A 72,089-nucleotide genomic window follows, 5' to 3' on the forward strand; every position below is an offset into this window, starting at 1 on the left:
AGCCCTTCACTGCTGAAAAGCACTGTTCAGCCCAGGCTTGGGAGATGTGCCTCTTGCCAGAGCGCAGCATGCAGCACAGGGAGGGAACAGTCCCCCCGGGCAGGCAGTGGGATCCAGAGGAGTTGAGTCACCCGGGGGGCCGCAGCAGGAGGGACCCTGGGAACCACAGCATCCACTTTTCCAGATGGCAGAGGCTTGCCAAGGAGTGGGGAGGGAGCCGCTGGGACCTGTGTGTACCACATCAGAAACCACAAGCAGGCTTACGGGAGAGGCTGCACTATGTACTGAAATTTACATTTTTTAGTGCAGTTCTTAAAACAAGTGGCTTGTTTTGCTCCTGAGTAGTAGTGCAAGTGTCTTTGGTGCATGTTTTCAAAAAATTACCTCCTTTTTAATAGAATAGTTTCACTACTGGACTACTCGGATCATTAATTTTTAAACTGAATGTCTCGAAAGGCAGCAATCACTTTTTGTAGGTCACTGGATAAAAACCTACTGTTTCTTTAAAAGTCTTGTTTTAAGAATTGTAATGAACTAAACCACAAACATTTAAATGACATAAAAATTTAAAGAAACCCATGCAAGGCAGCCATGCAGAACTAGCTCCCAATGTGAGATTCAAAATGCAACTATTTTGTGTCTGTCCCTCTGCTTATGTCTGGAAGGAAAATAGGCAGCCTGAGGAATTCAACAGTCTTTCCTTATTTGCCCCACAGCACTCTGCTGTGAAGCCTCCATGGATGAGACACATGCTACAGGCGTCAACTCTTTCTCAATCATCCAGTTAAGACTGGCATTCCAAACTCCTGGTCGCCGCTGAGGGCTGACCCCCATCACTAGGGTCCAGCCTCATGTTCATCACAGTCTGGATAGTTTGACTCAATCCTCCTGTTAGAAAACTCTGTCCTCCAGCAGTGCCCATTGCCAGCCACCGGCTGAGACAGGCATCGTGGATGCCACGTTAGGTTACAGGTATGTACATGTCTTCAGAAGCTTGTCTCAGAGACAGTCTTCATCTTCCTCCAATGGATGGTGGGAGAGTAGTTTTGTATGGGCTTTTTCCTCATTCTCATTCATTTGCATTCACACATCGTGGAAGGAGGGGCTGGCCACTTGGGAGGAATATAAGTCTGTTGTCAGAGGATGTAGGGAGGCAACTAGGAAAGCTAAGGCCTCCTTGGAATTAAACCTTGCAAGAGAGGTCAAGGACAACAGAAAGGGCTTCTTCAAATTCATTGCAGGTAAAGCCAACACTAGAGGCAATGTAGGCCCACTGATGAATGAGGTGGGGGTCCTGGAGACAGAGGATAAAAAGAAGGCGGAGTTACTGAATGCCGCCTTTGCCTCTGTCTATACTGTTGGAGGCTGTCCTGAGGAGCCCCGGACCCCTGCGGCCTCAGAAGAAGTCAAGATAGAGGAGGAATCTGTCTTGGTTGATGAGGGCTGGGTCAGGGACCAATTAAGCAACCTGGATGTCCATAAATCCATGGGCCCTGATGGGATGCACCCGCGGGTGCTGAGGGAGCTGGCGGAAGTCATTGCTAGGCCACTCTCCATCATCTTTGCTAAGTCGTGGGCAACGGGAGAGGTGCCTGAGGACTGGAGGAAAGCGAATGTCACTCCAGTCTTCAAAAAGGGCAGGAAGAAGGACCCGGGTAACTATAGACCGGTCAGCCTCACCTCCATCCCCGGAAAGGTGATGGAGCAACTTGTCCTTGGTGCTGTCTCTAGGCACATCAAGGATAGGGGGATCATTAGGGGCACTCAGCATGGCTTCACCAACGGGAAGTCTTGCTCAACCAACTTGATAGCCTTTTATGAGGATGTTACCCGGTGGATAGATGATGGTAAAGCTGTGGATGTGGTCTATCTCGATTTCAGTAAAGCGTTTGACACGGTCTCCCACAGCATCCTTGCAGCTAAACTGGGGAAGTGTGGTCTGGATGATTGGGTGGTGAGGTGGATTGTAAACTGGCTGAAGGAAAGAAGCCAGAGAGTAGTGGTCAGTGGGACAGAGTCCAGTTGGAGGTCTGTGTCTAGCGGAGTCCCTCAAGGGTCGGTTCTGGGACCAGTTCTATTCAATATATTCATTAATGACTTGGATGAGGGATTAGAGTGCGCTGTCAGCAAGTTCGCTGATGACACAAAACTGGGAGGAATGGCTGACACACCGGAAGGCTGCGCAGCCATTCAGAGAGACCTGGACAGGCTGGAGAGTTGGGCGGGGAGAAATTTAATGAAATATAACAAGGGCAAGTGTAGAGTCCTGCATCTGGGCAAGAACAACCCCATGTACCAGTACAAGTTGGGGACAGAGCTGTTGGAGAGCAGCGTAGGGGAAAGGGACCTGGGGGTCCTAGTGGACAACAGGATGACCATGAGCCAGCAGTGTGCCCTTGTGGCCAAGAAGGCCAATGGCATCCTGGGGTGTATTAGAAGGGGTGTTGTCAGCAGGTCGAGAGAGGTTCTCCTCCCCCTCTACTCTGCCCTGGTGAGGCCGCATCTGGAGTATTGTGTCCAGTTCTGGGCCCCTCAGTTCAAGAAGGACAGGGAACTGCTAGAGAGAGTCCAGCGCAGAGCCACGAAGATGATTAAGGGAGTGGAACGTCTCCCTTATGAGGAGAGGCTGAGGGAGCTGGGTCTCTTTAGCTTAGAGAAGAGGAGACTGAGGGGTGACCTCATTAATGTTTATAAATATGTAAAGGGCAAGTGTCAAGAGGATGGATCCAGGCTCTTCTCAGTGACATCCCTTGACAGGACAAGGGGCAATGGGTGCAAGCTGGAACACAGGAGGTTCCGCATAAATATGAGGAAAAACTTCTTTACGGTGAGGGTGACTGAACACTGGAACAGGCTGCCCAGAGAGGTTGTGGAGTCTCCTTCTCTGGAGACATTCAAAACCCGCCTGGACGCGTTCCTGTGTGATATGGTCTAGGCAATCCTGCCCCGGCAGGGGGATTGGACTAGATGATCTTTCGAGGTCCCTTCCAATCCCTAACATTCTGTGATTCTGTGACTCTGTGATTCTGTGATTATGACTGCATAGGTTATAGCTTACTCTTCAGAGATTACCATACTTCCACAGAAGGATTAAGAGTTTTGAGTGGGGAGGAGCTGGTGCAAACCTGATACCACAGTAAGTGGGATGGGGCCTGAGGATCCACCTGGAGCCAGAACACGGGAAGTGCTTCTGAATTCTAAAATACAGGCATGACCTTAGACAGTGTGTCTGCAAAGTGTGGGGCTGGTCTCAGGCCACTGACATCTGTGGACGAGTTGGCTTGTCTCAACTGAATTAACTAGCAAATGAAACAATGCCAATAATAATGAATGAATGAATAAATATTGCCCTAGGTGTGTTGGATCTAGGCTGTGTTCAAGCCTACAGAAGCTATAAAGGAGGTGTGAACACAAGTGCCTGTGTTCTGAGCACTCCAAGCAGGGCCTCCACAGCCAGTCCTTTGAGGCAAAAAAAGAAGTGGGATTGTTTCCTCTCCCTAATGCCCTCGCCACTGGAACAGCATCACCACTAGATATGCAGCCCTAGGGATCACTCAGGTTCTGTCATTTGTTCTCTTTTCCCTGTCTAGCTTCACAAATACTGAATAATTCATCGTCCCCTTAGAAGCTTGCTTTATTGCATGTTGCTGTTCAAATATCAACAAATCAGTCCTTTTGTCCATGCACTACAGTTTCTTCATCCCTTTGCTGGGTTTTGTCCTTTCCTGTGCTTCCTCTGCTGCACTAGAGCAGCTTAAAGGCGAGGCTGGAGGCCAAATCACCCAGCCACAGCACACACCACTGTAGTTCTCCTGCAGCGTAAGGCTGTAGATGACCATACTGACAGCCTGCCTAATCAGTATCCTGTCTCTAAGAGGGGCCACCACTAAGTGCCTAGGGAAGAGTAGCAACTAGAAACACATAGGAAGCATATAGTGATACTTCCTCCATATATTCTTTAGTACTCCAGTAATCTGCAGTTCAAGGACTTCCAGAGCCAAAGGTTTACTTGTACTCAACAAGACTTGATGGCTTTTTTCTTCCATCCCATTCCTTTTGAACTTATGTAAAACCTTGTCATCCACAACATCCTGTGGCAGGGAGGTCCCCAGCTATCCCAGTAACCACACGTGGTATGGAGAGCTATCAGAATTTGTTCATTTTAAGATTTCTATTCATTAGTGTTATTTCATATTGTCTCAGTCCTTGTGTTGCAACATAGTAAACAGCCAATGAACCTCTATTCACCTTCTCCATGACATTCAGATTTCTGTCCTCTCTCTCTCCACACACAGTCATTTTTTCCAGATTTAATATCCTCCTTTATCTAGTCATACAAAAGAAGTTTCGCACATCTGATAATTTTAGTTCACTTCCTCCATACCCTTGTGAGTGGGCCATCCAGCTGATAGTCCTTGAAAAGAGATCCTGAATATGCCCTGTGCTTTCAGATGGCACTGCACTTCTCTGCTACACGAGCAGACCATGGCACACCATTCAGCCTCCTTCTGCCTTTTCAGAGGCATCACATGGCCATTGTCAGGCAGAAAAGACAGACAGGAGTCCTCCCTACAAAGGCCCAGAAATCACCTGTCTCAGGACAGATTAAACCTGCAGACAACCTGACTTTATAGTGCATTGTGGATGCCAGATGCCAGGTCTTAACAGTATTCTGGGTTTCCAGGATTAGACCCCTTGCCAGAAATATAATGTAGATACAGATACAAAGTCACAGAACTGCAAAAATGTTGACTCAAAGGCACCTGAATGCCATCCCATGCACCTCCCGCTTGAACCCCGATTTTCATCAACAATCAGTCAGGTCATCTGTCGCTTTGTCCAGCCCAGTCTTCAAAACCTCCAAGGCCACTACAGCCTTTTCCTTTATAAACTGTTTGTTTTCCTGACAAGAGCACAACAACTTTCACATACATAGTGAAACAAGTTAGTCCCTGCCTCAATAGAAGAAACTTAGGTAACAGGAAGTATTGAATGGGTACCAAAAGCAGATAGACAAACATGACCTGACAGTGAGATTCTGATGTTTTGGTATAAAAAGCAGCAGTTTCACCACCAGCTGCCTAGCCATTATATTTTACTGCTGTCTTTTGTGTTTGATCAAAGTAACTGTGGCTCTAAAGGTGTCGTGAAGAAACTCCTTTGGGTTGCCGACCTCACACATGATGTCATTTTTTCACTGAGGCTAATACAAAACAGCATGGCTTCGGAACAGGAAAATAAATACCACAACGGAAAGTCTTACCAAGGTAAGTCAACTGGAAAGAAGGAAAAGACCAAATATCCATAGTGCTCAAGATGTTCTCTGGAGTTCCAGGATGTTTTCCTGGAGCAGCTCCTGGGGATTTGCTAGCTGGGACACCTGCACTCACGTGAGGCAAGAGGGATGCTCTCACCTAAGTAGTCAGCTTTCGGTTTGGGACTGAGCTCCTGAGAGTGCACCTGGAAGCCTCCACCAGTTACATGGGATGACATTATCTTTTTAACCAAGCTCACTGATCATCTGAGCAGAAACACATTATTGCAATTCCTGAAAATCTCATACAATTAAACCTCCTGTTGACACAAGACCTAGCAGTTAGGATAGCTGCACTTGAGAAAATAAAGAGCTGTAAAAATTTTTATGTTAAATATCCATGACAATTTATTGTGAAAATTTGAATCTGGATGCATAATGTCACTGAAAAATCAAAAGTAGTGATTTTTTTACATGGCTAATTTTACAATATTTACAGTATAAAAAGAAGAAACAATTATTCAGAGGATTAGTCTGACTCCTCTCAGTGGCACCAGAGCACAATTTTCCTTAAAAAGGTTATATTCCTAGGAATCTGAATAAATTCAGGACCATAAACATGTTACTACATTCACTGAAAAAGAAATAGAAGATGCAGCCTAATCCGATCGTATTTCCAACACAGAGTAAGTGTCTCATAAACTGTGAAACAGGAAAAGGTAAACTCTATGAATTTCCTCTCTGCTAACCCAGTTTGCTTTTAGCAATGGTAGAAAATACAATTATCAAAGAATAACAATTTTTTTTGAGACTGGTAACATAAACAGTCTCTTGCTCCAAATGAATCTGAAAAGCGCAGCCACTGCATTTTCCTCTCTATGGATAGAAATTATTCTGCTCCTGCTCTAGTCACAATTAAAAATCCCAGTAGCTCTAGCAACTGGATTGCTTAAAGTCTGAGGCAGACCATACAGAAGTCTGAGAAACTTCCCAAAAGCCCAGAGCAAAGAGAGTTTAAAAGGGAAGCATTCTTCTTCACTCCTTGACTACCATCTTCTTGTTGCTGAGGAAAGAGGCAAGTCTCCTAACTCCCAATATGATATCTCTGTACATTAACTAGTTAGAATAAAGGCTAAATTCAAAACTAAATCACTCGAGTAGGAATTCAGTACCTAATTTACTGTAATATTAGGCCCCTGGCTCCTATTCTCTTCAGTTCATAAATGCAGATTGGCTAGAGGCACTGCAAAACACAAAGCAATAACATAAAATAAACTATTAAAGCAAAGGACATCATGTTCCTTTGATTTTCACACACACCCACACACATACACCCACACATACGCAAAAGCTCCTCAGGAGTTAGAACTCTGAAATGTGAAAAGTCCTGTATACAACAAGGCTGTAAAATAGACTTATTACTCTTTTATGTACATGTCCTGTGTCATTAAGCAGCTTTCCTAGAGAAAAAGGCCATGACATCTAAATGCCTTTTTTTTGCTGCTGGAGAAGTAATTGCTTTTTCAATAGAAGTCATTTCAAGCTACTTGTTCTACATTGAGTGACACACCGGACAAGTAATTTTGTGTTCCCACAACAGCAAATTAGAAAGGCAGCAGAGCGATAGAGTAACCACAAGACAATCCTTCTCTCCCCTTCAAATTATTGCATAGAAAGCACTAAAAACAATACAATGTCCAGCTATTGATTTCACGGTGAACCATATTCCCCCCCAAATTCTTTTGCAACAGTTCATGTCTACATTGTTTTTAAAAGGATTGCAAATGTCTAGAAAATTAAGCAAGAAAGTTGAGAAGGTTTGATTTTACAGCGATCTTTTTAAAAAATCAGACTGTTTTTCCATTTGGAAAGAATTTCTTGATGATGTCAAAGGCCTGATTTGTCCTTCAGAGTTTTCCTGCCTTACACTAACCCTCCATTCAGGCATCCAAATTCAGTTGTGAGTCCCATTTACCAAACCCTCAGCTCAAGGTCATAAAATCACTCCTGGATAGCACCTGTCTTCTTCATGTTCCAGTAATACCATGCCTATGTAAATCAGGAATTTTCTGCACCAGCAGAAAATGGCTTCAACCAATACTATGATTCTTCCTTTTTTTTTTTTTTTTTAAATAGAAACTCAGCTGTCTAGAAGCCACAGTGATTGTATCCTCACCCTCCTCTTTAAAGCAGCTGGTATTTTCAGACAACTCTCCTGCTAGCCCACCTTTTCAAGCATGTGTCTATGTTTCTACCTGGAGCTCATGCTGCAGCTCTAACTTGCCCTCAAGCCACTGCTGCTCTCTCCAAAATGAAGAAGAGAAAGGGCAGATAATCCCAGCTACATCATTTGCACAAGAATAAAGACACATATTTGTACATGGGAAGCAAAACAAAGCTTTTGGGTCCTGGAAAGCTTGAACAGTTCTGAATAGGAGAGAAAGGACTGCAGTGCTCCTACTGAAAGGCAGGGGAAAAAAGGGTAAGAAAGTCTGGAGCTGTCACCTCTGTACTGGATGCTACACTGCAGAACTGGATTCAATGTCGAGCTCAGATTGCACCATTCCCCACGTTTCATAGTAGATGCTTTACAGGACTGAGACAAAGGAGAGCTGAGGAAGGCCAGCTAACACCAGTTTATTCAAAAGCATGCGGCCTCTCCCAAGGATTCTCCGATGTCCAGCTAAAACTGATTCAGCCTGCTGAGGAAGGGAAAGGGAGTTAAAGCAGGTTTATTATTGTGTGCTCCAGTTTACTTTCCCTCCTCAACCATGTCCTCTTTCCCAAAAGAGTCAAGCACACCTGGACAGAAAAAGGACAGATCCTTTTGAAGAAGACAGTTTCACAATGTGCATTGACAGTCATAAGCACACAAAACAGAAAACAAAAGGTTAATATTGAAAGCATGTAAAAACCACTTCCAAATGCATGATTTTACAGGACAGGCAAACAGAACTTCTTACAGAATAAATCAAAGCAATGAAAACAGAAAAAGGAACATGCTGAAACCCATACTTCTGTACTTAGATAAAATACATACAAAATTTAAAGCAAGCTTTGCAAGCAATTCACTAACTGGTTGTTCAGATTCCATGACTTTTCATAAATAAAATGACAAATATGTAAGGTAAACATTCAGATGCAGCACGTCAGTTTTCCCATCTGCAAATCCAAGTCCAAAACAAATTACTTGCCTTCTGTGCTTGGACTCAAAATTAGAAATAAGTAGAGCTGGTTCACTTTTGGCTCAAGGGATTGGCTTTGAATTGGCTTGCTGAGCTGGAGGGCAGCAATAAGCTTTCTGTTTGCAGAATATAATCTTAAATTTGGCACTTGCTCTCCCTGCAGTCCTCTGGCACAATGGCATCTATTCAGACTGACTACTTTAGTTGCCCAACACAAGTGCTGAACATCGCAAAACTGGATGCCTGGCCACAGCAGGCATCAATAATAAAATAATTCAGAGTACCCAGCTTAGGGCTACTTAGCCTGTGGAAAGAGCTAGGCCTGAAAGAAAGCCCCTGAAGAATGATTCAAAGCACTAAAGAAGATGCCAACTTCCCCCTGCTGCCTGGAAGCCCCTTAACAATGAAGAAATAATCCTGAAAGTTTCCTTGGGAGTGCTAGCACGTTGCTGAATAGATAATAGTCCATAGGAGAGGAGAAGGTGGGCTGCCAGCAGGCACTTCTCTGAAAGTTTTGCATTAAATGTTTGTGTCTGCCTGAGTTTGGAATAACGCAACCTCTCCTGTGGGCTCCACATCACTGATGTGTCCCCTTCTCTTGAGCAGACCCCCAGCTCAGGATCAGCCCCAAGGCCTGGGTCAGTGAGGAGCTGAGCCCATCACCCTCTTTTCCCAGGGATGTGCTATTTGCTTCCTTCTTAGAGGTCGTCTAGCAGATCTCATCTTCGCACAATGTCACATACTAAGGCAGCACAGCGGATACATTTCCCTAAGCAATGATTTAGTTCAGTAGCCTATACTCCAGCCTGCAGCTACAAACTAGGATCTGATGCACTGCTGGCAACACAGTGAAACTTTGTTTTCACACATCCTATAACATATATGTGTATATATATACACATACGCTATAAAATATTAATACGTATATTTATATAATCTATAATATACACATTAAACATTATGTCATACGTGTTACAAACAACTGCATTCATTACAAATATTTATATAGTCCATATAAGTAATATATATAAACTGAGATCTTTTTCAGAAAAATTATAATTCAAAGGTTTTTTCAGGCTTTCTGGGCTGCATTCTTTAAAGCACCTGCCACTGCAGGAAAACCTTTATCCCCAGAATGGGGTGAATGAATTTAATAATGGGGTTCAACAAAATACAGTGTTGCAGTGAAAATCTCATCAAGAGCTGGAATGATGTAGGACAATCAGCTAAACTGAACCTCTACTTCCTCTGCTTCCATTTTTAAGCATGAATAAATGTAGCATAAATGTAGAACAAACATAACTCTTGCAGCATCTGCAGCCCTGTCTCCCTAGTTTCTGATTGAATTGTTTCATTTCGTGACTTGGTTTTCCAAGTATTGCTGTTCTTAATCAGTGCAACATACAAGCATTGTACATTAAAAAATTGTAAAATGTACAAAAAAATTCCATTCATAATTACAGCAAGTCACATGAAAGCTAAGCTGGTCTGCCAAATAATAGTCTGTAAAAATATCAGAGTGAATTTTACTCTATTAGTATAGGCAAATACAGAACAATTTAACCAGAATCAGTGGATACTCTGAGCTTATATCATCACAAGGAAGCACAGAACATGGATTACCACCTAATGCTATTAAGAAAGATTTAGCAGTGTTTTACCCATTTGATGAAGTCACAAACATTTTTCAGGTTGTCATCAGCGTGCCAGAAAGAGAACACTATGAAACCCACAGCCCTTTTCTTTAAGAGCAACAGTATGCAAAATGTGACCTTATATCCTCTGACCTGTGTCAGTCCTCTTCTATTCAACCCAAGAGTCTGCCCACTGAATCTTTTCTAGAACTTTGTCGTCTTCATGTTTCTGTTTTCCCATGAAATAGCACTTTCTTCCCTTGTGAAGCTGTTTTTTTACAGCAAAAATACCAGAACATCTGGGGCAGTATCAGAAAGTGTTTTGTGGGATTTCATGTTTTTTGGCCACAGGTTACTTTTTCTCCAAGGATGCTACCTGCTTGGCCCCAGCCTTATCAACAAGTCAAAAAAACCCCAAATGCCCAGATGTCATAAATTTCTGGTTGCCAAATACAGACATCCCACAGATCTGGCCATAATAATTTGTGGACTCAATGTCTTTTAGGCATTATAAATAAAATTCACTGTATCAAGGACAGTAACCGGAGATCGTGAAGAAATATGTGGATGATACAAAATATGTCTGTGCACCTGCTTAGCAGCACAAATTGCTTTACCCTCAAAAACTAGCAAGTGTACTGTAGAGAGAACGCTACCACTTATAGTTATAAAATCATGCGATTCAAATTATGGAGAAATTGGAGAAAATTACCTTCGAACATTAAGCCACAAATGTAAGATGTTTGGCATTTACTATTCATTCCTGCACCATTTGCATGGTACCATTGGTGTCCAAAGTAGTATACAATAGCTCAGCTGAGGTAGGATGAAGAACTGGTCATTACACAGAGTCAGCTGAAAGGCATGGCTCATACCCCAAGATACAAAATATAGTGGGCCATATTCTGGCTGTAGATTTTGATCTTATTTGCCTCTTCGGCCATGCCCAGCTGAGGCATGCATCACCCTGTCGCTGGGGATCACCTCCTCATTGATACATATTTTGTGCCAAGACATACACATCTCAGTGTCAGTATCCTGGGTCTATGATCTCTGCTTGCTCACAAGTCACCACCAAGTCCTCCAATTCCTCCTCCTCACAGTTGCCTTTCCTCATCAAAGCTTTTAAGGGGTTTATCATACAAAAACATTGCCCAGACTAAAATTAATCTTCAATACCATAGAGGCCTGAAATTTGATTGTTGTGGGAATTCCTCCAGCTTTGCAGCATTTAAATTCTCAGCCACAATCCTGTGTTAATGTAGAAGCTATTGTGTCTTCAATGGGTTTGTGCCTTCCCAGAACAACATTAGATTAGACCTGAACACTTCTGTATAGCCTAGCTTCTTGTCGCACGTTTTTTTTTTTTTCAAAATTAAATCCTGCTTTACCTAGTACATACTAATGAGTCCAAGATTCTTGTGTTTACATGTTGGGAGTTTCCTAAGGCTTATGTTACAGGTTGGGAAGTCTACTGTGTATTCTATTTAAAAGAAAGAATGAAAAAAGCAGAGCTGAATATTAAGTAACTCCTTAAGTAAAAAGACATAACTAAGAAAATTCCCTAGCCCTCCAAATAAGAGCTTGCTCACTCAGGCCTCATACATTGCCAACAGACTACACACTGATAAAACCAATTTTGGATTATTTAGACTTGAGCAAAAATTCTGTGAGTTTAGGAAGCCAGCATGAAAATCACTGGCATAATGACAAGCTCCAGCAATAAGAAAATTCAATTAAATCATTACACAGAAACATAAGCACTGATGGAATTTCCACAGCTTTAATGAGGCCAATATGGAGTTCACAACCCTCTATGAAACACGTGTTTAACGATGAAGGGCTGGGCCATTGAGTGCCATTATTTATTTAAAGTCCTAAATGGGAGCTTGTCTTGCACTCTGGATTAGTCTAATCAGCAATAAAAAAAATGACAGCCTAAATAAAAGACGTGTCTCTGCCTCTTTCAGCCTCCCCTTTACTAGCACCAGTGAAGAAAAAGAAAATATGAGTTTTGCAGCATTCTCACAAACTAAGAACTAGGCGACTGTTCATGAACGAAGGGCAGATTTCAGCTCCATCCATGGGTCACAGCAACGCTTTAAGGGATGTAGAAGAAGGATTATTTTCTTAATTTAACAATTGCTAAGGAAGTTATCGAAGTAGAAGGAGAATAGGTGAACTGGGGTTAGGGTGTACAAGAGAAAGAGACGCGTATACGGGAAAAGAAACAGGGCAGGAAGTTCCTGAGTTTAGAAGTAAACCATGACCAAATAAATCCAACGTATACCTGATGATGCATTTAATGGTGGACAGCTGAAAATCCGAAAGGTTATGCCTATACCTGTAAATCAAATAGCACCAAGCTACATTTCAGACTCTACTGCCAGGCTCTGTTCCTTATACCATTAAATTGTTAGTGATCCCTGGTACAGTTTAGGACCATTTCAACTAACACTACCCAAAAATTTCCAGTTATGATTCAAAAGTTAGCAGGGATAGGCAGCTGGCATGCAGTAGCTTGTATTAAGAGAGGAGGATGGTGTAGCAGTGTGAATGCAGGGTGTCCTGTGTCATTCAGTAACAGCACTTGAGAGTGCAGGATACTGGCATTTGCGGCACTGTCGAAATTGCTGAGTTCTGGGAGTATGGTCAGAGCTTTTTCAAGAAATTAAATCAAACCTGGAAAAAATCTCAGCTGAATGTGTCATGAGATTATTTGCATGGCCATTTTTATTTCATTTGGTTTACTTGTATTTCAGATCAGCTCTTGAGAACAAAAAGTACTTTGGACTCCATATGAAGTCCTCAAGTCAAAATGTTACTACGATAAATTTGAACTCCCTCTGTAGGGAGTAGACAAAATCAAATCCACACCAAGAAGGAGAATCACTTACTTCAGTACTCATGGGAGAAGTGAAACATTATTAAAATAAATGCACAGCGGGTAAACACAGCTCCTCACCTTCTCTCTCAAATTGCATTTTTAGAGAAATATTTTATTAAGGTTAATACTACTCTTAATGTTGTTGTGGAGAGCTGGGGAGAAAATAATACTTAGCTTTCCAAAAATTATGCTTTGCAGCCTTCAGAGGATCTTTTTTCATTTTTGAACTTCTAGTGTCTCTGCCTACTCCTCTTCCATGTGCAGCCAGGACCTTTGGCTGAGTGTTTATTGAACAGGTATACATTATCCTGCCACGTAAATACTGTCCTATTGATATTTCCCATGCTAAGTAAGCCTTTCTTTGGCTGTTTAAAATTCACCATGTAACAGTAGTGTTTGTAGAAAGATGCTAAATAAAGAGGAGGAGAAAAAACGAAAGGGAGAAAAATGCTTCAGGCAAAGTTTCCCATCATCATCTTCTTACTGTAATTATCACTACAAAACATAGAAAAAATGGTCAGAGCAAAATGATTTATCTCAAATAGTAAAGTAATAATGGTCTGATTCTGATTTTCTGATATTCAACAGTATTAGTAAGAAGAAAGTCAGCTCCTCAGTATTTCACACGCATAGCGTAAATGACCAGATTCAAAAGAGTGGGGACTGATACATTTGGGGACATTAACCTTATTCCCTCCTAGACCCTGATCTTGCCTGTTTTCAATGTTCCCCCTTCCAAGTCAGCACTCAGCTGTGTTGTTTTCATCAGCATCTCTGTTTTCAAGTGCCTCCACGCTGCAGGGGACAGTTTGCAGTCAAGACAGTTTGCTCAGGAGGATGCTGTGTATTGTGCTGACCACGGCCTCTCCTCCCTCTTTAAAGAGCATAGAGAGCATAGAGAAACATCTGTGAAATAAGCCTGATTTTCTGAGGAACTAGAAGTTATTACTAAGAGAAGCAAGGCAAGAACAGAGAAAAAAGTAGGATAGGTCCAGGAGGGGACATTGGAGAAAAACAAGCCCTGAGTTGCTGTGCTTTTTATAGATGTAGAGGGATTGCCATTTAAATGTTGATGTTTGCCAAAGTAAATCAAATATTTATTAAGGAAATTGCCTGCTTGGGTGGAAAACGAGCTTTTCAGAAGCGATGATGTGCTTACCTGGAGCAAATGGAGATTTTTTTTGTTAAATAATCACCCATTATAAACAAAAGTAAAAACCAGACCTTGACACAGCATAGTCAGAGCAACTACTCTGCACTACAACATTTGGAAGTAACCCAGGTTTTCCAGCATTTGATATCTAATGTAGCTCAGCTTCCTGCTTGCACTTCTAAAGGAATCGCAGCCACTGCTATAGGTAACATCAGTAAAACAGATTGTGTTGCACAGTATTCTGATGGGGATCATTTCTGCTTCGTCTTACTGCTCTAGAGCAGATTATCTTGCAAGTGTTTGCTGCAGTGCCTGATTATACCTGACTGAAATATAAAAAAGACCAGTATGTCCTTGCCACAACCCATGATCATCTAAAAAATTCTAATTGTTGTGGGTTTTTTTATCCATAGAAAGGAATCATGCCATTTTAGTTTGAATGTCATTACTAAAAAAAACTTCTATGAGAGAAATTCCCAGTGTTTGTTTGCTTTGAAACAGCCAGACTTTATTAATTCTGCCCCAGTAATATCTCTGCTGCAAACAAATCCTTTAGAAACCAGAAGGCAGAATACAGAGAAAATCAAATGATGATTGCATAAATGTCTTTTTCCCATTACTGAGACTGGAAGCTATTCCCACAGATATTTTGTGAAACTTTTCCTCCAGCTAGTTAGATGCAGAATCACCTCAGTTATTTTTTCTATTTGTGAGAGTTCCCAAATTTGACATAGGAATGCACACTGATGCACTTCTTAGAAAAGGCTCAGGTCTTTAAATGTTAGCTATATATCGCATGGTTTTCAAGCACTTGAACAGCAGGTTAAATGTAATTAGGCTTTGGAAAAGAAAGAATTTTCTACAGCTGTTCTCCTCTGATGTCATTATTTCTTGTAGTTTCCAGTTCAGCTTATTTGTTATGTTACAGAGCATGATCATGAAAGCTCTGTTGTTCATGGTCAGGGAAACAGCTGTGAACAACTGGCATATTTTATGACCATTCTTATTGCAGGGTCATACAATAATTTGTGTGAATTACCATCATAGCTGAAAATTTTCTCTTGCCAATGTGAGTTGACAGGTGTTTTGTCTTTGTATAGCCTACATAAGGACTGGATGCTTTTGTCACATTTTGAAAAGTACAAAGAGAGAGTGGTGAGATGACAAGTTTAAAGAAATTAAACCACTGCAGAAGTTCAGTTGTCAAAATGTATGACAAAAAAAGATTTGATGAGAACTAGAATGCTCTTATTTCTATAGCTATAGCAACAGCAATAAGTAGCTGGCAATTGCATTTCCAAAGTTATCTAAAATTTATATCAGAATCCCATTCCTCTTTTCTTGCATTAGCTTGTCTACCCTCCTGCTTCCACCTCCTTTACAAATACGGTTACCTTTACTCAGCCCTATGCTCCTGCCCCTCCAAATTGCAGGCTCTCTCCTAGCCCTCCTAAATGTAGCAGCTATTTCCTCTTTTTTTCCAAACAAATCCTTGCAGCTCAAGCCACAACAGCCCTGCCCATCCCAGCTCTCTGCATCCCAGTCAGCACCGCAGCCTCCCAGAGGAGTTCCTGGCACCTTGCCTCGCCCAGACCTCAAAACCTTCTCACTTGTTAGCCAGCTCCCTCCACATCTGCCCAAATCATCCCAAAACTCACTCTTTTCCAGGTATCACTGGGTCTTATCTTTTCCTGCTTCCATTTCAGGTGCCCCCCCCTCCCTGGCTACACCAACATCCCCCAACAGAGCTGTGTGCCCCTGCCACCACCACCCTACACCTGTGCTGCCCCTCACTGCCCCTGCCTTGCCCTTGCACTGCTGGGGTTGTCCACTCTCGCCTGACTTGGAAGTGGTATTCACAATAATTTTAAAATGCTTTATAATTTAATATACTTTATATTATTATCTTCCAAGCTATGTCATCAAAATTCCTGAAGCAGTAGAGAGAGAAAATATTAAGAGAAAAACTTCTGGCTGTGCACCAGCACAGCCCAGCTAGTACGTGCTCCTTCTATTTTTCTCATTTAATGAAGGTTGATGGAATGTAGCCTGGTTGTATACACATGAAAACTGTATCTCTTTAGTTGATAACCCTTATAAATGTGTCAAAGACTATAATTTATATTAATGTGCTAAGGAAAGACTTTTATAATCATTGTAAGATAATGCAGACATTGTGATCACAGTTAAATCTGTTCTAGGGAAACAAAATGAGCCAAAATTAATCTAAACTAAAAAAATGGAAGGCTATGTGTCTTGAGAGTTTGAAAAATGTCCTACCAGCAATGTCCAGACAATCTAATACAATGAATTTTGAATAGTATTTAGATGCCAAGAAAAGGCAGAGAGCTCTACTGCAAAATGAAAATACCAAATTACAGATTTCTGTAAATGCTAGAGCAATGAGAATAGTAATGAGATAAATGAGAGGAAAGGAATGAAAGGGGAAGAAATACATTTCTTAGATCCTTATGAGATAAGGCTTTGCATGCAGTTTTTCTGTTTTTTACCAGAGTCTTCCAGGACTTGCACACTTTTTATTTTTTCTTTTGGCTCCTCCACCACAAATACTTTGTTTACTTTCTCTGTATTTCTGAATGATACTGTCTGAGGTCTAAGGAATTCTGTGAAGATGTTAGTGTATGCTGTACAGCATTTTTTCACCTAGAAAGGCATGCCACAATAAAGACTCTGGGAAGAATGGGAAGAACACGCCTACAGGGAAGTTGGGGCAGCACCCTAGAAGTCTTCTGCCTTTGAAACTCACCTTCAGGGACACCAGCTCCTGACTGCAGCAGATGCTCCAGGAGATGTTCTCAGTCAGAACAACCTCACTCAACAAGACATGAGTTTCCTTTGGCTACTTTCACATCCCACTATTTCCAGAAACAATGGTGAGGGTCCTTTCAAAAGCAGCAAGACTGCCTACCTCCAGTCTGGACTGATGATCAGGGAGAAGTTGTAGCCCTACGCATTATCACTGCTCAGCACAGTTCGTGTTGTTCACTGTATGACCTTCACTGCCACATCTTCACTGCAGCTGCACCTGTCCTTTGTAATAGCATAAAAGTGCATCAAAACGGCAGTTTTTCTTCTAGCCAACAAAGTGATCAGAGGTACCCTTAGGATATACAACCCCTGAAACTCTTGGATACAAAGTTAATGAAAGTATGTAGTGCAGATCGTATTATGTTAAGAACCCACAGGGCTGGCATTAGACTGATGCATCAAAAATTATTTATGTCCAAAAAGCAACTGCGTGTGGTAAAAGAAACTGTTCTGAGGATCACCCCATACTCAAATAACTCAGACCTTGGCACATAGCGTAGATCTCGATGCCATGTGCACCAATTGTTGCCATCTCCTACTGCTGCCCTACAAATATGCTGTCATACTGATGCCTTCTCCTCCTTTAACACCCACACTTGCAAGTAAACATGCCTCTCCTCTTGCTGTCTCCTGCCTAATCCTCAGTGTTGGCTCACCCATACACCTTCTGAAGCCAGTGAGGGTGTTTCCACTGAGGTAAATGGTGTAAGGTTCAAGTAACTGCAGCTGCAAAGCTGGCTATCTTAGCTGAAGACTAACACAGTACCACAAAGCAGCTACGGAAACTATCATGATCTTAGCAGAGGACAGCTTGGCCTCCTTATTATTCACAATAACGGCAGGTCATAGCCATTCTGAAAAACGATAAAAACTCAAAAGATGGTTGCATTAGTTCATGAAAATATCTTCTGAAAACCTAACACCATTAAACCAATAGTAATAAAATAAGCCTTGGTAATTCTGTACAAGCTAAGCCAGCCAGAAGGATTCTGAGAAGGATTTTCAATGTTTGTATCCTCATAAATTGTTACTTCCTAGGAATAGCACTCTATAACAAAAACATCTTGACTCAGAAGCTTTACAGTGCCTTCATAAACCTGTAAAATAACAATGCAAACACACAAGCATTTTTTTTTTTTTGTTAAGTGTGTCACAGAATGAGGATGTGTAAGAGTGGAATTATGTTCTCAGGAATAAATCTCTGGAATCACCTCTGGATCTATCCACTTATGTCATGTTGTATCCATTACAGAAGCATTTCACAGAATCACAGAATCACAGAATGTTAGGGATTGGAAGGGACCTCGAAAGATCATCTAGTCCAATCCCCCTGCCGGGGCAGGATTGCCTAGACCATATCACACAGGAACGCGTCCAGGCGGGTTTTGAATGTCTCCAGAGAAGGAGACTCCACAACCTCTCTGGGCAGCCTGTTCCAGTGTTCAGTCACCCTCACCGTAAAGAAGTTTTTCCTCAAATTTAAGTGGAACCTCCTGTGCTCCAGCTTGCACCCATTGCCCCTTGTCCTGTCAAGGGATGTCACTGAGAAGAGCCTGGCTCCATCCTCTTGACACTTGCCCTTTACATATTTATAAACATTAATGAGGTCACCCCTCAGTCTCCTCTAAGCTAAAGAGACCCAGCTCCCTCAGCCTCTCCTCATAAGGGAGACGTTCCACTCCCTTAATCATCTTCGTGGCTCTGCGCTGGACTCTCTCTAGCAGTTCCCTGTCCTTCTTGAACTGAGGGGCCCAGAACTGGACACAATACTCCAGATGCGGCCTCACCAGGGCAGAGTAGAGGGGGAGGAGAACCTCTCTCGACCTGCTGACCACACCCCTTCTAATACACCCCAGGATGCCATTGGCCTTCTTGGCCACAAGGGCACACTGCTGGCTCATGGTCATCCTGTTGTCCACTAGGACCCCCAGGTCCCTTTCCCCTGTGCTGCTCTCCAACAGCTCTGTCCCCAACTTGTACTGGTACATGGGGTTGTTCTTGCCCAGATGCAGGACTCTACACTTGCCCTTGTTATATTTCATTAAATTTCTCCTCGCCCAACTCTCCAGCCTATCCAGGTCTCTCTGAATGGCTGCGCAGCCTTCCGGCACATCAGCCACTCCTCCCAGTTTTGTGTCATCAGCGAACTTGCTGACAGCGCACTCTAATCCCTCATCCAAGTCATTAATGAATATATTGAATAGAACTGGTCCCAGAACCGACCCTTGCGGAACTCCGCTAGACACAGACCTCCAACTGGACTCTGTCCCGCTGACCACTACTCTCTGGCTTCTTTCCTTCAGCCAGTTCACAATCCACCTCACTACCCAATCATCCAGACCACACTTCCCCAGTTTAGCTGAACACCTTCCAACTACTTACAATACAAATAACAATCTCCATCTCCTTTCCCACAGCAGGATTGCATTTATATTCATTTCAATGCTAGCAGATTAGTCGGTTTGCGTATCTGGTGCCTGTATAGTGTATACCACAGCTTGTCCAGTGTCTCTGAGTACCACATACAGTAAGTATGATAAGAAATAACAGAAGTGAAGTAACAGCTGGCTTGTCTAGTAATATTGTACATATACACAAGTCTGGGAAATTCAAGAATATTACATTTGGTTTTGAAAGTGAGTATTATTTATCACCCCAGCATTTCTCTCATTTCGTAGAGGCAGATTCTCATCTCTACTCCTGAAGATTTCTTGTCACACTGGTTCAACCCCATGTGCATCTCCTTGTAAGATAAACCCTCCAGGAAATACTGGTAGTGAGATTTTTATTTTCACAGTCATTTAATAAAAAGTACTTCGTTATTCATTCTATACGAGTCTCTCTGGAAATAGCAAGCTCTCTTTTAACAGGGAGATGCTTCAGTCGTAAATCATAGGATACCAAACTGGGAAGATAAAACTCGCAAAGAACATTTAAATTAACAGAGAATGGATGAACAATTCATAATTAATTATTTGGGAATGAATGCCACCTCAATTTACCATCAAATATTTGCGAAGGCAGTACATGCACTTGTATGCCTCTTACTGTTTTTATAGGGTCACCACTGAACGCTGGCCCGATCCATTCCAGTTATGACTGATATGGTCAGGTCATTAGCCCTTTGTTGACTTCTCCACAAAAACTGTGTGAAGGATAATATCAGTAATAAACTAAATGCTCATCTTCCTTGGGGATAAAAGAACCAGGACTTTCAAAGCTTGTGCCTATTACTTCAGTATGACTCCTGTAAATAGTTACTCAATGATTCAGAGAATCTCTGTATGTACAATTTAAAAACAGCTTGATATTATGAATTCCCTGTGCTTAATTTGTGAAGACTGCAATTTCAAATTTCACTTCATACACAGAGTTTGTCTTCCCTCTCTACTGGTTGTTTTATCTCATCATTTTTATTTTGTACTGAAATTCCCAAAGACAGTGATTCAGGGCTAACAGCTGAGCACTGATGCCATCTTTCTGCCAGCACGTGTCACATAACCTGTTACGGAGACATTCAGCAGCTGTTCACCGCTAAATCTCACGTGCAGCATCTTAGCAGCATAACAAGGTCCTTCCTCTACCATGGTCACTATGTGCACCATCACATACATCACTTCTGGCCATGCGGTGGGGCTGGGCATGTGCATCAGGTCTCCTAAGTGACTTCACACGCACAGATCACAGCAAGAAGGCCCTGAGCATGTCAGCTGCAATAAGTACATTTCATCACCAGTCTCATGATGGCAAAGCCCACTGAGTCTTCAGGAGGGATAATGGCAGGGAAGAGGCTGTGAGCTCCCAGATCAATTCATCCAGCCCACTTCAGGCTGTCTCCCCATCTCCAGGCTACTCCCAGGAAAGAAGGACTCAGGATGCAGTCCATATACAGGCTGAACTCTTCTAGTCATTAATCTTTCCTCTGTTGACATGGAAATTTCATGGGACAACATGTCTATTATCACACTGACTAGCTGCTTTCCTAAACCTAAATTTCAAGAGAGAAATAAACAAGCAGAGGATTATCTAGTGGAGACCTGGATCATCTGAGAAGGCAAATAAAAGGTTTAATTGACACAGAGCACTTTGGTCTAAGCAGAGAAGCAGAAGTTGAGTCCAGCAGAGGAGGCAGAAAGCTAGCCACATGCCAGAGCAGAGACCCTGAAAGGAGAGGAGATGTTATTGCTGCAGGAAGATGATTCTGGGCACCCCAAGCTCAAAGACAGTTCCAAAGCAAGGAGAAAACTGGAGGATGAGTATATATATGTGAAGACACTCTGGTTCTGATTTCTTGTGCAAGGAAACATAAAGAAATATAATTTTGTGGAACACTTACCAAAACTGCATCCTCACACAGTCAGAGCTCTGAGAAAGAGTGAGCAATTGCATGCGAGGGACGCCAAGCAATCACGATTGTTCCTGGCTACTTCAGGCTTCTAGGCATTCTTCTAGGACTTCTAGGAGTCCTGTTTCTGAGAAAGATGCCAAGCCTCTTCATAAAAAGTTCATCAAAGAGACCAAGGAAACAATACCAGAATTGTTCAAGTGACAGAAAGCTTAAAAGCACAGAGGATCAACAGGAGCCAACCCAGCAGTGTGACACATACCCAGCTTCTTTAAACAGCTTGGTTCAAAGTTCACATCTCTTCATCCTTCAGGATTCTCAGAATTTAGCTGGGACTTCAAGCCAGAATGTCTCAGTCAAATGCAACCCAGATAATGAGACCCAGAAGCAACAACTATTGACTCTCAAAGGAAAATACGTTTGCTTTTAATGTTACAAAACTAGACATTTTGTTTAGATTTTGAGAGTTTCCAACACTAGCCTATATCAATGTTTGCCATATCTTGAGGTATTTATTCAACTTTTATTCAGTTCAAACATAGGACTGAGGACAGAAAATGAAGCCTTCAGGATTTGATGCTCAGTGGGAATTTGTGTCTCCCAAACCAGCAGTATCTACATGTTGCAAGTAGGCCACTACTTTGGGCTTGCATGCAGCTACGCTCTCCTGGACAAGCCCTTTTTTCTGATTTGGGAATTTTCAGTGGAGCAAATCTGAGGGATATATTGATTTGTCTGGAGTTTCTGGACTGCTCTATGTGAGGAGGCTCCTGAGGTTTTGTTGCCTATGCATAACCCAACTCAACAGCACCTGCTCAGCCAACTGTAGAACTAGATAGGGCTGCTGGAGAAGAAGCATATTTGCTGTAGAACAAATCTCGTATGTCCAAGCTGCCTTGGTTTTCCTATACATAAGCAAATCCCCCATAAACAGCAGATCTGATCTTTCTCAAAAGCAGAGGCCTTGCTGTGCATTTAGCATACAATGTATAACCACATGCTTCTGTCTGACATTTCCAAGACTCAGAGTTCACCTGTCCTGCCCAGAAGCAGAAATCCGCTTCCCATAGATCACCAATAGTCGGATCCCATGAGCGAGAGCTGAGAATATACTGAAGGCAAGGACAACATGACTCACCTCTCTCAGTCTTCATACAAATTTGCCTGAGTAAAGTTGTTTCTCTTCTTATGCCCTTTCTTAGGGAGACCCCACTGTGGTGTGTTCCCAGGTCCTTCTGCACAAGAACAAGCTACACTGAGAGCAACAGCAAATATTTATATGAAAACTTCAACCCAGGAGAGCATTCTCACTGAAATAACATAATGGAGGTAATTATACAAAGAAACTGGCCCAATCATGATTAGACAAATAAAATAAAACAAACTGGTTATGCTCAAAATATTCAAAATTTATGAACCTACCTAATACTTTTTTTCATGATTACTCATTCCTACTGCAACAAACATGCTATTTATTCCCCTAAATTGCAAGTCACTTTGCCTGTCTGATTTTTTTTTCCTCTAAATTGGCCAAAATATTTGTGTCTGAATATCTCTGGCAAAGCAGACAGAATGGCTTGCCAAATAATGTCTGTGAACACATACAAAAGCTGGAATGAAAAACAAAATGTTGATGCTGGCCTATAAACAGGAGTCGGGCTTTCAAGGTCAGCAAGAGGTAAGTGGTTTGTTTGTTCTCCTGGGGGTAAGTATTAAGCCTCTGAGGCTTAGAAGGGAATTAAACCCAGATGTCTTGTTTTCTAAGGAAGTGATGTACTTAGCAAGCTATTCTATAATCAGAGGGGGCACATTCATCATGACTTTTCATTGCCACCTAAGAGAGACATGCATTGTTTTTTGAGAGAATAGCTGTAGGTAAAGATGTCTACAGACTACAGTTTCTCTACCTTTTTCTTGCCTATCTTTAAATACATTGCAGAAGTACCTAAGCTAGTATTTCGGCTTGGTCTAAGGTCAATGGAGGCAGCCATTTCCACAGAGCTTAGCTCAGATGCTAGGTAGGAACTCTGACTGCTGGAGATGCAGGTCTTCACTGACTATAAAGGAAGTACAGGCACTTCAGCTGGAAGCTTTAAGCTGGTAGAATAAACACAGGTACCAGTACAAAGGTTTTCCGGGTAACTCTCTGGGGCACCCAGTTCTCTCCCTGGGTTGAACAGAAAACCTCAGACATGGCTTTCAGCTTTGGATCCCACCTTGTGGATTACTCACCTAAAAGTCCTGCACTTATATCCTCTACTACATCTGTCTTTTTTCCCTTCTCCTCCCTGTTAGTCAACCCCTGAGTCGATTTCAATTTCACAAATCTAATTTGATCCCTAAGTAACTACCCTGGATAACCTCAGGAACTCTGATACCAAAGAGCCACATGTAGCTCCTGGACTACAGGAGACTTATGAGCAGTTCAGATGTGGCTCTTCTATCAAAGCCATACCTCTCAGGGTTGTTGCTGGCCCCACAGCTGATGGGTCAGCTAAATCCTTGGCTGCTAGAACAAGCTGCTGAGACTGACTTTGCTGGGTTGCAATCCACCTGTGCACCTAGCTTAAGAGACATTGCCATCTCCTGTCCTTGTGTCCAGAATTTTCTGCAGTTCTTGGAGCGGTGTAACAAGCATCTTGTCCTTCTCAGTCCTACAGAGACCAAGCAATGCAGTTGCAGGCTCAGGTTGCCTCCCCTTATTTGGGGCAGGTCAACATGAGTACACACATAATCTGTATTCTTCACAGCTTCTCAGTGCACTTCTAGTCTCAGTTCAAAGTATCTGTGACTAAAGCCTTTTATAGCAGAGGATAACACAGAGAAAGCCTTTTGCCCCCTCCAGGCCCTCTTAGCAGGAAGACTGGTCAGTGTGCTGCGCTCTGTCTCAGGATCTAGGTGCAGCTATGTGTATAATTATTATCACCTACTGTACTGAGAACAGCCATTCACAATCGTGGAAATTCAAAAGGTCATGGAAACACCACCAGTGAGGCAGTCTGTAATAACAATTCCAAGCGAGAGCAAGCTATGGCTCACAAACGAGCAGCCAGCACTAATAGCTGTGGACACAACAAGTAGGTACAAGAAACAATAGAAGAAAGGAAGAAAAGAAGAAAGATGATGGAGGGCAATGCTAATAAATCAAACAGCTACAAGGCCTGACAAAGCACATAGCTGAGTGATTTTAATTGAATTCAAAGTGTTATTCAGCACTTCTGTGACTAACCTCTGGTCAATCAAAGGCTGATTTTTAAGGTTATGCAGAAGTTAATGTGTGCACAATAATGAACAAACCTGATACCAAGCCACGGGACTTGCACAAATGCTTTCCACACACAGATGCCTATTAATTTTGGTGGAATCTGCACACCCATACCTCTTAGGCAGTTCATGATATTTCAAAGACCAATGAAGAAATTCAGTGTACAAATAAAACCAACAAAAACCTAAAAATTCTTTTAGGAAGCCAGCTGTATCCCTAATATGCCATGTTTGTCAAAGCAGGAGAAAAAAAAAAACCAGAACAAAACAAACAAAAAAACAGCCGTACTAAAAAGCTGAATATTATTTAGTCATTACTGGTCATAAATAATTTGCAAAGTCTTACAACACTAACATACAAGTGAGTGGATTAAATATTAGTTTGGGGCATTAACTTGGATATCCTGAGTTTTGTAGACTAAATTCTAATAATTAGGGTTTTTTTTCACTATACCTATATGTGCATCCCATATTCGTTTGGGAATGTTTTGGGGCTTAGTAATGTTACAAAAAATAGAAGGGCTCTGTCAGCCTAGACAGAACAAGCACAGGATTTACCAGGAGGCCCAGTCTCATCCCTCACTGCTGTGGTCACAGCCATTTGGCTACACAACTATTCCCTGATCCGACCGAGGCACTGAGTCTCTTCTTGGGCAAAGGAATCAAAACCTGGCCCACACCTTCTGATGTCTTTACAGTCTTCATTCCTGCTGTGGCCTCTTCACATGTTACCTGATGACTGCACGCATTTAAAGCACGTCTGCCATTATTAATGAGTTTTCTGAATTAAAAATAGCTGGTGACAAATGTGAAACAATTCCACTTTTTTCTATACAAGAGAAATGCACAGTCACCTGTGTTTCCTAATTAAAAAACTTTAAATGCTGTTACTGTATAGTAATGCCAACATTAACAAAGATACATAAAATAAATCCAATTACTAAAGATCAAAAGAATAAAATTCAAAGACAAGATGAAAATGTATCGTTATATTGTTTTACTCTGTGTGTATACTGCATAAAATTACCACATAAAATTCTGATCTAAATCATCTAAGCTGCTACGCCAAATGTTCCAGTGTTAAACCTCCAGAAATGGAAATTTAAGAATTATCTGAGTGCTCAGTCCTTTTTTGCTTTTCAGACTCTGGAAATCTGGATGGCACAAGGTCCCTTTGTTAGCTTTCATGGAAAAGGAATACTTTGTGCCATCTGAAAGCTAAGAGAAGAGAGCATATTTTAACAAGCCAGAAGTACACGACTCAGGGCTATTTTGCAGATCTTTTTTTACTCCTGCAGAGCAACCAGCCCAGACCCCCCAGCACGGTGGTCTCAGGCAGAGGGCCGTGCGTTACCGTTTGCAATGCTGCCATCTCTTGGCTGCGGTCGGCTTTTAGCTGTTACAACCAGTGTTCCCACATTTTCCTTTATCAACTTTTTGAGCTTTTATAGTTTTTCTCGATTAAATTTACCTGGCTAAACATACACACTTGCAACAAAAGGGCCTCGCGAGAATTGCTTCAGGCTTCCCTGAAAGTCAGTGGAAGGAACAAGCACTTCTGGGGTGTGATTCATTCCACCCCAACGTAGATAACCAACATACACCAGGTGCACCCAAAAAGCATTAGTGTGCTTTGCCCGTGCCTATAATGAGATCTGAAGAGTGACTAGCTCAGGTGTAGGGATGACTGCCACACCATAAGTAAGCACAGAAAGACAGCAAAAGGAATAGCACCCCCTTATCCAGTGGGGAAAGTCTTCAGGGGTGCTGTTTACTTTTAATTCATTAACTTGTATCCAGGCACAATGAGGCCACAGGTACTACAGAAGAGACGTATTAACTACATTTAACTTTGGATAAGAGTGCTGACATTTGGTCCAGAAGTCCAGCTTCACTTCAGATTTTCTTTGGTAGTAAAATTGTCTTTAAGATGTTTCTACCTCTCCCCCGACTCTGCCTCCAGTAGCCTGTCCCTTTCCCTTCTCAGAAAGCTTGAGTTAAGTAGGAGAAGTCTCACATGTAGTTTCCTGCACACAAACACACACACCCCCCCCAGAAAGGGGTATCAGTCTTTTCCTATAAATTTTATGACTTGTAGATTCAGATAATACAAAAGCTAGACATAAGTAGGATGTTTTAATCCAGAACTAGACTTTTGATCATGTTTGAAAATCTGCTACAAATAACATAATGTTAAATATGATTATGTCTTAACAAAGGACACGCAGAGTCAATAATTTCAATGCTTTGGCCAGTCAATAATTAGTCTACAGTTCTAAAGGTGACTTATTTTGGATTATGCTTAACTCAGTAGAGCAACACTGCAATAACACAATCTGCAAAATAGTGGTCTACATACAAATTTGCACAAGTTTAACAGAACCACACATTTGAGTGTGACAGATATACACTTCTTGAACAGTGGTACAAGAACAAGAGGTTCCTGCCTATTTTCCAACTTCCTGTCATCGTCCCCCTGTGCTGGAAACTACCAGCCTTTCAGATCTGATGCTCAGAATGCTCTTTTCAGCTTATATGCGCAGTAAAGTCTGTTGCAGATTTAAACTTCCTACATTTTTTTTCACAAACCTCCAGTCATTGCACTCCTTGCTTCTTAAAGCATGAGTTAATTAAATTAATTGGCTAATTGATGAATCTGAGTAGCTGACAAATGCTCTCTAAGATGTCTAGACTTGACAACTGCAAATGCTGTTTCTTATGAGGAAATTTCTCTACTCTAATAGCTGTTCTAGTCTAGCATTTCATTCTCTTGCCAGGAAACATCATCCTTATTTTCAGCCTGGTTCGAGACTAGTGTTCAACCATCGGAGCAACACTGAAAGCCACAAGGAACACAGCCGTGGGAGAAAGCAGTTCAAGAGGGTCCTGCTGCATTATGGGACACCATTGATAAAACTGGTCAATAAGACCAAACCTCCCCTGCGATGCTTTTGGCCCCAAACCTGGGAGGGAAGATCTCACATTGGAATCAATAGGAACCACCCTTTCCTCACCAGCGTTAGCTTTGGGAAAGAAACTGCAGGGGTATTCACTTCATTCTAGATCCAGTTTACATTTTTTATGTTTCATGGGTGTAGAAGAAAAGGATTTACAAATCAAGAATTAACGTGAGACCTTCACTACTGTTGGGTTGTGTGAGGGACCACATAAGGGAGGTTGCATTTAAAAGCAAACCTTTTTTGCCAAGCTACAACTTCTCCTCTGATAAAAGGTAGACTTTGAATATGTGAAAGATCTACACGGGCTTCCAAGGAAAACACAGCACTTACAGCAACAGATATTTTGTGAAGTGAAAGATTCAGAAGTGATCCAGTGACAGTGATCAGGTGAAACAAGAGGAAAGAAACTAGCCTTCAGCAGGCAGAGAGTACTGATCTCACTGTTCACAAAATGCATATAATCAGAGGTTTATTTAATGTGATATTCATGTTGGTCCCATAAGATAGGTAACTTTTATGTGCTTCCACACAGACAGTAATTGTACAATCACAAATATGCATAAGTAAGGTGGGCAGAAGGGAACAAGTAGGAAGCAGCGAATGGAGAGAATGTACATGTCATAACAAGTAATACTACTCAAAAAAATCATCTTTTAAACTGAAATATTACAAAACTAAGAACAGAACAATCACATTTTCAAAGTCTACACAGCAGCATCAGTAATGCATTACTTGAAGTCTTTGCTTGAGATTGATAACCCTAATAAAACCGCCACACATGCCATACCTTTGTGCAGTTTGCCTTGATGCCTTTCTCCCATACAAAATACAGCAGTTCAGCAGTAACGCATGCCTTAATTTTAATATATATGTAACATAAGAATCACTTCATTGAGTCCGACCAAAGGTCTATCCAGCCCATTACACTGTCTCTGAGAGTGGCCAATGTTAAGAGTCCTCAGGAACGAACAGGGAAAGCATACAATACCTCTTTCTTAGCACACGGGGACTTTCTAAGCCAGAACTGTATCTTGATGACTAATAGATATTCCTTATATGATTTGCTTAATATCTTTTTTTAACCTACTGACTCTCTGAGTTAACCTAGATGTTCTGCTGTCTGCAACTTTCAGCCATCAGTTTGCCATGTGCAAAAGCAAGCACCAACACATGAGCATAAAGCAACCCAGATCTGTCTGTGGAAATACGCAGATCAGACAGGAGCAAGCAAAGTTGCCAAAGTCTTTGAGTGCATTGGGTGCTCATGAGGAAAAGTAGGCTGGCAATTGCATAACACACCTCTTCTGCCTTGAAGACAGAGAGGCTGCCTATGAATTTCTTAGCCACACACAGGGAAATGGCAACACACTTGGGCCATGAATAGGACCACAGTCAAAGGCCACTGTAGTATCCAGACCCTTCAGCTCTACACAGATGCCTGACTCCCATAGGAAACCACACAGTGACAGAGTAGCTGGAAGAAAAGTGTACCTAGATATTGGAGAAGCTGCTAGCGTTTTAAGAGGGGTGATGTACTGCTCTTAGCACGGTGAGAATGTTCATGCTGAGAATGTTCTTATAAACTCTTGCATGTTTTACTGCAGGGCCATCATTGCCAGACCACCTCCCCAAGCACTCCTGCCATATTTGTGCTAAAAGTGCTGCAGCAAAGAAGTGTAAACTTCTTCCAATTTGAGATTTAATACTTATGAGAGCAAATAAAGCAATGTCCAATTTTGTCAATAATTTAATCATCTGAAGAGACCAGACACAATGGCATTATCCAAATGCTGTTGAGGAAAAAATGTCCACCTCAGTGTGATGACCAGCAACTGTAGTGCCATGCAGCATGGTGGGAAGGTGAGTCAAATTCAGTATGTACATACGAATTGGTTTAGATCTATCCACTACAAGTATCATTAATTGGACAATTCACAGTGATAGGTATGCGAACTGGTCCACTGTTGCTGTTTCAGGAGCCATAAACAGAATCAGAATGATCTTGGGAAGGAAAAATAAACCAGGTAAAAGATACAACAGCAGAAAAATGGGATTGGTTCTCATCTTCACATATTGTGCCTCATTTCTGCCTGTTCTGATTTAAACATTCAAAAGATTTGGCTAGTAAGTAATGGTTGGTTTGTTTGGTTTTTTTTTTTTCTTGCATCCGTATTCACTGTAGAGAAACTTGGGAGAAGCTCCTATGCTAGCACGTTGAGAAGTGCATTAGAGGATTTTTCTCACCTAAAGTGTTTGTAGAGCAGGTGACAAAACAGAGAAATTGAGCAGCAGCAGATCTGCAGGGCCAGAGAGTATTTTCCCAAGAGTTCTGAAAGGAATGCAAAATTGAATCGACCCTGAATTATCCTTCAACTCAAGTATCAACAAGTTGCATCAGTGCAAGTTCTCAGTACAAGAGCACAAGGTAGCTAACTTGATGACATTAGTAAAATGCATTCCTAAAAACATTTGAAGATCTTATGAACTATTAAATATGATGCCCATACCAGGCAAATTAGTAAAAATTATTTCAAAGAATAACTTCAGCAGACATATGGGAGATAAATGTAGAAATTTGCTGTATGAAGGAGACTCAATACGTGTAGTTTTTAAGGTGAAATCACATTTCACAATGGAGTTTTTTTAATCCAAGCAGGTAACAAAGGGAAATTGTCTCAATATGGTCTGCTGGGATTTTCAGCAGGCGAGCAGCTAGGGCAGTGAGCTCACCTGGAGAACTGAAAAATGGGAATAAAATGGGAGTTTCTTGTACTGGAAGTATTGGTTAAAAGCCAGGGAAGTAGAGAGAAGAAATAACCATTAGCTCTGACGGTGGGAGAGGCGCTCTGGGGGAGCCCTCCCTGCCAGGATGGGTGGCGGGGTGCTGCGCATCCCATCCAGAGAAGGGCATGGACAGTGGGGCGGCACGGCCTGGTGAGGGTACTGTGCCGTTCAGTACGGTGAAGCTGATGGTTTTACCGACCACGAAGAAACACAGAACAACATTACAGCACCAGATAACAGGAGGCAAATTTAACATATATAGATGTAAAATGCTACACAGGGAAAAAAGCACTCCCTGCTCCGCCAGCTGTGACAGGCCCCGTAGGGGCTGCTCACACTAAGTCCGATGAAAATACTACATCAGTAGTGGTACAGAACCAGAACAGAAAGCTTAGAAATTAATTGGGGAAAAAAATAATAACCAAAGTATCCCAGCGCCACTCAGCACAGCACACCCAGGCTCTGAGTAACGACTCAGCTCGCTGAGTACTTGTCTCTCCGGTACGCGCTGTGGCACCGGAGGAGGTACCGAGGGGGCAGACGGGACGGCAGGAGTTCGCACCACCGTCTCTGTGAGGGGCAGGTGGCTACACGGGGCCGCCCCCTCCCCAGAGGAGACGGTCGCGGTGTCAAGGGCCCGGGGCCGCCCTCGGGAAGCCGGACCCCCGCCGACACCTCCCCGCAGCCCCACAAGATGGCGCCGCGGGACCGGGGAGGGGCCGGCGGAAGCGGCGGGGGGAAGCTCCGCTCGTCGCGCCGCGCCGCGTTGCGCTGCAGCCGTCCTTTCCGGAAGGGAGGGAGGAAGCACCGGTGGCGGCTCCGCTCGGCTCCCCTTGGCTCCCTTTGACCACCGGAGCCCCAGGCTTCCCGGGTGGGTGCGGGGACGGCGGTGCCCCTGCGCAGGCTGCGGCCCAGGCCTCCCGCCTGGCTGGGCCGCGGCGGGACGGCTGAGGGAGGGGTAGGCGGGGCGAGCGGTGGCGCGAGCGGGAAGGCGCAGAGCTCGGGAGGGAGTTTTGCTTTCCGAGCCCGGGCGCCTGGCGGGGTCGGAGAGGTGGTGGTTATGGCCCGCAGATCGGCTGTGCGGGCTCGGGGTTTTCCCCTTTCCCTTCCACTGCAAAATGTCGGCCTCCGGCCTGGGGTGGGGGTGCGGGAGCTCAGGGTCTGGGGGTCCTCCGTGTGCTGGGGGTTGGGGCCGGGATGAGCCTGGGCTTAAGGGCTTGTTTTCCTGCTAGCCCTTAGGTTTAATTGTTTGCCCTATTTGGCAGAGGCGAGAGCCGCTCGTCGGTTTTGTGATCCTTAAAGTCACTGACCAGAGTCTGGGCACGGCGTCTCTGAGACCAGGAAATGAATTTTGCTTTCAAAAGCAATAGTGTAGAAGTTTGATCCTCTTCCTCGTTTATGACTAAATTGATAAGCCATATATGAAACATAAGCTAACTGGAGCTATTAATAATTGTACAGCTTTTAGCATTTCACTTTTGACCTCTGATTTTTGGCCCAAATAGCTTTTGGGTTTGTGTCCTGGATCACAGAGAAGAAAGACCCTCTTTTGGGAGCAGCAGAGGATTACACTGTCTCAGGCTCTGCTCAGGTGACAAGAGCCATAATACGTACGCTAAAGTTTGATCTGCATGCTTTTTTCTCAGGTCTGGTGGTTAAATGTGGATTGTCCCTGCAATGAACATATTTTTTTCTCGCATGTAATTTGTTTCCCTTCCATTCACAGGAATTACCACTATTGGCATAAGGACTTTGGTGTGAAGACATCATAGTGATAGGTAGGTCTTCATAGCTCAACTGATTCTTCTGTTGGGATAACAACCAGCCGTGACTGTATCCTAAGGGCCAGACAGGTCTTGTGTTTACAGCCATTCACAAACAAGAATGCAGTGTAGAGTGTTAGGAATTTTTACCTTTTTTGTTGTTTAAGGGAAATACTTGTACTGTCAACTGTCTCGGCAATCACAGGCTTAAATTTCTGCGAGACCGTAACTAGGGCACTTTTGTATTAAAGCTAACATCATACACCAGCAATGCACAGTACTAATCTGAAGCACAGAGTGGCAAAACACTTTTCAAACATTTCCCTCTTCTGGTGGTAATTCTGCACCAAGAGTAAGCACTAGAAGTATAAAATGAAATAGGTGTTTGTGGGAAGATGCACACTGTTGATGTAGTTACATGGCATGCTTTTCTTACTGAACTCTTCAGATATTTTTGAAGAGTGTGTAGTAGGGTGAGTTCAAAATACACAGCGCAAACTGATGTTTAACACCTTAAACTGTGAAACTTACTGCCGTGGGATGTCATGGAAACACTTAGTATTCATAGGTTCAGAGAAATTACACATTCTGGCTTTAAATGCCAAAACCAGTTTGGAGCTGAAAAAATCTGAACAGCCGCTTGCTGAAATCGGGAGAAACGTACCTGCAAAAGTAATTCCTGTATGTGTGCTCTAGTGTTAAATTTTACTGAGCGTCTCTTACTATCCATTACCAGAAACTGGATACTGAGTCAGGGACAGCTCTGGCCTGACTGAAGAAGGCACTTGTAACAGGCTAAAGGACCAGGGACAAAAGCAGCAGTGGGCACAGTGTGTGGTCAGCTGTCTGTTGTTTTGGATGTTTCTGATTTAAACAGAGTTTGCTTTTTCAGGAAAGCTTTATATAAATGTTTTTTGTTGAAATCTGCTGAATTTATTGAAATTTCACCTTCCTTTAATAACATATTTTTACCTTAACACTGTACACCAGGTTAATTAATCTCGTGCTCATTGGTGTTCTGAATAAAGTCAAGCCCTCCTTGATCCCACATTAGTAGGTCTTTCTGAGCTGTACCTGTTGCCTCCAGTATGGCAGCTGTGTGGCAGCCACATTAGCAGCCTGTGTCCAACACACCACTATGCAGGGCTTTGCTCCCAGAGTGTGAATTACGTTATCAAGTTATAAAAAACATATTTTGTGGTTGTGTCTCACAATATGACAGACATTGTCTCACCTTCTTTTGACTCCAGTGGAATTAAATGCTGTCGTTGCTTTGATCGCATTTATTTATTTTCATTAATACTTGCCTCAAGTTGGTAAGGAGACAGGCATGTTTTGATTAAAGGGAGTACATCCATATTTATCAGTGGGGAAATCTTTTAAAACTGAGAAAAGGAAGTAATAACATTTATCAAAAAATAACTTTTCCATCATTAATCGTCAGCATAGGCAAACAAATCTCTTCCTCAATTGTAAATTCTACATTTGCTTCCATATTTTATTTTTTAAAGTATAAATTGTAGAAGTAGAGTTATCACATTTATTTTCTGCTGCTTGTCATGATTCATATTTTATGTAGTCTGTTTCGGAAGAGTAATTCAGCTGAAAATAAAACAAACTGTTTAATTTAGTATCACGACTTGCAACGTTGTTCTCTGCTTTATATTTGTAGTCTAATGTTTCATAAATAATTTATGAAAATAATTAAAGTTTCTGTTTGGCAAAACAGGTTTTTCATATTTGGTAAACTAATATAGTTGGATCATTTTGCCAGGGTTCTTCCCCTCCTTCCCCTTCAGAGAGCATATGTACATGTTTATTAATAATAAAGTCTCAGACTTCACCACTTACTGCTTTAAAAAGTGTATTAATTAAGCTCTGAACCTGTTTTCTGTTTATGCTGAAGCTAGATCAAAGAATCTTTTGTAATGTAGGAATTAGAGTGAACATGAAAATGAAATACACATACTTTTTCTGAAGTGGAAAATGGAAGAATTGGCTACCATGGACTTAGGTTTTTAAATATAGGAAAAAGATACTATGGCAACCTTGACGGTATCCAGATGTATATGGGAAAGGACACAAAGTACATGTGTACGTCATGAGAGTGGAGATAAAAGTTTTGAAGCGGGCTAGCATGGGAAATGAGATGTTTGAAATGAACAAAGAGGGATAGCCCAGGAGTCTTTTATATATGTGTGGGTTTCGAGTGTTACAAGTCACTGCAGTGTTTTACAGTGACTTGAGCGCTGGGCTTTCTTCTTCCTCCAAGCAGGCAGGAGAGAATACAGTGAATTCACACACTTTGGTTGCCTAATGCCTGATCGTGCAATCCTTGGCTCGCATGACTCGTCCCGTTGATTGCAATGGGACTGCTCATGTACGTAGGGCTTCTTGTAGATGGGTTGGTGTGACCAAGGGTTTATGGGCTTGAGCTTGGTGTGGCCTTTGCAAAGGACAATAATTTGCCTTTGTGGTAGCTGCATGATTTGCATTTTCTTTGAACATGGCCCATCCCCATTGTCCTTTCACGCAATACGGCTTGTCTTAAAGGTAAAAAGTTGCTGTTTAATCAGTATTGTTAAATATGAGGCAGAACACAACGGTGTATGTACTCTATTCGTATGCATTTTGAAAAATCCTAGTTTTATGCTGGTATAAATCTACAACAGTTGTAAGTGCTGACTTGGCTATATTCCAGTGTTGCTGGGAATAGCATTTGACCGTGTCTTAGCGGTAGCAATGGTAGTTCAGTGTACTAAGTTTCTGTTACCTTTCACTACCACTCGCCTAACATAAAGCTCAAGTTGAGGCTGGGAGCATTAGGAGAAATATGTGGATGAAGCAGCTAATGTCTCAGTGTAATAAAATAATTGTCAGGTTGGGAGGAGATTGAGAATATTTCTCAGTGATGCATACTGGTAAATCAGACTGAAAATGATGGCAATTATAAATCCTGCCTGGTGGTTATAGATATCTTGTTCTCCCTCTCTCCCTCACTTTTTCCCCTCCCCCCCTCCAGTTGCCTCTCTTCCTTTTGCCTTTTCCTCACGTTTAAAAAATGTGATTGCAACCTGAATTGGCTTGTGTTTTCTTTATGGGAGGCAGGATCAGATGTCTGAAAAAAAAAAAAAAAAGAAATAAAGTGAAAGACGGGATTGTATGTGGTTACAAGTGCACCATAGGTTTAAACAGAAACCTTACTACTTGAACGGAGTAAAGATGGGTTTAATCATTTTATGGTAACTGCTTCTTTTATAGATGTCCCTGTAGTGAGAAAAAGGGAGAATAGTGTGTTTCATTTAAGTTTAGGATTTTTGTTTGGCATTAATTTGGAAACTAATGGTTGTAGAAGCATAAAGTGTGGGAGAAAATAGAAAAGAAAATCGTAATGGGGAAAAAAAATGTTCAGTCCCAGCATTTTAGGCTGCTTTGTGTAGAAGGCTCCCTTTTAACCTTCTTATTGTAGTGGGGAATTTTAAGAAATGGGACTTTTACTGATGCTGGTCAGAAACTACCAATAAGAGACTTCAACTAGCCACAAGAAGGGATCTTTAATAGCTGTAGGCCATAGTACTCAAGTTTACCAAAAAGATATTCAGTGCTTGTGACCATCTTAATACATATATTTTTATGAATTAAAAAGCTACTGCTTTCTTTTCTAGTTCACCTTGATCACCAGAACAAACTCCACAAGAGATGGTAAGCGGTCTTTATGGGTTTCTATGTGATAAATTAGTCACATTTTATATACAAAATGCATATAAACACTTTTATTGAACTGTCAGTGCAGACGTGTAAAAATTATATGTGAAAGTAGCTAAATTGCTTTGAAAATAGAATTCAGATTGCAACAGTGGGTGATTTGTTTACTCCTGGGAAGACTCCAGAGACATGACAGGAAAATAACAGAGGACTCTGATCATTTTTGCCTTAGATTTATAGCTTTTGTTTCCTTGAGGAAATCTCTTATTTCCATTTATTCCACAGCTGGAAAAGCACAGACATAGAACTAAGCTAGACTTTGAAGTGTTCCTTTCCCTTTTCCACCCCAATGTAAAACGTTACTGTAATTTCTTTTTTAACAGATGTATTTTTAAAATTCAAATGTAAAAGGGGTGTTCAAGGGTCACTTTCAACAAAAAAGCTGCAAAAAGTAGTTGGACAGGCACCAGCATCACAGTTCTCTCTACATGAACTGGCTTTTTGTCTTCCTTTCCCCTAAATTAACAACTAGAGCTAGTCAGCTAGACAAATCAGCCAGCTGGATTCCAGAGCTTTCAGTAAAGTCATCAAGGCCCTTTTTAGAAACATTTTAGAAGATAATTTTTGAACTTTAAAAGAATATGTTGTCTTCTTTGGAAATACATTGAAGTAGGAGATACTTGCTTTTGTCAAGCTTCACGGTACTTCAAAACTGGATTTTTAAGTAGTGGAAAAAATAGACAATGTTCTAAAAGTAACCTGTGAATGTATCAGATTTGACAACAGGACGTTCTCATCTGGCTGCTGAAAGATGAGGAGTCAGTGTGACATTCTTAAGCAAAGCAAGAACAGTAAATAAAACATTGTTCATCCTAGCTTTTAGGTGGTTGGATGATTAAGAATAAAGAAATTCCATATGGAAAGCAGATGCTTTTCTTGCACCCACTCATCTTAGGAATAAATCTTCTGAAATGCATGGTCCTGTAGCGTGCAATGTTAGACCAAGAGGAGAATCAGAACGAAGTTTCAGCTCCACAGGTTGTTACTTCTCAGGAAAAATAATTTGTCTGGACTTTTAAATCATGTAGCTGAGCCCCACAGCCCTTCACAAATAGGGTGCAATTTTTGATTGGAAATTCTTCAAGAATGCAAGTTTGTTGTAGAGGGTTTTCTCTATGGACTCTATTAGCCGGAGGTATTTTGCTTTGGAGAGCACTTACCAATGACCTTTAAAAGACATAGCATTTCTAGATCTCTTATGGGATAATGGGCTCAGTTTTGCAGAAAGAAATGAATCATGAGAGCTTCAATTATTATTCCAAACTCTCTAGCATTTACATTATTGGCTGAGAACCAGAAAGTGAAAACAAATGTAAGTAAATGAAATTAACCTCTTTTGATATTGTTAGCATTAAATTGAAAGTATTTCTTAAGTTTGTTTTTTTCTGTTTCGTTTTGGGATTTTTTTTTTTTTTCCAGAGAATCATTCTTTTAAGGCTATGGAGTGGTGCCAGCACAGATCAAGAAAACATGCTTAAAGAAAGATTTTTGTCTTGTATGCCCCTTTTTTTAAAAAAAAAAAACAAACTAATAAAGGACTGTAAATGGCACATTCATATCTGAAAACCTCGGCTAATCTTGCTCTAGTTTTGAGCGTTTGCCAAAACATGGCTTAATTAAAATCCTTCCAATTTAAAGTCCAGGCATTCCATTTTGGCCCAGATAAAAGATTTTCTATGTAAATTAAGATTATGGGGGGGGAGAAAAAAACATTTGCTATTTATTTTACTTGTTCTAGGCTCTAGTTTACTTTATGGCCTTCTTTTAAGATCCTCTATTATCCCTTCTTTTTGAGAGTAGGATGAGGAGGGAGATGAAGTGGCCTGTAGGAGGGAGGCTTAAGGCTAGAGGGACTGTGGGGCTTTGTAGTTGCTGGTGAAATCTGAACAGTGTGAAACTGTTTTTTCAGGAAAACTAAGATTAGCTGGAAGACAGGAGAAGGTGTGTTACAGTATGTTTCGTTCTATAGAACTATTTTTCCATGTATTTTATCAGTGGTACTTTATTACCACTTTTCGTGTGTTGGTTGCTGATGAGCACAAAAGGGAGATTTACTGACAGCTTGCACTTGGCTAAATACAGTCTTGTTTTTGATCGAGGCCATGATGGATATATGAACTTGGCTGAATTGCCATTTGACCTTTTCTGAGAAACTTATTTTGGCAGGCAGATGGAGGAAATATGTTACTGGATAAAATGAATGCCTTTGTTTAATATGGAGGAATTTTAATCTCTTGTGTTTTCTGTCTGTGGATTTGGAAATCAGGTATAGTTTTTAATACATACACCTTGGAATGATTCGGTTCTCACAACTCACACGAGTGGCTAAGGAAATGTGCAATATATCCACACAGCGTGTGCCCTAAAAGAACTGATTCCCGCTGTAGTAGCACGAACAATTGGAAAATACCTTCTGAACACTACAACTTCTCTATTGATAATTCTTCTCTGGTAGTTGTGTTGATGCAAAAACAAACTCTTGTAAGAGTAATGAAGTATTGCACTGTGTTAATACCTGTTGTCTTTCAGATCTATGTGGTTTATCATAGGGGAAGGTTGACTAATGATTAAAAGGCAAACTGCGCTTGCATTTACAGTGTTTCTCCCCTCAATTATCGTTTGTTTTCTCTCTCTCTTTTTTTTTTTTTGTGTTCTTTCCCCCTCCCCCATGTTTTGGCTACAGGAAGGCACTGAGCCATGGTATTCTCAGCAAGTGTACGCAGGATACTGGAAGCACTATGACTTAGCCATGCGCTGGATGCGTAGACACCAGAAAGCCTACAGGAAAGCCATGGAGTCCTTTTATCACCTACCGTGGCATACTTCTGCAGCCTCTCCAAGTAGCCGCTACTCAGATTGGGATGGGAACGATCTCCCACATACCCAAAACTATTCTTCCAGCTATAGCCCACACAGCAGAGCTCCATACCGTGGGGGAGCTCAGCAGTACACAGATGCCCACCAAGGGAGGGAGGATGCTGACAGGGACTCCGAAATGGAGGAGGACTCTGAGTCTGAAGGGGAGATAGAATATGACTTGAGTAACATGGAGATCACAGAGGAGCTTCGCCAGTTTTTTGCACAGACAGAGAGGCACCGGGAAGAACTGCGTAAGTCCACGCTTGTTCTGTGTTTTCTGGTACTTGGTGGCCATAACATCGAGTGATGGATGGCTTCAGCATTACAGATTTTGTAAGAATTCACAAAAATAGGCACTGCACGTGAGCAAGCCAAACAGAAAGAAGCAGGCAAAACTGGTGGGTGTACTTATGTACCATTCATTAGAAATAAGTTTCAGAATATCTTTGAAGGTTTTCTGTTAAGAGAAAGAGAAAATTATGACTGCAAAGAGGAGAATAACACATTTCTCCAGTAGATAATAATTCATCTTCAGTGCTGAAGGAGAAACTCCAGAATTTTTATGGTTAAATCTGGTTAACATGCTATATGTCTGAGAGGGGAACCCAGAGGAAGTGCTTTACTACATCACTGGACCCTAGAGTAAGCCTCAATGTATTTTATAACATGGAGCAGCCATTTTGTTTGTTATTCTTTGGCTAACCCAACAGTAAAATTCCATGGCCTTTTTCTTCTCCCCCTGCATCCCTAGGGTACTCTTCATTTTGTACTATACCACAAGTTTCTCTTTGTTTTGCATCTTGGTCTGGACTCAAGTCCTTAAGCACAGAATATAAGACAAAGACTTAAGATTTTTCTTGAGTTTTGATCCTCAGAGGTATTGGTCATCTTTGTTTCTGTGAAATCCTTAAAAGAAATAAAAGATTATGCTGTACTTTATTGACATTTTACTGCATATACAAATGTTGCAGGCAAATTTATTATCTGTTTTAAGGAAGCAGCATTATGAAAATAACTTTTCCATGACTCCAATAGGAAATAGCCAGAATGAATGTTTAATAGAGCTTTCTATGAAGGAGGGAAATGTTCTAAAAATGCACAATAAAGGCAGTGATTGGGAGGGAGACATAAAAATTGTGTTATTTTAAGGTCATTGATCAGAGGGTATCTGGTGAGCTGAAACACCTCAGCTTAACTTCACACTTCCCATCAGTATGATGCACAGTTGCTCTAATTAGCAGAGGAATGTGAGTAAAGGAGCTCAGTGTAGTGCCTGACAGCATCCCTTTCTCATCGTGCTTTTGCAGAATCAGCTTGGTGTTCTCTGTTGAAACAATCCTTTGATGAGGTACAGGATGCTTTAAGATGCTCGGCTGCTTCTGGAAATGCAGTACATTTTCTTTGGATTTATTTTGTCTTTATGGTTAGTGGTGTTTAAAGGTGTGCGAGTGATTTAGGTGGTATCCTGGAAATTGGAAAATCTGGGCTTAGAGACATTCTTTGTCACAAATATCCTATATGACCTTGGTATAGCTATTTAATCTCTTCCTGACCCCTCAGTGGCAGCTCTTGCTAAAAATATGAGTTGATTCTTTATGATGAGCAGGTGAATTGGGAAGAGGTTTGTGACTCAGAATACAGATTTTACTTTTGTTTCTTCCACCACAGCAGTACTTGGAGCCTTTTGGAATAATTAGGTCTCTGCTGTGTGCCATGTACTAGCATAGTTCTGAGTAAGTGTAACTCCATTCACTTCAGTGGCACTATTCTAGATCTTCATGCAAATTTAAGCAGAATCTGGTCTTTAGCTAGTGCATGCCTCAGTTTCTTTAATAGTCTCCCTGATAAAGTGAGGATGATGATAATAATAATAATCTGTAATTCCTCAAAGCATGAAAAAGTAACCAAGTACTTGATTTAATTAAGATTTAAAAGTGCTACAGAACTATTGAGTGAACAGTGCTATCTAAATGCTAATTTTGTGAGTGATTAAAAATACAGTATGATCTTGTTCAGAAGTAATTTTTTCTTGTGTGGTGGGGGAAAAGGAAAATAGAATAAAATTTTAATTCTGTTGAAGTTTCTCAAAAAAAAAAAAAGAAACCTCAGGTGGAGGAGGGGAAAGTCATTGTTTCCTGATGGTGTGGAAAAGAGCTGGTATGGAGAGCATGTTGAAGGCAGTACCGCTCTACTTTAGGAGGTAGTGTTATTAATTTTCTTGGATGTTGTTTCTGAACAAAATGAAATTTAGGGATTCATTAAGTTGCGATCCATAATGACACTATCATGTTATATCTTTCATACTGTGCTGAACAATGATTGGCGTTCTGTATCGATGCTCAAGAAGATGGAGATGATGCATCCACAAAACAAACCCACGATTACTTAAGTATTTCCTCTCAGATGCCTTTTCCTTTTAATCCTAAACTGTATGTCCTGGGCTGCCCCCCACCTTAGGAGCAGATTTGTAAAGAAACTTGGGCACTATAAAGCTCAATAATGCCTGAAATTTAGGCATCCATCTCTGGAAGAGACATTTATAATGTTGAGATAAGAGTTTTAAATTTTCTCTAAACTGAATGAGAATGTTTGGGCATGTCAAAGGGGAATATCAATAGTGACCCTGATGATCTGTTGAAGTGTAAGACAGCTGTTAGGGAACAGTAAGGGGTAGGCTGTGTCTCATGTTTTCTTTTTCTGGCATGAAAAGGGGGCTCCAGGTGGAGTTCACAGCCTTTGACCCCTGCACCTTGATATGCACTTGGGAGCAGACACCTGGCTTGCTCTTCTTTGAAAATGAGTGCTGTGCCAGAGTTTGATATATGTTTACTGTCAACTTGCTGAAGTGTGAGGCACATGGGAAAAGAAGAGCAACAGGACAAATACAAAGGAGAATTTGGAACATAGGGAAGGGGATATTGGTACAGAGGATGGAGGTCTGAATTATCTTTGTGAAGGATGACTTCCATTAGTCTGGTGTTTTTCCAGCCCTGCAAAATTAGGAAACACTACGCAGCCTTAACGCAGCTATTTTGGACATGCATAATGAGGGTCTTGATTGACGAAGTAAGATATAGCTGGTTCCCACACATGATCTATGTCTCATCAACGTGTAGAAGGATAATCAAATGAACTAAAACAAATCCAAGCTGATGACAGTCTCTTCACTTCTAATGCCTGCTCTAGAGTCTCCTGGAGGTAAATGTGATCACAGACATCAGAAGCTAAGACCTTGCAAACTTTAACTGTGTAAGACTTAAGTACGCCTGAGATGTAGGTGGGAAAGGCTTTTGTGTCTGCATGGTGAAATGCAGCTATTAATGCTAATTGCAAAGAGAAAAGTTTTAAAGGTAAGAAAGCCATCATGTCAGACTAGACAGAGAAGAAAACTTCAGGTTTGTTTCATTTTTTTGGTAACTACCACAGACTTGAAGAATGAGCAGATTCCTAACTTCTGGAGCGATTTTTTTGTTTTGTTTTGTTTTCACAGGGGGCATTTGCAGTGATTGGCTGACTTGCACAGTAAAGCCTTTGAAACTGGCAAACTTTGAGCCTTACTGCATGATTTAACACTTCGCCAGTGTTATAGTTGTTCAGAAACAACGTCTTTTAAAACAACCTCTTTTTTTTTGTCTTTGAATTCATGTCAAATTCTTACTAGTTTTTATATTGATTTCATGTGTTGCAGTCAAGTTATGAGTTCCTGGAATGCCCCGAAATAATTGTGAGTAGAGTTTTGCTGAGGCTGTATGAACTCAGACATATTAATGCACTACAAACTTATCTTGTATTCTAGATATACTGTGCATATGGTTAAAATCCCTTACGGACAGTTTTAATTTCTTTCCTCTTCAGTTGTTTCTTCATATTCAATCATAATTATTTAGTGATTCTATTTTTTAGGGGGTTTTGTTGTCAGATTAGTCTGTTGTTTTGGTTCTTCATGTAACTGGTGATCCTAATATACTGTGCTTCTTGGGGATGTTTTTAGTTGCATTTAAAAGTTTTCCCTCTGGCTGTTGAAAAGCATGAAGTTATTTTTCTGGGTTACCATACCTGTCAGACCTAGGTGGTGTACTGAATTCTCCAAGCATCCTAGATGTAAAGGACAGAACACAGTTGCCTTTTTATCTTTGCAAAAATTAATAGGACAAAAACTAAGAAAGGAAGATTCACAAGCCTAACAATTCAGTAAATTGGCTAAGTGCACATATTTACTACACTATTAAATTCAGCCTTTGAAACATGTAGTTTGTCCTGATGCAGTTTTTCTTTGTTCCCTTTTTACATGTAGGAGAAAATGACTATTGTAACTGAATGAATATAGCATTGCAAGTACATTGAGAACCATTCTGTAGCAGTCAACAGGCAATGAGACAGTGTCCTCTATTGAAAAGCAAAGGAAAGTACCATCATGTCAGTTCATTACCGAAGGATAATAGTCTGTCAAGTGTTAATGCTATGATTAGTTTTTTTCCATTAAAGCCTTTGTTTGTATTTCCTACACATACCCTCCAGCTTTTCCCAAAATAATGTTGTGTCAACTTAAAATTTTCATGCCAGATGGAAACCCTTTAAAAAAATTGAAAGGAAATGGTGAATGAAGATGTTTGTTTCAAATCTGCGATTTGTAGGGTTTTTCCCCTTGGGTTTCTTTTTCTCTGAAAGATGATGGTTACCATTGCCTCTTCCATGAAGAGGGAATAATGGAATTTTCCATGTTTTGAAGTGTGTTTGAATAGTACCAGATCCGTGAAGCTTTTGGTTTTGTTTAGGGCCTATGTGCTTCTTTGGAAAATAGACTTTGATGCAAATTTTTTGCCACCATATTTTCGTTCTTTCCTTTGCTTTTGGTAAGTGCTTCTCCCTGTGCTTTGTCTGTCTTTTTCTCCATCAGACTGTAGTTCAAACTTACTCGTAGTCACCAGGATCTTTTTTGTTTCTTCTTCCCTATCCTAAACTGTCAAAGCAGTCTGGATGGTGATTTTATAAACATCTGCTCAACTTCCGTGGCTTTGTCAGCCTTGTCACATGAACTTTTACCACTAACTTTAGAAGCTGAAGCTTCTGAGAAATGCCTGTGAAATAAGAGTGCTCTCTGCAATATGTATGGGTGCTTGAGAGACATTTTGAAGCACCTTTTTTTGTGAACTGGAGGAGAAATGTGAAAGGCTCCCCTTTTGTACCACATCTCTCCTCTTGATGGTTGAACCTTTTATCCTGTAGCAGCAGAATCTTCTCAAGTGCACACACTGTGTCCAATGTAGAGTCTGTGTTATTTGGTATTGGAAGCCAACAGCTGAGAAAATGCCTCCTTGCTAGGGAAATAAGGAAAAGCGCCACAATTTTCACCAGCTTATATTGAAAACTAATCTGTATTTGCAAAAATAGACCCCAACTGGAGTACTGCGTTCAGCTCTGGGGCCCCCAACATAAGAAGGACATGGAGCTGTTGGAGCAAGTCCAGAGGAGGGCCACGAAGATGATCAGAGGGCTGGAGCACCTCTCCTGTGAAGACAGGCTGAGAGAGTTAGGGCTGTTGAGCCTGGAGAAGAGAGGGCTCCGGGGAGACCTTCTAGCAGCCTTCCAGTACCTGAAGGGGGCCTACAAGAAAGCTGGAGAGGGGCTTTTTACAAAGGCATGTAGTGACAGGACGAGGGGGAACGGTTTTAAACTGCAAGAGGGTAGATTTAGATTAGATATTAGGAAGAAATTCTTTCCTGTGTGGGTGTTGAGACACTGGAACAGGTTGCCCAGAGAAGCTGTGGCTGCCCCCTCCCTGGCAGTGTTTAAGGCCAGGTTGGATGGGGCTTTGAGCAACCTGGTCTAGTGGAAGGTGTCCCTGCCTGTGGCAGGAGGGTTGGAACTAGATGATCTTTAAGGTCCCTACCAACCCAAACCATTCTGGGATTCTATGATTCTATGATTCTAATTGCCTTTAGAGAGCAACAGTTGGGCACAGTTTTCTATCCTTTACATAAAAGACAAGGTTATCTTTGTACTAAGAGTATCAATTTGGGAACACGGCCATTCGTAGAGTATGTGATAGTCATGAAAATGTCCTTGGACCTCATACTTGAGACAGAATTCAAGCTTAGAGGAATGTATAGCTTTTCTATGTGGAACATTGTCTTTCCTATCAATCCAATGCATTTTGCAACGAATGGACGTTATGCTGTACAGGTGTACTTGCTGCTACAGGAATTAATGGAAGAGAGATACTAGAAAGCTTGAGGTGCTGCTGAGGAAACTGTGCTTTCTGTATCACTGGACCAGATACAGTCAGAAGTGGATATCCTCTGCTGCATGCTCAGGAGAGTTGTATGAGGGTTAATATGTATATATAACTGGAAATTATATGTGAATTCTTTCTTATTTGTTGTGTGCCTCAGGTTGAGACTCTGACAGTGTTGGCAACCCCTGAAAATACGCAAATTCAAGGCCAGGCTTCTTGTTTTGCTGCTAAGGGATGCCCCAGGTTTCAGCTCCTAGGTGGCATCTGAGGATACTGTGGACCACACTCTCATGCATGCAGCTTGTACAGTTTGGCGGAGCTTGGGCACGGAATGCTGCTGCCTTGTCTGACAGTGGCTGTACTGGGCTCAGTTCTTCCTAAGCATGCTGTGGAGTACTGGTATTTGAGTTACAGCAGTTTTATAGCTAGGAGCATGGGAAAAGAAGCTTGTGTGGTTCAGTATAATTGTAGTGTATGCCAAGATGTCAAACGCTTCTATTTCCTCTTATGTTTGATGGAGATGAAGAATGCTGTCTTAATATGAAAATATGTATTAAACTTTGGAAGCCTGTGTTTGAAATTGTCACCTTTTGTCTGTCTAATGTGTTCCTGTTATTATAGTGGAGAAAATACATGCCTCAAGTGGCTTGTGGAGAGGTTCAATTTATTCATATTTATAAGGGATTTTGAGTACCTCAGCAGGAGGTAAGCAAAAGCCTCAAGTGGCAGAAGAATGAACCATATGATCTGAGAGTTGTTCATTCCAGACCTTTTGCTTAACAGTTAAGTTAGGTGTCATCCCTGTGACCAAAAGGCATCCTGTTGATGTCATCTTTGCTGAACAAATACAGGATTTGAGCTATCCTTTCTCCCAGAGAGCTGTTATCCCTAAGTTATTCATGAGTCAGAAGTCTGGTAATCTCGTATTGTTACTGCTCTTAGTAAATCAGTGGTGTGGTAAAATTCCTTCTGACTGGACTTGTCTTGGGGATACGAGAATAAGATGTGCAGGACAGAGACACATCATTGCCCCTCTCAGCTGCCCTGTCCCTCACCATCCATGTGCTAGATCTGCTTTTGATAGCTGTTTCTTGATAGTTGCTGGTCTCAGAAGGATCCCATGGAAACAGGTCAGTAGCTTGCTGTGATGGATTAGCTATTGGAACTTTCTCTTTACAAAGAAAATATATGTGGTAATTCAGTTTTAGGTCAGATAAGCGGAGTGTTAGTTCCTGTTTTGTGTCTGTGCAGCTTCCTAGGCTTGAGGGCGTTGCTGTGATGTACCTGGGCTCTGCAAAGCTTTGGCAAAGAGCTGCCAGGCAGAGCCCAGGGCTGAGAGGCCACATGTGGAACAAGGAATCATTCCGTGGTCGTCTTGTAAAAGCAAAAATAGCTTTCAGAAGGCTGTTATGGAAGATTTCTTCATGTGGGAATGGTTTGGTGTGGGAAGACGCAGACCCTACTTACACTCAGAACTGGTGCTGGTAATTTTTTGAAGGCACGTCTGCCTGCTTGCTTATGCCATTAGTATCTGCAGCTGCTCTGAGTGGCTCCCCTCGTCTTCTCTTCATTCTTTGTCCCTGCAGGGGAGCCTGTGAAAGCAGCTGCAGCTGCTGTGGAAAAGAGCAGGTGAGACCATGCTGACAGACACAGCTCTAGGGAAAAGTGGCATAAAAGCTGCTCTGTGCTAATCCCTCATCTCGAGCAGTTTGTCTTCACAGTTCATGCACGTTTCCATTTCCTTTAAAATTCCTGGATTACCGGTTCCATCTAGGCACCACATGCAGCATTTCTGGATCTCTAAATGATTTTACTTGGGAGAGAGCTCTGACTCAGTTCTGTGACGATAAATCTGAATTCATCTGCCTGTAGCGTGATACTCTCAGCCTTGTAAGTGGACAGTGACAGTATGAATTAAGCGTTTTCTAACACAACCTTTTGTGTACCTACTTGGGGGAACTGTTGCTGGAGCAAGAATATTTAAAGTTTCAGGGTGTACAGCACTGGAGTGATTGAGAAAAGCATTGTCAAGGACCAAAGTGGAAATGGATGTAATGATATTGTGTGCTTTCTATGCTCTTTATCTACAAAATCTGCTCAGAATCTACAACAGAGCATGGCAGCAAAATATCTCGAGCGTTACACATTTTAGTTCTCTCTATTGTAAAGCAAACCTCTTCTACAGATTTGCTTGAAGACACATAATTTACCCGTGCTAATTTTAATGGGGTGTTGTTAATGCCAAGACTTCAGAGACACCATTTGCTTTTCAGCATCTCTCACTGTGCCTCAGTTTTATCAGAAGCATCCAGATGGAATTCACGTCCATTACCATTAGGGAAATGCGGGTGCTGTGGAGGCAGAAATTGAGAGTTCAGAGACTTCCATCTGCCCAGGTCTTCTCAAAACTCATTTCCTCGCATGCTCAAAATCAAGTGAGAGAGACAGAGGCTGTTAGGCTACCCATCTCAGACTTGGGTGGCCTTTACAGACTTCCATCATGACCTTGAACATGCCATTTGGGACTAAAACCACAAAAGCTTTGAACATAGGTGGAATTTAGAAACAGATCTCCGAAATAGTATTTATCTTCCAACCATGCCTTCCAGGAAAAAAGGAACTAGTCATTTATACCCAAAGGATGATGCATCTTAAACCCCAAGGTGCAAGGGAACATTGTCACTCTTGTTTTTTCCAGCAGCTGGGTTGGGCATCTCTGCCACCTTGTGATGTGATCTGCTGTGAAGCCCATTCCAAGGAATCTAAAGCACCTCCTGCTCTAGGAATTTGTGTCCATTTTCTTTTTATTTGGACCTATCATACAGGGGTGATAGCACTTCCCTGTCTCTCAGGAAAATAGAGAAGTTTGATATGACAACACACCGAGAAACAGTTGTGCTGCAGGCATATGAAGTACTCAGTACAGATTAATCCAGCTGTTTGTTAGTGTTACAATTGTTATTGGTCTCCAAAGTACCCAAACGTGGTTGTCTGGATATCAGAGCTTCCCCCTGATATTTTCAAAGCCATATGTCTGAGTTGTCAGAACACTGCTCTGCAGTACACTGAAATCATAGAGGCAATGTAAAATGGAGAATAAATCTTAAATGGATATTTGTACTGAAATTAGGTTTGTACTGAAATAAATAACATGGGTGTCGTACTATTGATTCTTATTGTTCACATTTGGCTGGATAAGGTTCTCCTGGGTTTAATTGCATTTGTAGTTGCTGGAGTGGTGGTTGTTGCTCTAAGTCAGTTCTGTGTTCACAGAACTTGGAGAAACTTTGCCAAGGAATGTAGGTCTCCAAAGAGCATGCTGAGCCTCAATTTTAACATGGTTGTTCGAATACTAAGAAGCCAGTGCTGCTGTTCTCTCAGCCTGCACAAGCCTTGCGGAGCACCCTCAGTTCTAGGAGATCTGCAATTTCTGATGTGGTTGCTAAGCAGAAAGAAGGGTTGGAAGACTTGCTTTAAAATTCATCAGTTGTTGTTTTGGGATTTTTGGCCACTGGTGTGGTGGGAAGGAGGCTGAAAAATTGTAGAAGAGTCCAGACTATGGAGACTGCATCATGTGTGACACGTTGGTGGAGGAGGTGTTGAGGTGGTAGATAGCAGAGCATCTGGCTGGCTTTGGAGGAGTGCAGGAAGAACTATCTGCCTTTTTCCGATCTCTCCATTTCTCAGTAGGTAAAGCTCATGATGTATACTTATTTACATTCCCTGGTTTTGTGTTCTTCCCTTGGTGTTAGTTACCGACCTTTGTAGTGAACAGGCTGTCAGGCTAGATGGGCTTTTAGTCTGATGGTTCTCCTCATGTAAAGTCTTCTCTTCATCAAGTCACTTAAACACTTCCTTCACATGTGAATTGCACAACTGAAGTGACAGGGGGGAGACATGGAGCTCCCACTTGCTAAGAAGTACAACCTAACTTTCTGAAGGGCAGGATGCCAGCTGCCTTTTTGAAAGGAGACAGTGCTCAGACTTCTACTCTAGCAGCCTACTCTGGAATTATTTCTAGTGTCAAACATTTCCCTTTTACGGAAGGTACGATAGACGCACATCTGCAGGTTTTCTCTGGCATATTTTTCTGGTGCTTTTTGTTGTGTTTTTAATACTGGGCATAGCAATTATCCTCATGTATTTAAGTATATTTCATTTAATTTACTAGAATGCTGAAACGAGCACTGAGAAACTCAGAAGGTCAGAGGTAAACTAAGTTTCCAAAGCTATACCTCAGCCCTATCTTTCACAAGTTGTGATATATTTCGCTGATTGCTTTAGTTTGACCCTCTTTCCAGATGGCTCTTTCAAAATTATTGGTCAGGCAGCATACTGTAGTTTACTAACAGCATGGAAAAAATGCATATTTACTATCTGAAATAAATTTTATCTGGATCAGAGATTGTTATTTAATTCTGCATGTCTGTAATAATACTAACTTATGGACCTGCCAGTTAACTGAAAGGTCAGTTTATAGACTGAGTATGCTTCCTTTCAGAAAATCAACGACATGGTTACAGGTTGCTCTCAAAAATTTTTTTCAAATATTTTTTATAAAGTTGCAGATTTCCCTGCATATATTGCTGAGTTGCTTTCTCATTTCATACAATAAAACAAAGTTGAATTCTGCAGTGTAGTCAGTGGCTCGAGGCAAGAAAGGAGTTTCAATGTGAAGTTCGAATGTGCGAGTTTGATTTAGAAGACTGGTACAGGCTACTTCCTTTTTTTTTTTTTGTCTGAAAGCACCAAACTTTCAGTATTATTGAGCTGTCTAGCACTCTGTACCTCATGGAATGCTTTCTTCCAAGTGCATGTGCTTAATTTCTATTCAGGGCACATGTAAAAAGTGATTGTGAAACTCATGTTTCTTCAATGTGCTGGTTTGCTTTTAAAGCCGCACTTTTAAATTTGAACATTGCCTTGTTCAGTCTCCTCTGTGCCACATATGTATGTGTATATATGGATACAGTTATATATAGATTTCATTAATCCTTCTGTTTACTCTAGCACTGGTGTCTTTGTCTGGCGTCAGCATTGTTGTTGTCAACGACAGATTGGAGTTGTTTTGGGGGATGGGAGCGCAGAGTCAGCTGGTCTGTATTTAATCTTATTGCTGCAGACTTGATCCTTACTAGAGGCAGCTGCCAGTGCCTGATCCTGTACTAATTTCTAAGCAGTGGTCAGTCAGCAACTTCCTGGCTGTTTAATTCTGTCAGATGGCACAAGTGTACAGTCTGGACACCTTGGTGTCTCTGGTGTGATACAGACCCCTGGTGTTTTCTATCCTAGATGCACGTATACCTGATGATGAATTACATCTAGAGCATTCAGATTTCTAGAGCACGCTTTCATTTGAGGTTCCACTGGGCTAGCTGGTTGCTGCATGTTTATGGGGTGGCATTGAGTACTGTGTGCAGTTCTGGGCCCCCCAGTTCAAGAAAGACAAGGAACTACTGGAGAGGGTCCAGCGGAGGGCTACAAAGACGATCAGAGGACTGGAGCATCTCCCTTACGAGGAGAGGCTGAGGGAGCTGGGTCTATTTAGTCTGGGGAAGAGAAGACTTGAGAGGAGATCTTATCAAAGCTTATAAATACCTTAGGGGTGGGCGTCAAGGGGATGGGGCCAGACTCTTCTCAGTGGTGCCCAGTGACAGAACAAGGGGCAACGGGCACAAACTGAAACATGGGAAGTTCCGTCTCAATCTGAGGAAAAACTTCTTTACTTTGAGGGTGACAGAGCACTGGAACTGCCCAGGGAGGTTGTGGAGTCATCTTCTCTGGAGATATTCAAAGCCCCTCTGGTCACAAGCCTGTGCAACATGCTCTAGGTGAACCTGCTTTGGCAGGGATTGAACTAGATGATCTCCAGAGGTCCTTTCCAACCCCAACCATTCTGTGATTCTGTGATTATTTCAGTTCATTTTCTGGTTGGGATAAGAATATCCCTTCTTAAGGGTTTCATTATGGAAGATAATAGAAGAAAATAAAAGAAAGGTGATGTGTTGTTTAGCTGGGCAGTAACCAGTGTAGCCTACTGCTAGCGTAAACATGGACGTGAAGGCTTGTATTGTTTCCATCTAGGATCTTTGGCAGTATGTTTTGGAGACCACAAGACAACCCTTCTTGGTTTTTAATCCTATTTCTAAAACAGAAATCAGCTTCTTTATTCTCTGGTGAACTGTGTAACTTTCTACCAGCTACTTAACCCACAGATTTCAAAATAATGTGAGATAATTAGTTCTTTAAAACTCTCTGTCAGGTAGGAAAGTATTAGATTCATTTTACAGATTCATTACAGTGAGGCATGTGGTTAATTAACTTGAGAGTGATACATACCACCCAGTAGCAAACCTGGAAGTGGAACTCTTTTGTTCTAACCTTACTTCCTGGCTTTCTATTAATTTTGATTTCAAAAGTAGTTTCTTTCCACTTGCTATCTTGGTAAGTAATTTTGCCCTGTTTCTACAGAGCTGTCCTCTTCAAAATGTGTAGAAAATCTGTATTATAGTGAAAGAGAAGATATCAAACTGAGTACTTCAGATTTGCAAAATCTGTTTGCTGTCTGCTTAAACAGCCTGTTGCAACTGCATCTTTCTTAGGGAGCACACTCTCTCGCCTTAGATTATTTCCTGCTTTTACCTGTAGGTTTTCAGTCAGGCTGTGCTTCAATGAACACATCTCGGTGCCAAAGCCAGGTTAAGCAATTTTTCTTCCTAGACATTCACTCCTGCTCCAGCGTTGCCCCTTTAGTTCAGCACGTGTGGTGCCAAGACACTGAACTGTACCAGGATTAAATACAACTTGTTGGGCAGGGGGTGTAGGATTCATTGTGTGGTCCCTTAGACAACTGTAGTGGCATCCTTGAGGGGCCTGGGAGCTGGAGCATGCAGCTAAGGGAGAAGGAGGGGAGCAGAAACTGCATAAGCTGGTTTTGTAGCTGAGGAAGGAAAAATGTCCATGGAACCATGGTTTCAGACTGCCACAAGCTTGCCAAAGAATCACATCTGCTCTTACTTCAAAGCCTGTAACAGAACATTTTCTTTTTTCTTGAGAATATTGCATTGCTTGTAGATATATGTGGTGAAATATTCAATTTCTTTTAACTCATTCCCTCCTCAACTAGCAGATGGAAAACTTGTCAGTGTAGATACTTGGAGTTTTAATACCTTCAGCATTTTTGTAGTTCTTTTTCATGGTGTTGTGACTGTCGTGACTGAGAGCTTATCATTACAGGCAATTACGCCTCCCAAAAGTCACTTTTATTCCAAATTAGTGTTGCTAGAGCATTTGATTTTTCTGCATAGGTTAGACTGCTGGTATAGTAAGATACAGCCTGGCTGTCTCCACTTCTTTGAAGATCAGACGTCTCCTATTAAAAATGGGAAGGGGGAAGCTACATGTGTCATCTGTAATCCTTTTGTTACATTTTTTGCAAGCACAAGGTTTTCAATTTAAGGAGAAGTTTAAACATAAGTCTTTTTTCCCCAAGCTTACAGCTAGAATGAGGCTGTTGAGTCCACTATAAAATCGTCGCTGTCTTCCTTCAGTACGTTTCCACAATTTCTGTAAGTTGCTTAGTGTTCTAAGGAACCCTCCAGCAAGTGAGACCGTGCTGGTTTTGTCAGCCTGGAATATTTTATCCTTACAGATGTGGGGGTAAGTCACAATTGTTTGTATCTCACAGGCTCCCACTGATGGCAACGCTTGTCCTGCAAAACCTTGCACTTGATAAAGAGTAATGCTTGAGATGTCAGCCCTCTGGAAATCCAGAGCTCTGTAGAAATTAAACTCCTTGAATATCCTGTTTACAAATCCGCAGATTTAAATCCTTATTTTGTTGGAATTCCTTTAGGCAAAGATTTTGGTTTTCCCCATGGTATGCCTGGTTTCATGCAAGTACGGGCATAATAAAATGGTCTGATGCTATCACTTCAGAAAAACTCAAGTTTAGGTTTATAGTAAAGGTACTTAGTGTTTATGGGGAGATGAAGAAGCTGGCATTTTGCATTGCGAAGCCTGTGTGGGCAGAACATTTAACACAGCAGACAGGCTTGTGGGAAGTGGCATTCAAAGAGAGAACTAGGAGTTTTTAATCAGTAGAAATGGGTAGTGGTTGTAACTCTGTTTGTGTGGGCTGCTCAGGATCAACTCAGGTAGCATTTAAGACAAGATGAGAAAGCTCAGAAAGTGCACATGAAGCAGTAACAGAAAATCATTCATCATTTGAAATAAGCAGAGAAATATGTGAACAGGGGTATAGGTCAGTCTGAAATCATGGAAAAGAAAAAACAGATCAAGGCTGGGGAAAGTGCAATGTTTCCTTGAAGAATAATGTGCTAACTAAGCAAGAAACTGAAAGTCAGTAAAAGCCGTTTGACACTTAGGAGGAGCAAGCCCTTGGTCTCTTGCTGCAACTACCATCGTGTGGGGCAGAACATGGCAGACTGCAGAGTGTGTGCACCTAGAGAACTGTGGAGAAGGCTGCCTGTATAAGAAACATTGTCAGATCGTTTATGATCACTGGCCACAGTGAGCTAAGGGTCAGATGTATAAATATTAAGAGCTAAAAATGGTATGAGAAACCACACAATGCTAGGTATGGATCTTTCATTAAAAATGCAACATAGATAATTACCCTCCCTAGTTTTATCTCCTTTTAATGTTGAAAAGTCTCTCCATGGAAACTTCTCTCCAAATAAGGGAATTTATTGGGGTTTTGGGTTTGAGGTTGTTTTTTTCCTTGTTTTTTTTTTTTTCTTTTAATAAGAAAAGGATGAATTCCAGAGAGGAATTTTTTATTACTACTTAAGCTCCTCAAAGGATATTACAAGGAAAGAAGAGCAAAGTGGATCAAACTTACGGAAAGTATATGACATTTTCCTTTTTATAAAATAAGAGAAACAAGACATCTGAGTTTCTGAGGGCCTATGGGGAAAATAGCTTATGTCTTGAAGGGCTTAGGTCATAGTTTTGCTGAAAGTATGTAAGAGGGTGTTTGTGTTCATATGAAGCCCCAAATGCAGTGAATAGCTAAGATACTAGTTACTGTTTATCCTGCTTTTGGCAGTCTCTGAGAATAGAGGTAGTTGTCTATATTTGTTCACTTTTCTTTTCAGCTAGTGTACTCCAGATTAAAAGGCATCCATGAAAAGTGGAGGGGAGGCGGGGAACAACAACCCAAAACTTTCTTTCAAAAGGCCTGGAATCACTGATGATGTCCCAGGATGCAGTATGAGTTAGGTAGAGATCTCAGTATTCCTTAGATATGAAGAAAAAAGGATATTTACTATGTTTGGAAAAAAGATGCCTCAGCTATTTTTGATCAGGTAACGATGACTTCCCAGCAGAACTGGACTTGGTAGGAATAAGTTAATTCTGAAAAGAGCTTCAAGAGAGGAAGAGCATCTTTGGGAAAAAATGAAACTGACCAATTAGGAAAATGTCAGCAATGCTTTTCTTTTGTGCAGGAACCAACCACCACTGCAGCTGCCTGCCTCTCTTGTGAACATTTGCAAAATACTACTCCATGATTGGGAGAAGCTTGCCGGTAGTTGAAGCTGAATGCTGTACAAGAAAGCACATTTATGTTAGTCTGTGTGAAGCAGAAGGAGGAACTACTTAGAATTGTGTAAAAATTATTTGTTTGACTTTTAAAACTTGGCAGCACAATGACTTAACGAATTTGGAGTGTGAAACTCTAATTTGAGAATGAGCTGGGGACTTCATTGCCACAGGCTGAGAATTAGTGTTTTGATAAACCTTGCTACCTAGTTCGTGGATGAATATTTGGTGCTTACTTCAGAGAAATCTGGTTGCCTCTATGGGTTTAGGGCTATAGACAGTTTATAATTTTTTTGTTTGTTTTTTTCCATTGTCAGATGCTTGTCAGATGTCATCTTTTTGATGAAGAGGTAGTTGCACATTTAGCTCAAGTTGCATTGCTTTGTATTGTTTTTAAAGTAAATTTTGAGGTAATGGAAAGAACCCAGACTGCTGGAAATAAGAGCAGTTCTATTTCCCAGCCCCTGCCCCACCAAAGAAAGTTTAGTGTGCATCTCAGCAGGGCAGAACTTTCTCTGCTGTCATCTATTTCTTATTTCTATGTTTGGCTGGAAATAACTGCTTTTGGAAAAGCAGTAGTTTACATACCCATTTAGTTCCATGGCTTCTCTTTCCTTGATTGTCCATGACAGCAAATAGTCCTGTCACTGATGGTGGAGTTTGTCATGGTGGTATCTCTCCATAAATAACTGATTTGAAACTGCAACATACTCCACACAGCTACAGTGGTATTACCAGCAACAGCTGCCATGTTCTATGCTCAAACTCAACCTTTGGTACAAAAAACTGTGGGTCCCTGTAGCAGATTTCTGTCCCCGGCCCCTGCCTGGACTCTGTAGACCTGATTTACATGTCTGAGACCCTGTAATAGTCAGTCTGGGAATTTTTTAGCCAGTAGCTATGGAATAGTAAAAGTCAGGTTAGAAAATTAAGGGCAGTACATCTGATTAGTGTAAAGTAAAACATATACTCCAGACATTCGTTAGGTAATTTTGAGAATGGAATTTAAGTTGGTATTATTATTTTGATTGTTAACATTAGGATCTTTATTAACGACTCTGTGCTACAAAATGGAGATTGATGCACACTAAACTGTAATCCACTCATCCATCATAAAGCTTCTGCTAGAGACCCACTTAATTTCCAAACAGAAGAATTCATTATCTATCTCCAGATAAATTAATTTTTCTTAAGTGTCATTGTGTGCAGTGAATTATCAGAGAGCATTCTACGGCAAGCAAGCAAGGAAGCAGCTGTCTCTAGCATGCAGCTATGGCACTAACGAATAAAAATTTTCCATGTGCGTTACAGAAGTTCAAGGAATTATCTTTGTGGCACAAGAGTCAACAAATACAGCCAGAGTTTTGCTGTGTAACCTACAGCAGGAGACATTGGTTTTCCAGAATAGATATTTGTTTTCTGTCTGACACTGTTCAGTGGAATTTGCATCAAGTTCATGTTTAAAAGCCTGTTACCTAGTTGTTGGCAGTCCGGTGTCCCAGTGAGTTTGTTTCAATGGGATGCAAGTGACCTGTGTAGCCACAACCTTAGTGCTGTACCCTGTCCTTGTAGTGCTGGGCCCTCTGTAAGTAATGTTAAGTTCTTTTAATTCAGACCTTCTGGTTAAAATGGCCTGACACCAAATAAATCTGACTCTTCCAAAGACACATATGGACTCTAATGTATGTTTCCTTGTGAATTCTGGCAGTGCTGCACACTTCGAGGGTGTGCCCTTAAAGCAAAATCACAGAAAGTGAAATGTCTTTCTGAAATAGATTTCTAATAACCCCACAAGCACTCCTGCCCTTCAACTACCAACACAAAGCTGTGGATGGTGTTTGAAATGACAGGACAAAAGGTTTCTGTGTCCCTGTCAAACAAACAGATGCTGGAATTGAAGTTTCTGATTATCCTGTTTAAAATATCTATTTTCTGTGAATGAGGTACAGGGGATAATTCATTTAATAAGGCTGACAGACATTCAGTTGGCTGCTCTGTACAGTACTTTCCAGTGTAAAAATAAACTGCAGATGTTTGACACAGATATGTCAGGATACTTAACTTTGGGTTAGGGTTTGGAGATGTCATGTGTTATGTGAAACCTAAATCTCTGTTTTAGGGGAAGGAGGGAAGAGGTACATGGCACCAAACACTGAGAAGCATGTCCTGTATGTGACTAATGCATCCTGACCTGTGGACACTCCATCCCTTTTGATGTTCAAAAGGAAAAAAAAAAAAAAAGTGCTCTTAGTAGTAGTGAGCTGTTTCTGGGATGCAGTTTTGAGAGCCGTCATTTGTTATTGGTAGGTGAAGGAGCTCAACAACTGCCAGATGATTTTCTTCCTCTTGTAGAAATGTCCCCATAAGAGGGGAGTCTTGTATAGAACTTTACTGTTTTACCTGCATACAGCATTATTATCTATCAGAGCAGCACCCAGGAAGTGGAGGTATGTTTGGGCATGCGAAATCGAGTTCTTGCTTCCCAGTTGGGCTTACCAAAGAGGATTTTTGATGACAAATTGGTCCAGATGTTTCACCTCTCTGAACTGTTTTAAATCCTCTTTAAAAGATGTGGTGCAGGGATTTCTGTTGGATGCTGTTTTGTTTTATCTTTAAAGCAATAGTAGTAAGGCTGCCAGTTTTGAACTTTGCAAGTCTTGAGAAATGGATGAGGTTGGCTAGTTTATCTAAACACAGTGCTTACAGCTGCGTTTCATTGGATGCACTTGATGGCAGACACTTACATGACAGACCGATTTGTTCATTTTCATAGAGTAGTAACTGATTACATTTTCTCTTGGCTATGGTTCAGCTAAAGCTGGTTCAGCTGAAGTTGCGTTGTCCTGTGCATTGTTTCCTTATCTCAGCTGCTAAGTCATTACAGCACTCTCAGGTTGGGTTTGCTTGGGGTTTTTTTGTGGGGGTTGGTTTGCTTTTTTGTTTTTGTTTTTTTGGTTTTTTTTTTGTTTTTTTGTTTTTTCTTTTCAGGGCATGTGTATGTTGGGGAGAAATGAAGCAATACTGATTTTTACTTGTTATTACTAATACAGAGGTTTTCTGCAGTTTTAGGATTCAATTGCAGGATCTTCTTCCCTTCTCCCCACTTTTTCCAGCCTGACTTTATCATGCTGCTTAGTAGGAATTTGTCATGAATAATGAGCACAGCAGGATAAGTAATACATGATTTGTTTTGTAAGTTGCAGAAGTTGGCTGTACCCTAGAATGTGTGGATCTCAGCCCTCTAGACCCAGCACAAATTTGAATATGTAGTATTTAAAAAGTTAAAATAAAATGCGATGGGTTGATAGCTCAGTAACTTACATCTCTTGTGGTTTATTTGTCTAGGGAGACAGCAGCAGCTGGAGGCTGAGGACCAGTACGTGGAAGCTGATCAAGACCTTCACAAAAGGACAGGGCGCTCTGTGCAGCCACCTGCAGAGAGACCTGGGGAGAGGCGAATGGCAGAAATGAAGAAACTGTATGGTGCTGAAGCTGCCAAAATACAGGCAATGGAGGCTGCCATGCAGCTTATCTTTGATAGAAACTGTGACAAAAAGCAGCCCAAATACTGGCCCATTATTCCCCTTAAGCTGTGAGTACCTGGACTGTGCTCTGACCTGGCACAGAGCTGTAGGGATGGATGCCTCAGTCAGGTTATGCTGCTGAAAGAACAACCTTCAAATGTTGGTTTTGGCTTGGCTTTGGGGCAGAGGCAAGCCAAGGCAGCATGTTTCTTTGCCCTGTGTTCCTTTTACACTGTCTGTCAGCGATGGTCACAGTCCATTTTACCTAGATACAATTATCAAGTAGTAATAGGAGGGACAGTAATATCAAACCTGTCCAAAGTCATAGTTTCACTCATTTGATACCCGCCTGCCTTGACCATGCTTGGAAGACACCTAACAATGTCTCTACTCAGTGAACTGGGAAAACTTAAAGCAATGCCAAAAAGAAAAAGACTATATGAATTGTCTGCTTGTCCCATTTTTCAGTCTTATTTAACATAGTAGCATTTGGATCCTGTTTAACACAGCACAGCTTGAAGTGTTATGTCTGCTAATCTTTGATTTTTTTGAGCACCGGGAGCCCACTGGCCAAGATACAACATATCAAATTACTGTAGCCCAGACATCTGAATTCTTTTTCAAAGGTTTATAATAAAGCAGGAAGTTTTTTTTCCAGACTGATACTCGTCTGGCAGGAGTTTGACTCTATAGCAAAATTACATAGAAAAATGTTTTAAGGAAGGGGGTGGGGGGAGTGGGGGAGAAGTCTGATGTGGCCCTGTCTGTTAGAGATCTGTTTAGCAGAAGAGAAACTTGAGAGGACAAAGCACTCTTGGGGCCAATGCCTACAGTGATTTTTGCCATTCTAATAAAAAGCATCTAATTGGTTTGAAGCTTTAAAGAAGATGTATTAGTGTTACAGACTAAGGGTATGTCTGTGTGCTGCATATGGAGGTGTGGAAGCCACATAGCCCTGAGAGCTGTGTTTATTTTACGTGCAGCTTTCCAATGCCAACCTACATATTACATGCACAAAGCTTAAACATAGGCAAGTTAGATGTGCCTCTGTGTGTGCTCACCCATCTGCAGAGGCTCCGCTTCTGTCACTCTTACTATTGGGCAGTTGTGCTTGCCCCACTAATAGCTGACCAGGTGGAGTGTGGCACACAAGTGGTCTGTGTAAGAGAGGCAGAATTGGCCCCTTAATACTGGTGACTCCTTAGAAAATGGAATACTGAACAGTTCCAAGGACTTTCTCCTACGTATCATTGTGTGCTGAAGGGCTGTAGTTTGTATTAAGAAGCATTTCTGTGCCAGGGCAAAGGAACCTGATGCTGTTTTAACTGTGACAAACATTCATGTGCCTTTTTGGCAACAGAGGAAGGTCACAACTAAAATTCTAACTTCAGTTTGTGCCCATTGTCTGGTGCATCTCTGTAGCATGTGTAGTTTGTAACACACACCAGGAGTTGCTGTGCCCTCTGCAGCAGCCAACTACACCAAAGCAAGTCTTCGGTGCAGTTTGGAATATCTTTGTTTTTACTAGTAGTTACTATGTTTTTTCAAAGCAGCGTTTTCATTTCAGTTCCACCTCCTTCACTTCAGATCTGATGAGATGGAGTTAAATTGAACACTGAAATTAAGAGCCCCCAGTCTCCCAAGGTTTATCACTGGTGTGATTAATCTGAAAAACTTTGTGAGACAGGAGAGGGAAAAGGGTTATGAACAGTCCTGCATTTGTCTTCACTCTTGTTTTTGGTGGGTTTTGTCAGAAATTCAGCGTTTTGTTTGGGTTTCCTTTTGTTGACCAAATAAATTCTCTTCATAACACCTTGTAATTTATTTTTATTTTTTATAAATAAACTTCCGTACTTTAGCACTCGAGTTCTCAAATGCTAAAGCTTTCTTTTAGCTGCTGTATTGTTTAAGGAAGGTTGAACTTAACAGCAAGGACAGTTTTAACATACTGAAAAGCACGAAGAGTCTTGACAGGACTTTCACAGGAATGCCAGTCAATACCACACACTCATGGTATGGTGCAAAATGAATGGGAGGGCTGTCGCATCTGTTGAGGGAAAACCCTGTCCCAGATTAACATGCATAGATATCTCTGTTCCTATTTGAAATATTTCCACTGTGGTGATGGTGTCTCCCCTGTGCCGTTCAGTACAGAAGAAAGAAAGGATGGGTAGGACTGGGCTGTTCTTACTTTTCAACACAATTCCCAGTTCTTGCTGTGGTTGTTTCTGCATCCAACTGCTTCTGCTAACAGAAGCAGAAATTCTGGTCTCCAAAAGTATTTGTAGAGACCTCACACAAGACAAACATTGAATTCCTTTCCAACTTCAGATAAAACAAGAAATTTCCTTACCTTTGGTTCTTTTAACTGTTTCTAAGAGGGTTTAATATGCTTCATGAGGTTGGAAGTAGAGAGAACTGGATGAAATGTTCCCTAGGAATTATGTACTAAGGCCTGAAAGAGAGGAATACATTACTGCAGACTTAGAGTTGCTGCCAAATACTCTCTATGGTGCTCCTGAATTTCAGGGGATGGGCTGTTGCTGGTAGTTGGCCAAATGTCCCATTTTGCTGGTAGTTCAGTGGAACTTGGAGATTTTGTGTTGCAGTTCTTCTACTCCATCTCCAGTGTCATTTTACATTTCTGAGATATCTCACATAAAAACATGTGATCATGGAAGCAATGCAACTGCAACTCAAAAATGCCTGTTCAGTCAGGATGTCTGTACCATTCACCTTTCTTGCAGATACTTATTATACTCCAATCTTCAATTATAGGACCATGTACACTTTTTTTTCCCCCCAGATACAATGTTATGCCAGCCTCTTGACTAGAGCACAACTGTGATGCTGCAGACTTGATTCTTTCTTGTCCAGAACGTCGCACCTTTGCTTTCAGTTATACCAACTGCTTGTACAGTCCTGCCCAAAGGGAATTCTTCACTTGCTGGTGCTGCTGTTTCTCATGGCTTTTCCCAGCTCCAGTAGAAGGAATTACACTCTGAAGTCACAAGTACAAGTTGTCATACAAAAAATTAGTTTTAATTTCAGAAACTGGTTTCCTCGTTTGCTACATGCAAATATGCAAATCAGCCTCATCTTCAGAAGAAAATCTTGTGATTGGTTGAAGACGCTTTGAAGATTGGAGAAAAATAGTAATAGTTCTTTTCTACTGAAAGCATTCTTAAATTAAAAAAAACCTTTCAGAACTGGCACATTATAAATTTAACATACAAATGAAGCAATGACCTCTGTGTTTCCTACTGAAGGAAAAACTGCTTACTCGTGCATTGGTGACATTGTCAAGAGCACTCGTCCTTTTAGAATTATTTCCCCATAAAGCAGCTTAGTTTAGTATGCCTGTGTACAGGCAAACTGAGAAGAGATTAAACAATTGCGATGAGCGTAACTTTTCTTTTAATCAACCTTATTGGTAAGTATTCATCCTTTTTGATGGTAGTCTTGTATAATGGCTGGCTGCAAACACCTCATACTTAGAAGCAGCTTTAATAAAAAGCAACCTAAATTTCCATAACAGCCTTTTTGAAGGAAAAACACATACATAATCTATATGGATTTGTTCAGTCATGTCTTTTTCTCTTTGCAAAGGTTTCTCAGTCATTATATGAAATATATTTCAAATATTGGCATCTTCATGTATCATTGCATTAATAGGAGTCTAACTCTCTGAACAGAAATTGAGACAAGCATGATACTTCAATTCAGCTGCTTAAATTTGGATTTTTAAGTATGATTTTTGGCATGCTGGTCTGAATATTTTGGCTGAAAGAATTACAGAGGGGCCAAGATCATAGCCCAAAATGTGAAATACAGCCTGTCAAAAGGAAACATCCAGAACTCTCTTTTCCTTCTGGTTTCTTAAAAGTGTAAGTTACTGGGGAATATACTATTTGGTAAATAACACATTTATAATATAAATGCTGTGACAAAATTCTGTCTTCATGTTTGTGTGCTAATTCATCAACCAACTCCCCTGTCTAACCTGCTCCGTTGTCACTTGTGATCCTGCCTGTATAGTCCAAAGGAAAGACATTCTCATGGGCTTTCTCCTAGGTAGAATAGCGGCTTGTGAGAGAGTCTCAGCCGCTCCTGAAGGGCGGTTATAGCTAGAGTATGAAGTTCAAGGCCTCACATTGCTTCGTATATTCTTACATAGCTGGAATTGTTGAGCTAGTACGCAGAGACATGTGCAGTGGAGGTCTGGGTAGGTGATAGACCGTGACATTGCTATATGGGTATTCTCTTGGAGACCTGACTATTGTAGCAGAAGAATTGCTTGGACTCAGTCCATTCTTTGAAGTAGGTGAGCACATGTGCATCAACCTCAACTATTAATTTCGGCAGGGCAGGAGCAGCGCAGAAGTCTTTCTTGATGAAAAGTGGAGAAAGACTTGCTCACTTGAGCTTTGAGTGTGTAATCGAGATTCTCTGTGCATGGTTTCTATTAATTACACAGTCACAGAAGGATTTTTTCCTCTTTAATCATGAATCATTTTCTTCTAAGAAAGCGAGCAAACAGAAAAGTGAGAACATAAGTCATTTTTGAAAAGAAAATACTTTGCAGCCTAATGATGCCAATACCACTGCTGGTTCCCTAAACTACAGTGAGATCTTTTGCCTACAAAGCCCTTTGAAAAGCCAGAATACACGAAACTGTTTTCCCCCCGACTGTTTACAGCCATCCCAAAGAAATACCTTTGTGGGGAGGGATGAGAAAAGTGGAAAGGATTGGTAGAGATTTTTTCTAAATACAGTTCAGAGTGGTCCTCCTTAATTGTTAGACTGCTTTAAATAAAAGGAAGAGTTTACCAAAATCTGAGTTTAATAAAGATGTGAGGCAAAAGTCTATTAGGGGCTGTTAAAAATTGAATTACACCACTGTCTTGGGATGTCCCTAAGTTGCACCTTACTGGAAGCTGGGAAAGGGTAACAAAATACTGCTTTATTCATGGAATTTTCTTGTAGTGTTCTCTAGATAGCTGCCATTGGGTTAGCACAGGAAGCTAACTAGACCTCTAATGTATTTATAGAGATTTTTAGAATATTTCCACGTGCTTATACTGAAGATCAAGATTGAAATATCAGTCCTGAGGTTCAGCTTTTGGCTATCCCATGCCTCCTTTTTCCTAAGTACAGAAAATCACCCCTATGGCTCAACTCCACTGAAGTTTATTGCCATCGAGGTCTGCCAGCAGCTCTTAATTGCATGATCACTCTCTCACTGTAAGTCAAAATGAGTTAAGTTGGTAGAGCCCTACTGCTAAGCTAGGTTTATTTGTCGTGAAAAGGATTAAGGGAACCACTCACACAATTGGATGAGCAGATCTATGAAGGTGGCAAACTCCACAGGCATGAGCATTCATGAGGCAATGTTGCCACCGCTAGAAGAGAGTGTGAGAGCACATTTTCACAGTACTCTGAGCCTTCAAGGATTTCTCCTGCTTTGGTATAAAAACAATCCTTTTGCATTTGTTCTATCAGGCATGTTAGCCAGCTTTCTATATTGTGAAACACCTAGAAAAGCATGTGTTTATTTTCCTTGCTGAGCGCAGAAGGTAACTCTCGTTTTGGCAAAACCCACGGCAGGGTTTATCCCAAGATTTCTAATGATTTTTTTGATTCCTACTTTCTGTGTAAAAGTTAGTGTCTTGAGTTTGCAGGTTTGCAGACACTGTGCCGAGGAGCATATTTGCATGATTCAGGTTCATACCCTTTGCTTCAGTGTGAACCATAGCAGGAATTGGAGGCCCAAGGTTCAGTCAGCCCTTTTGGTCTAGACACACGCAAGCATCCAGCAAGAAAAAGTCTGTGCCTTGTATTTCATTAATTTTCATTCTCACATAGCTAAGTCTTATTCCCATCCTTTGCACTGGACAGGAAAAGATCTCCTGGGTCATCACGTCTAGTTTTTACTACCTCCGGCAACCACATTGTCTGATACATTTCAGAAACTAATTAGGCTCCACTTCAAAACAAATTCCATTTCCTGTCACCCCCACTTCTGCTAGTTAAGACTGCATAGCTGGCTTCTCACTTGAAAAGCGTAGTAAAATAGCAAGACTGCCACAAGTTCAACTTGTCCTTTGTCAGAGAGCTCCAAAAATCTAAATGCAGATTATGTATCTTGGGGTTTTTTGTATTAATTATGATACTGTAATATCCTCCCCCTGGACAGATGGAAAGGAGTTACTGTTGTGACAGAAGTAAATGGTTGAAGTATGTTTTTACTTAAGAAATAATTCATCAAAAGCCACACTTCTGGTCTGTAGCATATTCCGTGAAGTGGTTGAGTAATAACCAAAGGCTCCCATCCCACTATCCTCCTTTCACACAAAGTGGTGAGGTTGAACTAAAACTTCAGCCAGTTATGCTGCAATGCACTCGAAACACCAAAGTTTGATGAGTTGCTCCAAACAGAATAATCCTTACACGACTGTGGAATATAAATCTGAAATGGACTCTAAACCAAAAGCAATGAAAAAAATAATAGGCATTACATAATTATTATATCTGTGAAAACAGTAATATTCATGACTTTTTAACAATTTTCTATATATCTCTTGATGAATTTAGGATTTCTAGTAATGGCAGCTGACCCTGCACTAGACACAAGAAAGTATTTGTTTTGAGTCTTCTTGAGCATAACGTGACATTTTCATTTGTACCGCTCTGCCACAGAGCTGTGTCTCAGCAGCTCCACAGCTGGTTCGTGGTCCTGTTTTGGTGTCACTGCCCTGGGTGTTCCAGGGGCACACATGAAGTCCTTCCTTGGCACCTCCTCTGAGAAGCCCTGCAGCTGAGCAGCACCCACGGTAGATGGTTTTATCATTATATACCAGTCCTGTGGTCTTCGTTATGTTATCTTTTTTTGCTGCCCATTGAACTCAGAACACGCAAACCGTACTGCCCATTTCGAGGCTTCCTCTTGCTCTGAAAGCCATGATGCTTAGTGTGTGATATGTGTGACATGAGTGGGTGCCATGGCAACAGGCCGTGATACCATAAATGCCAGATGATTAATTCATTTCAGGGACACACCAGAAAGAAGAGCTGCATTGTGCTACAGAAAGTCCTTATTCCAGAACTGCTGTCCTCTACCAGCAAAGTAAATAGAAAAAATGACTGACAAAATAAATGCTCAGTGCTCCCTCTTTGCTTGTTCTGTTGAGCAGATCCCTCTTCAAGTCATCTACAGCTCGAGTGTGAGAGCAGGAACATGTATCTCTAGAGTGCAAAAGGGCTTCTATAGAGTACTTTTAAAGAGATTAATTATTTGCCCTTCACAAGTGTTTTATTATGCCAACCTGCTCTACGAAGATGTCTTATACTTTTCCTGTCAACAGCAGTTAAATCTTGTTTGGAAGGTGTGCTGGTTTTGGCTGGGATAGAGTTAATTTTCTTCATAGTAGCTGTTATGGGGCTCTGTTTTGTGTTTGTGCTGAAAACAGTGTTGATAATACAGGGATGTTTTCATTACTGCTGAGCAGTGCTTACACAGCATCAAGGCCTTTTCTGCCTCTCACACCACCCCACCAGTTAGTAGGCTGGGGTTGCACAAGGAGTTGGGAGGGGACACAGCTGGGACAGCTGACCCCAACTGGCCAAAGGGACATTCCATACCCTATGATGTCATGCTCAGCATGTAAAGCTGGGGGAAGAAGAAGGAAGGGGGAGATGTTCAGAGTGATGGCGTTTGTCTTCCCAACTCACCATTAGGCATGATGCAGCCCTGCTGTCCTGGAGATGGCTGAGCACCTGCCTGCCCATGGGAAGTAGTGAACGAATTCCTTGTTTTGCTTTGCTTGCGTGTGCAGCTTCTGCTTTACCTGTTAAACTGTTTTTATCTCAACCCTTGAGTTTTCTCACTTTTACTCGTCCGATTCTCTCCCCCATCCCACTGGGGGGGAGCGAGTGGCTGGGTGGTGCTTAGTTGCCAGCTGGGGTTAAACCACAACAGAAGGGGAAAAAGAGCTGCCTTAGTGTAGTCTCATCCCTTCAATAGCTCTTTTAGTCTATCAGTGTTACCTGCATTATTCAAGTCTAGCAAGATGAAATCTGTTTCTACGGCATGGCTATGGCTAAAGGTTTTTTTGTGGTAAATACCTTGACAATAATGAACTGCACTAGTGGCTTGCGTTACATTGTGGAAACTGTCATTCCAGGCATAGCCTGCAATGCGATAGTCCCATCAGCATTAACAGAATAGCTCACTTCAGTCCAAGAAGACACCACATCCTACTGGAATGAAACATACCAACAGTTTATATTGTTGAAACTTTAAAATACCATATTAAGAACCAGTAATTGAACAATTTGTTTTGCTATTTTAACTTCCTTCATGCCAGGCTTTTGAAGCGTGAAATGATGTAAAACCACTATAATGTTAGAAAACATACAGCAGAATCTCAAGTACAATGCAGATTTTTTTTTCTAGTAGAGTGCACAAAATTATAGTTGCGAAGAAGTGTCAAAAAAAAATGTGTTGGGTTTGTTGATTTTCCAATATTATTTTAATTTTCTTGTTTCCAGAAATAAAATTTGAGGAGTTTTTATACTTCTTAGCCAAGCAACCTTTAAAATATTGAACAGCTTAGCAGCCTCACTTTGCAGGGCTTGAAGTAACATCTGAATGCATACTGAATGTAGGAAAAATGCCTGCACTGCCTCTCGCACTGCTGCCATCCCCACGAAGCTGCCTGGAATTAAATGGATATAAACTGTGATGCATTTTTCTGGCAATGTCCGTCATACTTTCGATCTCCAAGGATCCAGCTGAACAGTTTCCAGAGTTTCTCTTACCTTGGTTGTTTTCAGTCCACCTATGCTCTCTTCTTGCTCCCTCGTGTTCTTTTTCACAAAGGCTTCTACCTAGCTTGTATCCCTCCACCCCAACACACACTTCTGCAGCCTGACCTGCTCTCATCTCTCAGCTCCTACACTCCTGTTCACCTCCCACACGTAAGGCATGAAATGTTGCCCAGACCCTCAGCAACCAGCAGAGCAAATGAGGACTAATCTAGATGACCAGAAAAAAGTCAGTGCCTCTGACATCGTAAATGCTGAAAGCAGAAAGTGCCAAGACCTTTCCCACAGTGTTGTCCCCCAGCTGTTGGTGGCTGAGGGAACATCACTCTCTCCTCTCTTCCTAATTAAACCACAAAACTTCCTCACTGCTGTGCAAGTGGTGGGAAGGATGTCACTGCCAGTTCCTTTCCCCACTCTGGGTAGACTCCAGTCAATCACCCACAGTAAATATCCCCACTTGTCTTAAGTACTGACCAAAGCCTTTCTAAAGTCACAATCCAATGAAACCACCACAATCCTGTTGAGCACCGGGGGAAGCTTTTGTAAGACTTTCCCCTAGTGAGAGGAACAATTACTGGATACAGAGCCTGGACTTCACAATCCATCTGTTTAATTTATAGTGTGTCTCAACAGTACATCTCTGTCAACTCTGTCTCGTGTAACTGTAATTTAGGAGCTCGGCCATTAGAAAGACCAACCAGGCAACCATGATCTATTCCCACCCAGCAGATGAGGACATTGCTAAGGCAGTTTCTCAATTTAAGAATGATTTTATCTCTTTTTCTCTCTTTTCAGCCCTCTTTGCCAGCTGGCATCCTGCTTTCTACTTTTCCACTGGGCATTGCTTCAGCTCAGCATGATCCTTCGGAGGGGGAGCAGTAGCCTATTTAGAGCTTAAAACACATAGAGATTTACTGGCTGGAACCCCAGAGAACAACCTAACAAGAGGCTGATGAGGGCACTTAGCCAGATCATCTCCAAAACACTACTGTTAAAGGAACCTGATATGCATGTTAAGTAAACATGAAATATGCAAAACCCGGCACATGTAAGATGCAGATAATAGCATAAGGTAATGGGCCCTGTCTCCAAATAAATAATAGCACTTTCATAACCACAGGCAGTTCCAGTATTTTCTGTTCACTTTCAATGTCCTCTGAATGGGTCATACCTATAATATAATAAAACTCCCACAGGCTCCAGCAGCACTAGGATTTAGTGTTAAACCCTGGCTAAAATGAGGAAGAGACATTCTCTTACACACCAACAGGGAAAAGCTCTAGAATAAATGTGATCCAAGAAGCGATTATATAAAGGTGTTGATAGTTTCATTTGCATGCAAAATAATAACAAAAGAAAGGAAGCTTAATCATTCCATATACACAGAAACCCTGGATGTTCACGATTGGCTACTCATTTTTCTCTTGTCATATAAAGCAATTCAGTCTGCAGCTGCATTTCTCTCTTACAAATCCAATTCAATCAAGAGAACTGAAACATCATTAGCAAACCCACTGATCTATCCACCAGTAAAGTGCTGATACAGGCTTCTATTCCTGCTGCTAATAAATTCTCTGTATAGCAGTGTTTGCTCTCTCCAGGGATCTCCCATTATTCTAATGGCTACAGGTTTCTAACTTTACCGCTGGCATTTTTACACCTGAAAATCTATAATAGTAGGGTCCAAAACCTGTGGGAGTCATAGGAAAGAAAGAAGGACACAGGCCCAGAACACGTACCCAGTCGCTACAGAGATGCAGCTACATGGAACTGCAGGTGAAGCAGCAGCTGTTGCCTTAAAAATTGCTGTAATAAGACCTTTTTTTTTTCCTTTCTGAAATAATAACCAACCATTGTCGCCTGTTAGGCTCATCACTTCCTCTCCCTATTTCCCTCAGTGGGCTTGCCTCCAGAGCCTTGCCTCCCTCTCTGTACCTTTCCCTGGCTCCTGCTTGGTTTGCTGCCTTAATTGCCAGCCTGCCGGGCTCATTTACCTCTGCTCCGGCCTCTCTTCTCCTGCAGGAATGCAGCAGCTCTGAAAACCCCTGCTAGGTGTTGTCTCCTGTTCCACCTACCACCAGGGTTCTGGGTGGTCACCTCCGAGCTCATCACAGCATCATCCCGCTGCTGCTTTCATATGTATGAGCCTTTACACGCTATTTCAAGGCCTGGGCACACAATTTTGCATCCTTTTCAAGGTGGGCTCCAAACAGGGAAGGCCCAAGGGGTGTTAGAAGTGCCATCGTCTTTCAGGAATAATTTCCCAAGCTGCAGTTTCTGTAACTTCTTTAACGGTCCTGGGTCGTTTTGTCTGCCAGGTTCATGTGATGGTTGGTTTGCCTGTGGGCCTTTCATCTTTTAAACACAAAGAAGTTATTTCCTTGGAATACTGGAGGCCAGAATTGATGTTCTAGGCTATCTGGCAGCTAAGAAGCACTCGAGTTTGGCCTGAATTTTATTTTATTAAAATAAAATAAATTTTATTTTTATTAAAAAGAAAATGTACAAAAAGTAAGAATCCAAATCCACATATGACAGTGGCCCATATTTAATATAGCTTTAATAAAAAGTTTTATTACATTTCTCTCTTGGAATGGTATTATTTTTCTACTTGCTGAACATGATATCAGATAACATGAATCTTAAAAAAAAGAGATCTTTATTTAAAAAATACAGGCTCTCCAATCTATCATGTATGTTATAAATAAATGATAAAATTATTACTAATGTAAGATAGTTGACGCTTTCATTTATTTACTTTTTCATCTCTCCTAATTGGAGAATGGATATATATAGGTAACTACTGTGTTCTGCTTTTTTATTTTTTAATCATATGCTGAGGCATTTGCAAAAAGTCAGTGTCTGGACTGAAAATAGCAGGAAAATGCTTATGTTTAGAATAGCTGTTTGGATTTTTTTAAGAAAAAAACCACCATGTTTATTAGTCCAGGGAATGAGATGTTAAACTGATCTTCCAAAACCAAGATTTAATATGAAACATCATCTCATTGTTATTTTTCAAGTTCCTCAGTTGCATTCTCATCCTGGTGGGGCTTTCCTGGAGGGCTCTCACCCATCTGACCAGAGTGGCTTGTGCTTTTTTTATTCCTGAATGTCACATTTTTGGCAGGTCTAATGCATTTGGCTTTGTGTGAAGTGAGAAGGAGGTGAAGCGTTTCCATGATGCCAGCAGATATGAAGCCGCACCTTCCTCCCAAAACCACACCTCACAGAGCTGATGGAGGACGTTGTGTCTGAGTCCCATTTCCGTTACCTACCAGTGAAGAACCTGCAGGGTTGCACCAGCCGCCGTAGCTCCCATAGCCCGGGACACCCATCCTCTGCAGCCTGTTTGCACGATGCTGCTGCACCGCTGGGCACACCGAGTTAATTACACCACTGCTGAGTTACTGAGTCATTCCCATCTCTTCTCCAACACATTACATTTTTTGCCACAAACCACAACTCTTGAGTATAGCTGTTTACTAGAACTGGACTATATGTGAAGCGTGAAGAGCAGTACAGAAGCAATAAATCAGTGTGTGTGCAGGGGGAAAAACCCCAACATAAACCCCAAACCAGCATTTTGAACTGTATATTGGTAGAAAACTAAAGCTGGGTAGCCCATTATGAGAGAATTTAACTCAGCTTTAAGATACAGTTTAAGTCTTAGGCACCACTCATGTTTACAGAGCAGAATTAAAACCTTCTGTAGTAAGTTACGAGCTTGTGCCTATTGACAGAAGTGAAAAACTGAGAACTAGAATGAAATCAGCTGGCTGTTACTCAGCCTCCACTGCCAAACTGGATCAGGAAAAGTGTTAAAATGAGTCCTGCAATTTTCCTTCCTGGCTCTTTCAGCTTGATTTTCAGTTTGCAAAAAAAAGGCACCTGAGAATGTTCTCAAATGCTCTCTGTGCCTTCCATCAAAGGCGTTTTCTACTTTGGAAAAAGAGAGTGAGGCTTGTCTCAAAATGTACTTTTGCCAGGAATTCTGTCCTGATTAGGCTGCCTTGGAGCACTTTCTTGGGTGGGTGCCATACTGAAGTTATTGGATGGCAGCCATGTGTTCAACACTCTTAAAATAAAGTCTATTCCCTTAATTTGCAACTCAACAGAAAACTTAGGGTAAGTCTATTGATCCCACTGGAGGGTGGGGCTAACATACATATGTATGCAATTATTTTCAGGATGTTGCAATGAGTACACATATGCTCCCACAGAAGTTGCTCTGAAGTTGAATGCTAATGAACTTTGGGTGTGCATTTTGCCCCTGTCTGGTTTCTTCATTTGCAAATTATTCCACATTCAAATCTCCCCACTGGTACTAATGAAAATGTTGGATAATCCATACATTTGAGTCAGCTCCTCCTAAAGACAGGCTGGCCTCTCCAGCCCACACGATCCTAGCCCGCAACATAACAGGAACTTAGCAAAGCACTTAGTAAATGTTTATAGCCAAGCCTGGTAGACTGAACCCCTCATCTCTGACCAAATTCAAGTGCATTTTTGAGCCTAAATGTTTTAGAATGAGGCGTGTGGAAGAATGCCTTCACCAGGATCATTTTATCACGACTTGCATAGAAGGAGGTGAGACTTTTCTCTCTCTCACTTGGAGAAAGGGTTCTCAGCATTTCTCATCCACATTTCACAGATCCATCGGGAAAGATATAACGAGGAGGGCTGCACATGGAAGCAAAGGTCATACCGACTCATATTTTTTCTGTATAACAGGCATCAGTTTTTAGAGATGTTAGTTTACTCTTTCACTCACAACCTTTCCGCTCTGTATTATGCTTTACTGAGACCACCCACTCTCTTTCAGACCTCATACTGCCTCCTACATGATTCCCTACCTGGTGTGGATTACCTACATGGTATGCAGAGAAGGACACAGAGACAAGGGTGTGTATCCAGAATAAAACCAGCTAATACTACCATTCCCTTCCCTCTGGTCTCTCCCCAGACTCAGATCATGGACACTCACAGAATAGCCATGCACGTAAATGCAAAATACTGTTTTTAGGGTAATGTCCCTCATGTAGAGCTAAGTGACAGATGATTCTTTAGTTGCCAGAGGTCCTAATTGAAACATTAATCCTTCATTTTCAATTATATCTTCTAATTAGGTTTTTTCTATCTCTCAAATCACAGAGTGACATTGGTTATTCCACCAGTGACTTGGGGTATATGAAACAGAGATGAGTCTATCTTTAACACTGAAGATGTATTTAGTACTCTGTAATTAACATCAAAAT

At 41.4% G+C, this 72,089-nt stretch overlaps 1 protein-coding gene across 2 annotated transcripts; it reads left to right on the forward strand.

Moving 5' to 3' along the window:
* Positions 1–31,075: 31,075 nt before the first annotated feature.
* GEMIN8 (gem nuclear organelle associated protein 8) lies at positions 31,076–59,850 on the forward strand. Of its 2 annotated transcripts, none has more exons than XM_068425276.1 (5): positions 31,076–31,166; positions 32,022–32,073; positions 35,724–35,760; positions 38,507–38,933; positions 57,827–59,850. In XM_068425276.1, the coding sequence occupies exons 3-5, from the start codon at positions 35,758–35,760 to the stop codon at positions 58,075–58,077; spliced, it is 681 nt and encodes a 226-aa protein (XP_068281377.1). In that variant the 5' UTR covers positions 31,076–31,166; positions 32,022–32,073; positions 35,724–35,757; the 3' UTR covers positions 58,078–59,850. The 2 variants fall into 2 exon arrangements, with proteins under 2 accessions (XP_068281377.1, XP_068281378.1); XM_068425277.1 differs by lacking the exon at positions 31,076–31,166 and adding an exon at positions 31,359–31,433.
* Positions 59,851–72,089: the final 12,239 nt, after the last annotated feature.

The sequence above is a fragment of the Nyctibius grandis genome, chromosome 2, assembly GCF_013368605.1.
Source record: "Nyctibius grandis isolate bNycGra1 chromosome 2, bNycGra1.pri, whole genome shotgun sequence".
Taxonomy (NCBI): domain Eukaryota; kingdom Metazoa; phylum Chordata; class Aves; order Nyctibiiformes; family Nyctibiidae; genus Nyctibius; species Nyctibius grandis.

Bases quoted from the DNA above. Each gene is read 5' to 3' on its own strand.
- GEMIN8 (XM_068425276.1), top strand. The intron at 38,934-57,826 runs GTAAGTCCACGC...TTATTTGTCTAG, and splicing joins GAGGCACCGGGAAGAACTGC to GGAGACAGCAGCAGCTGGAG.